The 70714-nt window shown below is 38.1% G+C and overlaps 3 protein-coding genes and 1 pseudogene across 3 annotated transcripts; all 4 read left to right on the forward strand.

Moving 5' to 3' along the window:
• Positions 1-20563: 20563 nt before the first annotated feature.
• Positions 20564-21463, forward strand: LOC124250299 (vomeronasal type-1 receptor 4-like). The gene has a single exon (XM_046682112.1). It carries the CDS (start codon positions 20564-20566, stop codon positions 21461-21463), a length of 900 nt encoding a protein of 299 aa, XP_046538068.1.
• Positions 21464-35648: 14185 nt separating this feature from the next.
• Positions 35649-36552, forward strand: LOC124250300 (vomeronasal type-1 receptor 4-like; annotated as a pseudogene).
• A 12548-nt stretch (positions 36553-49100) lies between these two features.
• LOC124250301 (vomeronasal type-1 receptor 4-like) lies at positions 49101-50054 on the forward strand. The gene has a single exon (XM_046682113.1). The coding sequence runs from the start codon at positions 49101-49103 to the stop codon at positions 50052-50054; it is 954 nt and encodes a 317-aa protein (XP_046538069.1).
• A 14146-nt stretch (positions 50055-64200) lies between these two features.
• LOC124251536 (vomeronasal type-1 receptor 4-like) lies at positions 64201-65142 on the forward strand. Its single transcript, XM_046684411.1, has one exon. The coding sequence runs from the start codon at positions 64201-64203 to the stop codon at positions 65140-65142; it is 942 nt and encodes a 313-aa protein (XP_046540367.1).
• Positions 65143-70714: the final 5572 nt, after the last annotated feature.

A 70714-nucleotide genomic window follows, 5' to 3' on the forward strand; every position in this document is an offset into this window, starting at 1 on the left:
CACTTATTTGCTTTTGCTTTTGTCATTCCCTATATTGTCTATGAATTTAACAATATTGTTTCATGGTATGACAGGTTGTTTATCTAACTTGCTGTATAAGGTTCCATTCAATAGATATCAAGAAGTTAATTTAACGATTCCACTTGGTTGTTCATGTGAGTGACTTTCAGTTGGGGGCTCTTAGGTCTACTATTCATGCATAAATTATTTTCTTAGTTGTGAGAAATGTTTTTTCATCTCTTGGGTATAAACACAGTAGTAGAATGTTTTGACTATATGTTTACAACATTGCAGCTCTATTACATACTATAAAATATTTTCTAAAAGGATCTTTTCTTAAACCAATTTTAACATCCAATAGCAGGATATGAGATTCCTGGTTCATCCACATTAGGCCAATATTTGATATTTTCTGTTGTTTTCAGTTTGGAGTATGGTTGCTGTGTGATTGTTCCAGAGGGGTGGTTTCCTTTGCATGGCTTTAATTACTAAGGAAGTTGAATATAATTTCTTGTGTTAAATAGATTTTGGATGGTGATTTTTTAAAGTTCGTTTTGGTTTATTTTTTTCAATATTTCCAGTTTTATTGAGATATAATTGACATACACCATTCTATAAGGTTAAGGTATACAACATAATGATTTGATATACGTATATATCCCAAAATGATCACTAGAGTAGATTTAGTTGACATCCATCACCTTACATGGTTACAAACTCTTTTCCTTGTGATGAGATCTTTTAAGATCTACTTTCTTAGCAATTTTAAAATATAAACACAGTGTTGTTAACTCTAGTCATCATGTGGTGCATGAGATCCCCAAAACATATTTATGTACATAAACTGGGGGTTTGTATCTTTTGACCACCTTCACCCAGTTCTGCCACCCCTCAACCCCCAATTGTGGCAACCATGGACATGATCTCTGTTTCCCTGAGTTGGGGTTTATTATATTCCACATTTAAGTGGAATCATACACTATTGGTTATTCTGTTTTTAGCCATTGTTCCATTGAGTCATGTTTCTTTTTCTTATTGATTTATAGGAATTCTCTCTCTCGCAAATCCTTTCTTAGGGTACTATCTATCAGTTTTTGATGAAGATCAGCACAATTTTACTGTAATTTAATTTTTATTCCCTCCATTATATTCAGTGTTTTTGCGCAATGTCAGAAATATGTTCCGATTCTAAGAGTACAGATATAATCTTCTTTGTTTTTGCTGTAAATACCTTTGCGTTTCTTTAACAGCAGGTTACAACTGACAGATATAATCTCCTTTGTTTTATTCTACAAATACCATTGAGTTTACTAAAATGTAGGATACAGTTGTATTCAGAGTCACTTTGTTGCGATTTTTGTAGGAAAGGATATTGTTTTCCAATGAGGCTGTTAGATTTCAATTCATTTAGAAAATAGATTACAGTATCGATTCTTTTCTGTCCTATTATTTCCTTACCAAGTAGCATCAAATCATCCTTGGTGTGACTACTCTGTGCCTTCTTGTAGCCATTCTGCCCATATTGTCTTAACTCTTAAAGACCTTAGCAATCCCATGGTATCACTAATAAAAGTCTTGGTGTCCATAACCTGTAATGCACCTATTTGTTCACAGGATCCATTTTTCTCATATTTAATGGCAGAAGTCAACCCTGTTGTCTCATATTTTCCCATGCATTTCTTGTGTTTTTTATGTCTTTCATCAGCTTTAGGTCCAAAGTATCTTATCAATGAAGAGGTAACAATGTACATAACAAATAGCCTTCCAAAATGGGCATTGTTCCTTTACTGAGGGCAAAGGAGTGATTAATTACTTGACCAATATAATAAAGATAACGACCTTATCTGAGGCAAGGCTCAACAGATTTGCTTGTGACCTACTTTAAATTATCGAGTTTCCTAAGTTTTTGGATCCTCAGGTGTTATGCAAATCTATAGTGAGTACCACATCCTCCTGCACCTGTTTGCGTCGCCTGCACAGTATTTGAGAAGAGGAAGGGACAGAAATGCAAGCTTAAAGCTCCTGTTGCTGGGAGAGCCATAAGAAATTGTCTTTTGTTGCAGACCCAAGAGTGTCCTGTGTTTTTCCACCAACCAAGAAATGATTGCATAACTCCTCGTAACCAAATGGAGTAAAATTGAAGATATTTCTCACTTCTTGATACTTTCATTGATAATGGAATGCTGAGAAGAAGCATGGCTTTCTGAAAGGGGAACTGTTAAAGCTCTTTCCTGGCCCTTGTTATGTGACGAGAGAAGATGCCCTGGGACATGTAGTAAATTTTCTCACCTAGTGTTGGTTAGGGGCAGAGGAAGGAACCTTCACTTGACCACATGATAATGAGGCTGATATGTGAGAATTTGGATTGACACAAGCAACCTGAAAGAGTTTTGCTTATTATTGTTCATTCTCTTCCTGGCAGAAGGAGAAAGAGTCAGGGGTTCTCCAAATTGATCTAGAGCTTTGGGTGAGTAGAAGACATGATAACTTCATTTGTTTGAGCTATAAGTGTGACCAGGGAATCAGGGAGGGAAAGGATTCCTGAGGATCTGACCAACCACCAACACAGTCTGTGTAGTTTCTCTGACAAGAAGAAACTATGTGTCCTGTTTCACAGAAATTGCTGTCCCTGTTTTGCGCATGTTGCTATCTTGCAGAGAAACACACGTTTGCAGCAAGACCCCTGAAAAATATTCCAGCACAAAGCATCGTAACGTTATCTAAAACTCATTCTCATCTTAAATTCTCCTCCTCTGAGAGAGTCCAAGCAGCCGTTTTCAGATCATGCAATGTTTGTAATAGCATGATTGCCTGCTATTCATGAGCCCCAAATGAACACAGTTGTTCGAAATGTAACAGTTGTTACACAGTTGTTACAAATAAACCTGTTATCCTCTGCTCTCCAGGGGTAAAGTCTCCACTGGCACTAAGTGTGGGGAGACACTGCATTTAGAGCTATCCTCGGTGTTCGCCATTGTCTGTGCAAGCAATAAACCTCTTCTGCCTTGGATGTGATTTTCAGCTCTGCTCTCATCAAGAGACAAACCTATCGGCTCAGTTACAAATTTGGTGACCCAGATAGCACTGCTCTGACGTCTGTGATCCTTGTTACTCATCTACCAACAAAGAAAGTAGTGGGAACTGGCAGCTCACCCAGGCTAACTCTTTTACACTGTTGGAGACAGGGTGAAGGGCAAAGGGAGAGGCTCCTGGTGCCTAAAATGCCAGCCCTCCACCACAGCTGCCTTGGATCAACTTAATGGCTGCATCAGACCATTTTGTTTGGAAGTTCTCCTGGAGTGAAGGGCCATGCCAGACTTGCAAGTCAGCTATCAGAGTCTTTCAGATTGGGTGGAGAATGGTTCTGGGTATAAACTGTGCAAATTTCTAGTTCCTGGGTTTGGTTTCTGTTCAGTCTGAAAACAGCTAATGTCTGGGAGATTGTGAGACATCTCCGTCCTGGCTGAAAGGGAGGCTGATAGAAGAGGACTGACTGAAGAAAGCCTCCATAACTTGGGAGAGAGATCTCCACAGGGAGCTCCAAGATCTGGGAAGGGAGATTTGGCTGTATGACATCCCTGAGCCTCCTGGGTTTGTGATTCTAAGACATCATCAAAGAGAATTCTGTTGGTGATGGGGAAAGTATTTTAATTACACCTGGATAAAATTGTGGAATTTGTGTTTCTACTAAACTTTAGTAACAAACCTTTGGAAGCTAGGAAGAAATCTGTAACAAAAGCACTCCAGTATGGGCAGTACAGTATCCGCAGAGAAGGAGAGCCTATAAGGATACCTCTCCATCATTGGCAATTATTTGGCTATACTCACATTGACTAAGAAGAGAAATATATCCTTCTGTAACACAGTTTAGCCCCAATAGAGCATGGGAAATCAAGAACTGTGGCCTGAAAATGGGTCACTGAAATATAATACTATCCTACAATTGGAGCAGTTTTGTAAAAGGGAAGGAAAATGAGAAGAAATTCCCCATGTGCAGTGAATTATGGCTTTATGTCTGAATGAGGGAATTCAGGAAAAATACAAATTAATAAAATTAAATACCAAACCATCTACCCCAAAATGGAGTACCTTCCTGGTTCTAGAAAGCCCTCCACATGAGGAGGACATGCTCTATCCCACTAGGATGACAGTATGGGGAACCCATGCTGGCTACTCTCCTTGCCCTGACTCTAGTGGGACCCATAAAAGAGCCCTCTCCTTATCCTCCAAGTCTGTTCCCAAGGAGCCACATCCATGCGCTGATGTTCCTATACCCAGCCTACCTCCTCTTACCTGACAGCACAACTAGACATGGCACTTGCTACAGTACAAGAAAAGTTGGAAGTTTTCCTTATGCCAAATCCCTGATGGGGATGGGAACCATATAAATGTGCATGTACCTTTCACCACCTCTGACCTTTATAATCGGAAGGCATATCTCAGGGTCGGTGGGCAGACTCTAGAGAGATCCTCAATTTGATGAGGGGTGTTTTTTCCATTCACAACCCCACTCATGCTTATATACAGACTCTCCTGTAAACCCTCCTGTCCAGAGAAGAGAAGTCAGTAGTTTCAGCTGAAGTTCAGAAACTGACAGATAAACAGCACACCGCTCAGACCAACCAACAGACTTGGTGACTGGCTGGACAGGCAATAATCTCCAAAGATCTGGTCTGGGATCCCAATAGAACAGGGGACAAGGCAGCCTTAAAGGACTGTAGAAACACGCTCTTGAAAGGGTTTCAGGAAGAAGGAAAACTCCCTATTAATTGGAACAGATTAAGGGAAATTCAACAAAGGCCAGATGAGAATCTGTTGGCATTTATGCAATGACTGAGGGAATGCCTTCATAAATACACCCCCTGGAAACCTGATGGGGAGGGCAGCCAAATAGTGTTAGGAACCTATTTCATATTTCTGAGTACCCCTGACATCTGGAGGTAACTCCAAAAATTGGCTATGGGTCCTGACACCAAATGCTTCTAACTGGTGGAGATTGTCTTTAAGGTTTTCAACAACCAAGATGTGGCAGAAGAAGAAAAGGAAGAAAAGAAGATGAAAAGCAAGCAGGCTTGTTGGCAGTAGCACTGCAGTCTGCCCCAGGGAACCTGGGAGGAAGGAAACGATCATCATGGGTGAGTGTCTCCAGTTGCCCATATGGGACCAAAAAGTGCCTCTAAACTCAGGCTTAATCAATGTGCTACTGCAGGCAGGAAGAACATTGGAAGAGGGAATGCCCATGCCATCCCCAGAGAGGGAAGGGGCCAGATAAGCCCATTCCCTCCCCACTACTGCTGACCAGAGAGGAACATTGATGGGTCCAATGGGTTCCCCATTTGGCTCTCAAAAACTCCTCCAACGAGCCCTGGGTTACTTTAGATGAAGCTGGAGAAGATATTGAGTTCTTGCTCAATATGGAATCCATATACTCTGTTTTAACTACTAAAAATATCACTCTATCCAAAAGGGAGTGTGATATCGAAGGAGTATCAAGAAAAGAAGAAAACAGGAATTTCCTAAAGCCTCTGACCTGTGAAATATGTTCTAAAGTTTTTTGGGTTTTTTTGTGGTATTTTTGGTGAGGAAGATTTGCTGTGAGCTAACATTAGTGACAATCTTCCTCTGTTTGTCTGTGGGTCACTGCCACAGCTTGGCTGACCTGTGGTGTAGGTCCATGCCAGGGATCTGAACCCTTGAACATGGGCCACCCAAGTGGAGCATGGAGTACTTAACTACTAGCAGGTGGAGCCATCCCCCCAAAGTTTCAAAACACTATTTTTTGTACATTCGAGTGTGTGCAATTCCTTTGTTACAGAGAGATTTGTTAACAAATATAGGGGCCACCATAAGTCTTCAGAAGGAGAAAATAGAAGTTCAGGTTCCTCTGAACCGAGGAGCAGAATTTGTGGCTGAGCCAACCAAATTGGCTGAGGTCATTCCAGAAAGTGTTTTAACTCAAGTTGATCCCACCACTTGGGCATGAGGACAGGTGGGAGGGCTGTTAATGCCCAGCTTGTTAAGATAAACTTGAAGCAGAGTGACCATTGGCCTCAGGTAAAACAAGACCCTCTAAACCTGAGGCTTTAGCTGGGGTCCTGCCTCTATTGAACAGGCTCTTGAGGCAAGGATTAATAAAGCTTTGCAGATCTCCCTGCAGCACTCCCGTCCTGTGATGAAACCAGGGACAGGAGAATACAACTTTGGAGAAGACCTCAGAGCTGTAAATGACGCTGTGAGGGACAGTCACCTGGTGGTCCCAACCCCTTACACCCTCATAGAAAAGATGCCTGGAGATAGTAAATACTACACTGTTCTGGACCTAAAAGATGCTTTCTTCTGCATCCCTTTGGAATCTGAGTCTCAGTAATTATTCACTTTTCAATGAGAGGACCCCGAAATAATGTACAACTGGCTTCTGGGCATAGTGAGAACCCTGGGTTTCAAGGAAATAAAGACAAGGTAACAGAGCAATTTGTACATTGTCAACAAAATAATGTAAAACTGAGGCCACTGATACCACCCCTGGAAAACTGTCCAGAGTAACCCTGCAAGGGGAGGATTGGCAGGTGGAATTTACAGGCATGCCAACTGTGTCAAGTGGGTTTAGGACCCTCTTGGTTTTTGTAGACACCTTTACCAAATGGTTTGAAGCCTTTCCTTGTAGGATAGAAAAGGTAGCAGAAGTCGAGGTAAATAGTAAAGAAATATGCGCGCAGGTTACATGGCTACACCTTTCATCAAAGGGGCAGTACACCCAATGAGGTATGGGACACTGTAAAAAAGGCCATCCCCACTGTCACCTGGTGCTTGCCTTTGATAGGCCCCCTTGTACTTCTGTTACTATTAATTTTGGGCCCATGCATCTTCAATATTCTAGTCAAGTTCATTATGTTTTGGTTGGAACCAAGTTACTTGTTATGTGATGGTGTCAACCACTATGAAACTCCTCAGACAGCCATGAAATTTAGCCTAGCTTGGCAGCATGAGAGTTTCCTCCAGTAACTTCCCTGACAATGGCCCCAGAAAGTAGGAAGCTGTTACGGAAGACTGAATGCCATCCCTTCCCCTCAAGAATGAGGAGTAAAATATGTCAGGGGGGATTTTGTGACAAGGGGACGAGACATCCACAGGGTTACTGAGGATGTCATCAACTGCTAACATGGTCTGTCAACCGTTTCTCAGACAAGAAGAAACTCTGTGTTCTGTCTTGTGGAAAGTGATGCCCCTGTTTTGTAGATGTTGCTGTCTTGCTGAGAAACTCACACGTTTGCAGCAAGACCCCTACAAAGTTTTCCAGCACCAAGCATCCCAAATGTACCTTAAACTCATTAGCATCTTAAATTCTCCTCCTCTAGGAAGTCCAAGCAGCCATTTGCACATCATACGATGTATGTAATAGCTTTTTTTTTTGCCTGCTATGCATGTGCCAAAAATTATCAGAGGGGCCACCCGGTGGCATAGCAGTTAAGTTCACGCTCTCTGTTTCTTCACACACAGTTAGCAGGTTTGGGTCCCAGCGTGGACATATGCACCACTTATCAAGCCATGCTGTGGCAGGCATCTCACATATACGATAGAGGAAGATGGACACAGATGTTAACACAGGCCCAATCTTCCCTTAGCAAAAAGAGGAGGATTGGCAGTGGATGTTAGCTCATGGCTAATCTTCCTCAAAAACAAAAGAAGAAAAAAGAAAAATTAACAGTGTTTACATTGTTCCTACAACTAAACCTGTTATCTTCTGCTTTCCTGTGTATAAAGTTTCCACTAGCACTAAGCTCACAGAGACACTGCATTTGGCGATATCCCCCATGTTCTCCATTGCTTCTGCAAGCAATAAACATCTTCACCTACTTCAGCCTTGCTTGTACTTTTTTGTTCTGCACTCGCTGAGAGATAAACTCATTGGGTTCATTTACATAAGCAGCCAAAATCCTGCCAAACACTAGAAAGAATATGAGCCTTTCCTTTGCCTTGCTTACCAGTTAAGAGTTTTTTTTTCTCTCTTCATACTCTGATTTCTCCCTCTGTCTATAACCAAGCATCAGAAACAGAAAAACAGGAGCTGAATATGCTTGGGATTGTGTGCATGGTGGAATGTAGCTGCTGATAAAGCCTGAATCTGATTCTAACGCAAGACATTACCACTGCATGTCAGTCTTCATGCCTCTTTCTAGAAGTTATCCCATTTGCCCCATGCCATCATGAGACAAGATGCCATTGCCATCTTGGCATGTTGCTATCTCCTGGGATAATGACCTATTGAACCTCTGGTCCTTCTCTCTGACCTATCGGCTCTGCCTTTCCATTGCAGCTGCTTACAACATAAAGACCAACTGACTCCAGCCACCCCATGGTGGCCCTTAAACCTAATGTGTGTCACCTCCTACACCTACATGCACTACACCACAGGCACTGTGAACATGGCGTGCCTTTGTCACAAACCTTCTGTTAATTTATCTCACCCTATGACTCTCTCTCCCTGACTTCCTCCATCTGCACACATCTTCATTAGGTAATTTGGTGACTAAATAACTGTACACTGAAAGGAATTATCTCATTTATACTGCATCCATAATAATGATTCATATAAAATTGTGGCAACAATATGGACATATTATCAGATTTTAGGATTTTTCATTATACTCTTGGCATCGTATTCTTCCTTTTACTTGTACTGCCTGAAGACTCTGTCTTAGGAAATCTGTCTCATTTTATTTCCCTCCTCACAACTAAAATCATGGTACGTCTCAGTGCCTGAAGACTAGGGAAGCACTTGATTGTAGATGAAGACTCAGAGAAGCAGAACATCCAGTGAGACACTTGTACTTGCTGCCAGTTCCGCATGTGTCAGACCTCAGTATTTCTTGCTACCTCTGTGTGAGTCCCTGTCTGCCTCGAGAAATCAAAAAAAGGAAAAAGCCCTTACCAAGAACTGAAATAGTGTTAACCACAAACTTGCAATTGTTTTTCAGTAACTAACAACTGGGAAAAAAGCTTTTCACAAATAATCTCCGTTCCCCAAGCCTAGGCAGCTACAGGTGAACGGCAATTGCAGCTTTGAGGGGAGGAGCATCACAGAATCATAAACTCATATCTAAAGGCTCTGGCTGCCTCCCTCCCTCTCATACAACACTGTCCTGACCATCACACTGAGTGTATCATTCTGGCAGTTAGAAGGAGTCAGATGTATATTTTCTCTTTCAGTCTGGGAGACAAAGTCTGCAAGCCAGGAGGGGCATCTGAGTCTGGGTAAGTAAGTGATGATATTGGAAACAATGATTCTTCCATGTTTGAAATGGATACAATGCCAAAGCTACATAGGGAGAAAGACTAGTTCCTGAGACAGGAGCTCTACTAGTAAAGAGAGATGGCGCCCTGGACCAATGCCTGATGCCTTCTAATGTGATTGACTGTGACCCTCGGTGACAATGATTGTGGGTGTTTTAATTAAATGATAATGAAAGCTGATTTTTAAGGTGCTCAAGGATAGTGGTTCTGAAATATATGAGCTGTTCCACCTGCTTTACAGGAATCATGTACTGTATTTTCAGGATTACTAGGGGTGCGCCTATGTTAACTCCATGATTACAATGAAGACTAGGATAAGTCTTCAGGAATTCTCTAATTTGGTGCAGAAATGGTATATCTGGATGGCAATTTTTGGAATGGAAAAGTTTTCCCTAACTCTCTGTGTGTAAAGTGCTTTATGGAGACAACAAATGTTTTCTACTGAAAATATCCATGGTTTCTTGATGTGCATGAGACTGTTTCATCTTCAATTTTGGGAAGCATCATTAAAGAAAAGGTAAGATGATAATAATCGGTTTCAGATTGCAGCTTTAGGTACAAATGTATCTGTTGATATATTCTCTGATTTCATATTAATATATGATCCCAAGTCTCTAAAATTTCAATTTAAAAATTGTATATATATATCAAACCCTAGTGTTTCCATTTTGTGTATCTATATTTTAATAATTTTCAAAAATCTTGTCTTATTGCTAATTTTACTTCTCATGTATTAATAAAGAAATTAATTTATGATTTAAAATTAATATTATTATTTTCTACCCTATAACCCTATACACATATTACTGTTCCATGCCTCATACTTTAGGGCAGAACAGCATTCATTGATCCCTGAGACAGGCATCATTTGGTCCCTGAAATAAAAGAGAATCTGTGTTTCTGTGGACATCTCAATGCAGAGCCAACTGTGCTTTATTGAAATACAATTTGTCATAATAAGGTCCCTATGGGATTATACTGAAATTAATGAATCTATATTTTACTAAGTGATCTAAATCTGAATGCATAAATTCTATTGGCTTATGTAATAAATCATAAATGTAATCTTGCTACAAAGATTACAAAATAAAGTACTACCAATTTGAAATACAATGACAAGGTATGAATAATCATAAATAATATATACACATGAATGTTATTTGGAGAAATGAATAACTAGTCATGTGGAATAGCATAGGGTATAAGTGCACTGCCTTTTTACCAGTTAATCTAGGTGAAATCCACACTTTGCCCATAAAACAAGTTTGAATTTAGACAAATCATTACACTCTCCCTGACTAAATGCTCCTTCTTTTTTGGATGAAAATAATAGTCCTACCTGTCTCATGATGTTTGACAAATCCAGGATTTACTATATGTATGGCATTTATATCAATGATTTATATTTTGTGAAAGCTCTTCTAAGGTGATACATTCACATCTTGGAAACATGTAAGTAGAAGAGAAACAGGAGAATTATTTCTAAGTGGGAATTAACGTGAGTGGAGAATACTGGATTTCAGTTGACTTGATACATGTAACTCTGCCTCATGGCCCCATGCAGAAATCTCTGCCTCAAAAGAAGAATGTCATCACGGGGATTGGACAGAATGGTCTTTGGGGATTTGGTGATAGGAATGATCTTTTTATTGCACACAATGGATGGAATTCTGGGGAATTTCTGTCTTCTTTATCATTATCTCTTCCTTTATTACACAGGATGCAGGTTGAGGTCCACAGATTCGATTCTGAAGCACCTGACTGTAGCTAACTCCTTAGTCCTTCTCTCTAGCGGAGTCCCCAGGCAATGGTAGCTTTGGGGTTACAAGATTTCCTCGGTGATATTGAATGTAACCGATTTTCTATGTTCATAGAGTGAGCGGGGACCTGTCCTTTGTCACCAGCTGCCTCTTGGATGCCTTCCAGGTGATCACAACTAGGCCAGGAACTCCAGGTGGTCAAAGCTTAAAGTGAAAGCTCACAAGTACCTGGGAATCTGAAAACTCTTCTGCTGGATCCTGAACATGATGCTAAATATTACAGTTCCTGTGTAAGTGACTGGAACATGGAGCAACAAAAATATCACAAAAAACACAATTACAGCTACTGTTATACTGCACATTACGAGAACATCACAGACTCACTCTATGTAGCACGCATATTGTTCTGTAATGGTTTCTGTTTGGTGCTCATGACCTGGTCCAACGGTTCCATGGTTTTCATCCTGCAGAAGCGTAAATATTGAGTCTAATATACACACATAATGAATCCCTCTCCTCTATTTTTAGCTATTTTTGGCTGTTTCAAATAATCACAGTTTGTGGCTGCTGAACCTCTCTACATTAATTGTGCCCTGTTCTCCAGGTATAAGCCCTTACATTCTTGTGAGTCATGACTCCAGAGAATCCAGGCTCTTTTTTGCCTGAATAAAGAATATAAAAATTCCCTAAATTTAAATTTAAAGCATAAATACAGAAATGATATATATAAGCACAGTATTTTGTTGCTCCTCACAGTGTAAACACATCTCTGAGACAGTTATTTTACAAGAGAGTGGTAAACAAGACAGACTGAGCTCTACTGCAAAATAAACAATAAATTAAATGCCATTATAAATGAAATATTATGTAATTATCCTATTAATACTTATAGAATAGGAATTTAATAACATTTGTAATGAAGGAGTTCAGAGTCTATATAAACTAAAGCAGTGAATCTTGAAACATGTACATATTATGAATCAGTGAGCACATAACTTTCAGCCTGATATGATGAATTTTCCCAGACGTTAACTACTCACGGGATTGTAGGAAAAGTTCCATAAACCTGGAGCACCATTTGAGGTGGTCGTTCAAAATACTGAAGACAAAAGCTTCCACAAAATAATGTGTAGGCTTGAGTTAAGCTGAAGAGAACATTCATTTTCAGAGTAGAGGCATCAAAGAGCACGTGTGGTTTTTTAAGGGGCATCTTTAGAGTGACATTACTCATTTGAAATCACATGTTTTGATAGGAGATTTTCCAAACAATTTCAGGTAGAAAGGGCCAGATTGATTTGGTGCGGAATCAAGAATATAAAAGTAGTTTTTGTGATTTTTAGAAAATACCAAGTAAGCGTTGGATTGGGGATCTGTAGAAGGTGCATTTATATTAAAATCCTGTTGGACATTATGGCTAGAAACAGGCTCCATAGTGCATTCTCATGTCTCTCAGTTCAGGAGACAAGTTTAGGGTGGAGCCTTCTATTAAACTTGAGCGTTGGCAGAATGGCCATGTGAAAGAAAAAGTCATGAATCCATTTTGTTTATTTGGAGTCTTTGGAGTGAGATTTCAAAGGATGAAAATGGATATTTCCTCAGTTTCAGGTAATATTTTAATACAGTTCTCTCAGTTCACATTATAGAGCTGAGGGAAAGTCTCTAAGTTCATTGCAGCATTATTCACAATAGCCAAGAGTTGGAAGCAGCCTAGGTGCCCATCAAAGGACAAATGGATAACAAAGATGTGGTGTATCTATACACAATGGAACACTACTCAGCCTCAAAAACAGATGAAATCTGGCCATTGGTGACAACATGGATGACCATCCCAACATCCGGTGTATTGTCTTTCTTCTCTTTAAAGCCCAAGACTCCTACCTCCTTCTCATTAGATTCTCTAGATTATTTAGGTTGATCTAAGAATTAAATTGACACGAGACAGAATCACTGGAGAAAACCAAAGTTTAATAACAAGTATTCGTGGGAGGAACTGTGGGAAATTGAGTAACTTGCCAAAATGATTGAAGCCATGGCCTAAAGGACCATCTTCAGCTAAGGATATAGGAGGATGTTGTGAGTAGTGGTTTATAATTAAAAGGGGAGGGAGGCAATTCACATGGAGATGGAAAAGCAAATGTTCGGCAAACAAATGTTTACCAACCCTTGCAAGGACAGTGTGACATGGAGAGGACTTTGATCAAATAGGCCTTGCTATGTTCCTCCCTGTCTACTGTAACTAGTCCTATTATTATTGTGTTACTCTTAATTTCTCCCTTTAGGTCTGTTGATAGTTGTTTCATTTACTTTGGTAATCCTGTGTTAGGTACATATATTTTCTTTGGAAATTGTTTCCTAGAGGCAGCATATTGTTATATCATCACTTAAATGATGGTGCAGCTCAGTGGCATGAAGATCAGGAAACAACAGATTTTGGATAGAAAATTTTCTCAGGGGAGCAAAAAATCCAGTGAGACCCATGAGCTTCATGGACAGTCCCTCCTGAATCAGACCTCAGTATTTCTGATGCCTCCATATGAGTCCCAGTCTTCCAGTCTGCCAGTATGCAGCAAAACACTAACCTAACAGTAATACTGGTGAGTGACGATATACCCACGGCATCATAAAATCCATGAGTATTTTTCAATGAAAACATATTTAAAAAATAAATTTAAGGGGCCAGCTCTGTGGCTGAGTGGTTAAGTTTGCACACTCCACCTCAGCTGCCCAGGGTTTCAGTGGTTCAGATCCTGGGCGCAGACATGGCATCACTCATCAGGCCATGCTGAGGCGGCATCCCACATAACACAACCTGAGACACTCACAACTAGATTATACAACTGTGTATTGGGGGACTTTGGGGAGAAGAAGAAGAAGAAGAAAAAAAAAGAAGGAGATTGTCAACAGATGTTAGCTTAGGTACCAATCTTCAAAAAATTTTTTTTAATTAAAAAAAATAAATTTAAATACATCTACAAAAACATTACAACTTTACCCCTTGAGATGGTTTCCAATAAGGGAAAAAGAGTACTTAGAAATGTAAATTCTGCCCTTCTGTTTTTCATGTTTTAATAAACTATGTATTATATGTTAGCAATATCAGAACAGAGAGATTTTCATCATTAAACTTGAGATACTAAATGTCTTCAAGTCATAGTACAGCCAGATAAGGGACATTCTGGCCCCTCTTTCCAACTCTGAGAAGTGGGTACCAGTTAAAATCTATCAGATTGCTACTGTTTGCCATCAATCCATTTGAACATGCTTCAAGCCAGCAATCTAGAAATCTTGAATGGCTGCCGTCAGAACTTGGAAACTGAGATTATGATCTACTCCAATCGTTAACCACTGTTTTTCTTTTGTTTCCATAGAAATGCCTCTTATTATAAAGCTGATTGCTTGCACAATAGATTTAACTTTGGGAACCCAACTGAATCTCCAGATTCTGTTCTTATCGGGGCTTAGACTCTGACTCATGTCAGTGGTCTTGAAACTGAATGGATTCTAGGTAAGTGGCTCAAAGGTTGGGTTTTTGGAGGAACCAGCTTCCTCCTGTTGTTCGGGCCTGGTCTGTGGATGGGACATGCTAGGAGTCTTTCAGACACGTAATCTAATGTGTAACATTTGTGTGGGGACTACTAGAAGTGCTCAACACTGTGAGGAGTGATTCCCTAGGACTGAACGTGGTCCCAGAGAGGCAGTGTCACAAAGTTGCTCTGGGGACATGCCTGGGTCTGCAAGGTAGAGGGTATCTACATTTCAGGGTGAAGATCCCACTCTCCAGACCCCTATTCTTGGGAAGTCTCCCCTCTTTCTGAGGCCCAGCCTCAATGGGAGAGATGTGAAGGTAGAAATGGATCAGAAAAGGAGCCAAAAAATACAAGGTGTGGCATGTGTGGTTACAATGTGTAGAATATTATGTTTTATAGCCACATGAAAAGGCCTATTGGCAATTTCTCACTAACAGGGAAAGTGTGTACTCATGATGGTGAAGAAATTCCATGTCTCACAACCATGTGGATAATCTACATGTGCACAGATCAACATGATTTTTCACAATGTGTTTGATAGCAGGAGACAGACAAGCATATATACCCCTGAAATGCATAAACAGGAAGTATTTTGATAAAGGTTCATTGTAATGAACATGGAATATGATGAAACATTTCAGAGAACTGGGTATGAATATATCTTTCATAGGTCACTGATGAAGAAAGAAAAATTATTGGGTAAGTCCAATAATATTATTGGATAAGTTTATGGAAATATTGAACTAAGAATAGAATGTGAACAGTTTGAGTAAGTTTGTGTAAACGTATAAATTTTTTATGCAATTTCAGACACACTCTAAAATTGCATAAGAAGGAGGATACCACACACATAGCTAAAACTGGATTTGGCATAATTAATGGTTTCCTTTACTTTGTCACACAAATATTTGTAATTGCATGTATTTTCACATGTATTTGTTTTATATTAATGGTATAAAAAATTGCCACACATTTATCTGTTAATACATAGCCATTTGTCTTCCCAGAGTTCATAAGTGAGAAGTTTGGCAGGCTTGGCTGGGTACTCCGCTTAGGATCTCACAAATCAGAAATCCCAGTGGCAGCCGGCATGAGTTCTCCTCTCCGACACTAGATCCTTCAGTTATTGTCTGGGGCCATTTCCTTCAAGGGTCTCCATAGTCATGCCCCTCAGGACTATTTTCAAAGACAGCAATCTCATGGGAGGAAACCCTCAGGCTTCTAATCTGTAAACTCCTCAGTTTAAAATGTCATGTTGTTACACTGAGCCTACTCAGGTAATCCAAGATATTTTCCCTGTTTTAGGTCACCTTTTATATACACATGTAAACTGAATTAAATCTACAAAGGACCATTTACAATGAAACATAATGCTAACCTCAGAGTAATCACAGTAGGTGGAATTATACCTATGACACTGTAAGAGCAGCGATCATTTTCAATGAAAACATTTTTTAAATAAATTTCAATATTTCTACAAACATATTACAACTTTATCCCTTGAGATGTTTCTAATCAGGGAAAAAGAGTACATAGAAACCTAAATCCTGCCCTGCTCTGTTTCATGTTTTAGTAAAACATGTATTGTGTTCAGCAATATGAGAACAAAAAAAATGAGACTTTCGTTGTTAAATTTGAAGTACTAAAGGTCTTCAAGACATAGATAGAATCATAAGGGACATTCAGGATGCTGTTTCCATCACTGAGCAACAGGTACCACGTAAAATCTCTCCTGTCAGACCAGGCATGGTCACATCCTTTGTCTCCTATCCCAAAACAGGAGCAAAATGGCTGTGGCATGTTGCGTATCCCTAATCCTACAGGCAATGGTCTACTATAACTTCTATCTTCCCTTCTACCCTCCACCTCTGCTTAGGGCCAATAACCACCTCCAAGACTTGCATGCCCACTTGTTATACCCCTTCAACATCATATTCTTTAATCTTTCAGAGACATGAGGGTTCATGTGCCTTTTCCACACTCCTGCTATTGAATTCCCTTCGCCAATTATCTTCCCATCCCCATTTACCCCTTAACTTCCATGCCCCACAACCATGTAGCTGCCAAACACGTAATGTCTCTCTACCCTTAATTTCCTTGTGCGCATTGCCCCTTATCTGCTTAAACTCCACACTTTAACCACATGGAGACTTTATCACTCTTGTGTCTTTGAACCCTCTTTTCTCTCTGACCTTCTACTTCTCTATCTCCACACACCCCATGCTCTCAGCAACAGATCTATACCCCAGGCTGTGTCCTCATTGTACCTCACTCTGTCACACATATTCTCTCTCTCCCTCTCAATATCACTCACACAGTCATCTCCCCAAAACTCCAATGTTACCTCTATGTGTCTTGATCTGAAGTGGCCATTGTGACAGCATCTTTTAAATATTTCATTTTTTAGATAAGATTTTTGTAGCTTGTGGCAGGGATAGAAGGATGTGAAATAGGTGAAATGTGCCCCCGTTTGCAAGTATACAGAGGTCTGGAGACACCATTTTTCTTCCACATGTGAACCCCATATTAATAGTTATTGGGGTTTATTGGACTGCATAAGTTTGTGGGACAATGTGTCATAGTGTGTATGAAAGTGAGGGAAGATATTTTGAGTTTGTTCAGAATGTATGTGTGAGTCTGAAATAGTTTAAGAATGAGTGTATGTGACTATACATTTAAGTGTGTTAGTATGCATGTATATTTGCATCTGTATGTGCAAATTTAAAGTTGTAAATTTCTGTGTGTGTCTGTGTCTGCATGTGTGTAGGAGAGGTTGTCCATAATTATGGATTTAATCCATTACTTGGAATTTTGGGTGAATTGGGTAGTGGACCAGAGTCAAATATTGGATTTGTTTTGTGGAGAAACCCAAAGATTAATTAAAATATGTGTGGAGGTTCCTGGGAAGCATTCAACACTTTTTTTTAATTGAGTTATGGTTGACATACAACATAGTTTCAGGTATACAACAGAATGATTTGATATTAGTATATATTGGGAGAAGATCACAAGAATAAATCTAGTTAACATCTGTCACCACAGGTGTTATTTACAGATTTTTTTTTCTTGTGAATTGTGGAAGCAAAAACTTATCTGAAAATTAAAGGAATTGTAGAATCAGCCTGATTAACCATCTGATCTCAGTGATTCCATTTGTGACAGACACCTATAAATTTCTACCTTTCCATAGATACTGATCCTTTTAAACTTCCTATTCCTATGGGGACGAAGGAAGATAGGTCAAAATGCATAAAGTGCATTTTACTAGAAAACTTGCATGTCACCAAGACTACCAAATTAGTTGGCATTGCTTTGCATGAAAAAATCTAATGTTCTCTAAAGTAAATTACTGTCATGTTCGTTTATATTTATTGCTTTGAAAATTCTTGTAAGGTAGTTCAGTTTAATTTCTCAACTCATAACTGAAATGACAGAATAGATCAGCGATCTGAAAGTTAGTTAAGAACTCACTTTTGGTTAGAAAAACATCTCAAGGCAACAGAAAATCCAATGAGATACATAAGGTTTGCAGCCAGTCCCTCATGTTTCAGACCTCATTATTTTCTGCTACTTCTATATGAGTCCCTGCTGCCTCTAAGGATTAAGGAAAAGAAAGAGTTTTCCCCCAAAACTGCAATACTCCCTTTGGCGAGAGTAATGACAAACTTTTAATTGTTTATTGGTAATTAGCAACTGGGAAAAAGTTTTTCACAATCTTCCCCAGTCCCCAAGCTTGTCCTTTCACTGAAGCTACAGGTGAAAAGATAATTGCAGTTCTGAGGTGAGGTGAGGTCACGGGATAACTAACCTATGTATAGTGGCCTGACTGCCTCCCTCCCTCTCACATAAGCACGGATTATTGTGATCATTACCCTGAGGCCATCTTTATGGAAGCCAGAAGGAATTTTCTATATCAGTCTGAGAGTCAGTCTTCAAACAAGGAGGGATATCAGAGTCTTGGTAAGTGATAATATCAGAAGGGAAGCATATGGATTTTAACCTGGTCCAATGCCAGAGCCACACAGGAAGGAGGAATGATTTTAATACGTGAGCTGAGTTAACAAAGAGAAGTACACAATACACAAATACCTGAAGCCTCCAAATGTAATTTAGTGTGATAAGCACTGACAGTGATTGCTGATGTTTAATCCAAGTGATAATGAAACCTGATTTTCTAATGTGAGTAATGACTGTATTTTGCACATATATCTGTAGTCAAGTAACTTAAAGGAATCATAGAATAAATTTTCTGGTTACTAGAGGTGTGCCAATAGTACTTCCGTGATTAACAACAGCTAGGCTAAATTTACAGGAAACAGTAATTTCTTGCAAAAATAGTGCATATGAATGACAAATGCTGGAATGGAAATATTTTCTCTAGCTCCAGGCATATGAAGTTCTCAGTGGAGATATTAATTGCTTCCCACTGAAAACATCCATGGTTGGTTGATTCTGGTGAGACCATTTCCATCCTCAAATTAGAGAAGGAGCATTCAACGAAATGGAAATTTTACGAATGGATTTCAGATAGCAGCTACCTATTCACTCATTTAAAAATATTCATATATCAGTTCCAAGCTGTACAATTTCAATTTATAAAGTAAAATGATTTCACATCTTAAAAATTTCATTTTTCGTACATCTTACAAGTTAATGTTTCGCAAATCTTGACTTGCTATTTTTGTCATGTTAATTAACAGATTCATTTATGGTTTGAAATTAGTAGTTTTTTTTCTGTGCTACACTAATGTGGCATATATTTGTACTTTAAACCTCATAGTTTAGGACACAAGATAGTGTTCAGTGATTCCTGTGATAGATGTCATTCCATTTCTGTCATAAAAGAAAATGATTGTCTCTGTGGCTGATGCAATATAAAGCCTATAGTGTATGCTTTCAATACAATTTTTCACGGAACAGGTCCCTATAGAATTATACCATAATCAGTGCATCTATATTTTACTAAGAGCCAGCCACGGTGATCTCGTGGTTACAATTCAATACTTGTACCACCACAGCCAGGGTTCATCTTCCGGTCAAGGAACCACACCACCAATTTGCTGGTTGTCATACTGTGGTGGTTGTGTGTTGCTGTGATGCTGAAATAAGGTCACTGGTATTTCAAATACCAAGAGGTGGTGGACAGATTTCAGTAGAACTTCCAGACCAAGACAGACTAAGAAGGACCCAGCCACCCACTTCCAAAACCATTGGCCACAAAACTCTATGAATAGTAGCAAAACATTGTCTGATACAGCACAGGAAGAAGAGAGGATGGAGGCAAAAACACCAGGCAGGACTCCACTCTGCAGTACACAAGGTCATTAGAAGTTAGAATCAACTTGATGGCCCTAACTGTAATGATATTTTATTACAAAATTTAAACCTCTGTTCATAATTGGTGTTGGGCTGTACAATAACGATTTAAAAATAAATGAAAACTTCTTCAAAAATATAATAAAATACCACTGAAACTGAAATAACCTGACGAGATATGAAAACATCTAAATATACATCAGTATTTTATCTAAGAACAAAATTAACTACCATAGCTTTGTTAAAATAGCACTGTGTTTAAATGCACTACCATTTTACCAGTCCAGCAGGATTCTCCTATTCACCTTTCCCATAATAAGGGTTTAAATTTGGACAAATCATTAACATTTATCTGCCTCTTTTCTCTTTATCTTTTCAGTGAAAATACTAGTTCTGACATTCTCAAGAATTTATGAAGAATACAAGGTAACTACATACATGACGTTATATAGTGATCCATATTCTCTGAAAGATCTTTCAGTGTTAGACATTCAACTCTCAGAAACCTCTTCGAAAGGAAAAATTATAAATACTTATTTTCCACTGGGAACTAATGTAAGCGGAGAATATTGAAATTTCAGTTGATGTGATACCTAGAGCTCATGCCTCATTTTCCATGCAGGAATCTCTGGCTCGGAAGATGCGTATCACTCCCTGGGATGAGACAGAATGGCCACCAGGAATTTGGTGATAGGAATGATGTTTTTATTACAGACTGTCTTTGGAATTCTGGGGAATTTCTCTCTCGTTTACCATTTTCTCTTTCTCTACTTCACAGGACGCAGGTTTAGGCCCGCAGATTTGATTGTCAGCCACATGACACTAGCCAATCTCTTAGTTATTTTTTCCAAAGGAGTCTCAGAAACTATGACAGCTTTTGGGCTGAAACTTTTCCTCAATGATATTGGATGCAAACTTCTTTTCTATGTTCACAGAGTGGGCAGGGATGTGTCCATTGGCACCACCTGCCTCTTGAGTGTCTTCCAGGTGATTGTGATCAGTCCCAGGGACTCCAGGTGGGCAGAGCTTAAAGTAAAGTGTCCCCAGTACATAGGTACTTGCAGCATCCTTTGCTGGATCCTGAACATGATGCTGAATATTTTGGTTCCTTTTCACATAACTGAGAAAAGGATCAAGGCAAACATCACAAAGAAAATGGATTATGGCTACTGTTATACAGTATTTTACTGCAAAATTACAGAGTCACTCTCTTTGCTATTGGTATTATTCCATGATGGTTTCTGTTTGGTGCTGATGGTCTGGGCCAGTTGCTCCATGGTTTTCAAACTGCACAGCCACAAGCAGAAGGTCCAACATATTCATAGGAACAATCTCTCCCCCAGATCCTCCCCTGAGACCAGAGCCACCCAAAGCATCCTTGTCCTTGTTTGCGCCTTTGTATCTTTGTGGACTGTCTCCTCTATCTTCCACATTTGTTTGACAGTTTTTAACAATCCAAGTTTGCGGCTGAAGAACATTTCTACACTGATCACTGCATGTTTCCCAACTGTCAGCCCCTACATTACCATGAGCCATGACTCCAGAGTATCTGGGTTCTGCTTTGTTTAGAATGAAATATGAAATTCCCTAAACTTATCACAAATATGTAAATTATATGCATATTCACAATGGTTAGTTGTTTATTCATTAATCGCTTTCAGTGTGTAAGCACATTTATGAAATATCCATGTGACAAGAGAGTCGTAAACAAGTTAGACTGAGCTTCTGTTCCAAAATAAATAACACCGATAGCAATAAGTTGTGTGATATATTTATCAAATTTAATATATATGTAATTGAAACTTTATTCATGTTTCCAGTGGAGGAGTTGAGAGTCTATGTAGTGTTAAAATAGTGGTTCTAGAAACAATCTTGAGATTATGGAGAAGGTTTTAAGAATGTAACTTTCAATCTGATATAATAAATTTTCAGGACATATTACATATAGGATTATAGAAAAAGTTCCGTAAAACAGAAAAACCAATGAGATTGTCGTTCAAGAAACTGGAGGAAGGAAAATTCTCCCACAGAAAATTGAAGGACATGGAGTTAAGCAAAGGGTATACAGTTTCAGAGATTAGATGCATTGAGCAACAATGGTGAGGTTTATGCATTCCATCCTTAGAGAGAACACAAACATATGAGATAATTTATCACAGAGAAGGATAGTATACTTGAAAGATTTTCATGTAGAATTGGTCATGTTGAACTGAATCAGAAAAATGAGGTTACAAAAATGTCTTTCTGCTTATTTTTAAATGACATCAAGTAAATGTTAGCTACTAAAATGCATTCTGTCTGGAAAAAATGCCATGCACATTTAGATCAATTCAAGGTAGAATTTTCTGTTATGGGAAGATGCCAACTGGGCATTTTGGCAGAATAGAGTCCAAGGAGCACTCTCATGTCTTTAAGTTGAGGAAATAAAGGTGTGGTTGAGCCTTAAATTGATCATGAAACAAAGAAGGAATAGCAACTTGCAGGGGTAAGTCACGAATTCATATTTTATATGTGTCAATTTGGGCCCGTAGATATTCAAAGGAATAAAATGGATATTTCATCAATTTTAGATGTTTTAGAAATACTTTTAGTATAAGTCTCTCCATATTTACATTATAAAGCAGATACAAAGATGTAGGGTTTCAAATATTTGAAAAACAAGGAATTATTTTGACCTAATGGATATATATTGACCCTTCTGCTGAAAAAACGGAGAAAGATATTTTAAGCTCACATGATTCACTTTGAAATATTTACATACGTATTAGACATCAAACAATATGCTTCTGTGTGTATATACACATAGGTATATATTTGTATATGTACACATATATGTTGGCATATCTGTGCATGTGTATATACACATATATTTCTGTGTATCTGTGTGTTTATATATGCATATGTATAAATATGTAACATGCCAAATTATTTTTAGTTTTCATCCATAAATAACATTGGAGACATAAATTAAGAAATAAAAAAATAAGACTAATTACCGTAATTATAAGCTACTTCAGCATTGAAGTCTAGTCTATCTGAATTAAATATTTATATATATATCTCCATCTGCCAGTGCTAGTTGTTCAGTTGGTTACATTTCTGTATTTTTCGTTTTCTATATAAATCTTTATATTTTAGGTGTATCTCTTACAACAATATCCAACTGAATATGCTAAAAAATATTTGACCGTATTAGGAGACATCTTTAAGGTGACGATAAAAGTGGATATATTTGGGAATGGATTCCTCTATTTTTCAATGCTCCTCATTGCACCTATTCTATTTTCCCATTCTTGCCTATTTAACTTTTTCTCTATCAATAAATTAAAATAACTTTATATTTTGCCCCTTTATAGTAGGATAATCAATTGGTTGAAATTACATGGAATGCATTTTTCTTATTTGTGAATTTAATCCTTATATTTTAACTCTATTGCTTGAAACAGTAACCAATTGAATTTAGCAAATTGTGCTTAATTTTAACAAGAGTAATTAGTCTAATTATTTATTTAATTAATTATTATTATCTTTTTCATGAGCTAACATCTGTTGGCAATGTTCCTCTTTTCGCTTGAGGAAGATTGTCACTGATCTAACATGTCTGTCAATCTTCCTCTATTTTGTGTGTGAGATGCTGCCACAGCATGACTTGATAAGAAATGTGTAGGTCTGCACCTGGGATGCAAACCTGTGAACCCCAGGTTGCCAAAGCAGAGTGCATGAACTTAACCACTGCACCATGGAGCCGGCCCCTAGTGTGGTTATTTGTAATACGATAACAGTTACATTGGGGATTAGATTTAGCAACTTACTGCATGGTCTACTTTACACCTGTTGTATGTTCCTGGTTTTTCTGTCTAAACATTTCCATATTAATTTTTTAAATACTTCTACATTTTACTTCATTTGCTTGGAATTTATACAATCAATATCTTTTCATTTTAACTGAGCTATGACAGCATACTGTGAAATATTAATCAGAATGTGGTTATGTAATATATTTAGCATCCTCCTAGACAGTGTGATGGCAATCCAACAACAATCTAATTTATTCCAATTCTTTTATTGTTCATCTATATTTGAAAATTTATGTCACATAAATGTAGGGCTCAATGGAATTTCACAAATTGAACATAATTCTGTGCTCAACAGCCAGATTTTTAAAAAAAAAAACAGGATATGGCAGCATTCACCACAACTTTTTTCCATCAAGCAGTCAATACTTCCGCTGAGTAAACAATATCCTGACATCTAATAACATAGCAGTCTAATATCAAATAATATCAAATAATCTAATAACAAAACAGTCTTTCAGCCTGTTTTTAATTGTATGCAACTCAAGCAATATGGCATTAATTTGCTTATTTCCTTTTTGTCTATGTTATTTAAGAATTTATCAGAGCTGTCTATCAAATAATTAATTTAATCATTCCTCCATTGATGTTCACTTGAGCGATTTTTAGTTTGGAGCTCTTAGAACTAGTACTCATATGTAAATTCTTTTCATTTTGAGAGTCACTTTAGTAAAAGTCTTGGAGACATATATATGGCAGTGGAACTTTTGCCTGTATCTTTGCATATGCAGTTTAATTACATGCTATGAAATATTTTCCAGAAGGCTTTTTTATTAACCAATTTTCATTCCTATGAGCAGGGGACAAAATTCCTAGTTTATCCACATCATGCCAACACCTGGTGTGTTCAGTCATTTTCATGTTCGTATTCTCGTTGGTGTGTAATGTTTCTAGATATGAGTTTTATTTGTATTTTTTATTACTACTGAATTTGAATATCTCTTCACGTGTAAATACAGTTTGAGTAGCTTTCTGAAAAAAATTATCCTTTGGTATATTTTTGCCACTTTTCTATTGGGTTTCTTTTTCTTGTTGATTTGTAGAAATTTTCATGTATGCTGAATGAAAGTCTTTTCCTGGGGTGCTGTCTTTTAATGAGCAACAGCTCTTAATTTAACTATAATCTGATTTCCTGTAGTTTCTTCTATTATGGTTCATGGTTTTTGCTCAGTCTATTACGCGATGAGGCAAATTGGGCATGTTAGCGAGAAACAGGTTCCATGGTTCACTCTCATGTTTCTAGGTGAGGCAGTAAGTTTACAGCTGGCCCTTGCACTAATCTTGGAAGCAGTGAGAGAATAGACGTTTGGAGGAATTAGCCATGAAATCATTTCGTGTATGCGATGTTTTTGGTGTACGTGTTCTCAAACGAGTGAAATGACAATTTCTTAAATTTAATGAATATTTTAATATAGCTTTCTCTCAATTTTAATTAATCTTTTAACCTTTTAATGGTGTTTACACTATAAAGCTGATGCACTCTATTAAGAATTCAAAATTGAAAAATAAAATAATTAGTTAGATCTAATGCATCTGTATTGAATCTTGTGCCACAAAATAGGGAAGCCCATATTATTTCTTTTTTTTTGAAGATTTTATTTTTTTCCTTTTTTCTCCCCAAACCCCCGCGGTACATAGTTGTATATTCTTCGTTGTGGGTCCTTCTAGTCGTGGCATGTGGGATGCCGCCTCAGCGTGGCTTGATGAGCAGTGCCATGTCCGCGCCCAGGATTCGAACCAACGAAACACTGGGCTGCCTGCAGTGGAGCGTGGGAACTTAACCACTCGGCCGCAGGGCCGGCCCCAGTTCGTATTATTTTTAAGTTCACATGAGAATGTTAGACTGTACAACACACATTAAATCGCAAAGTAAGAAAGAAATATGTGTGAGTGTTTATGTTTGTGCATGTTTGTAATATGTTTCTCTCTATATATGTGTATACACATGTACACATATGAAATATGAATATGCATAAAATCAATCAAATTTTGTCTGTTTTCCATCAATCAATATTTTGGGAAAAGTGAATTATGTAATGAAAAGTGAGATGAAATTATGTAAAAACTACTAATTGCAATACTAACAAATTGGTTTAAGTTTAAAGTATGTTATGGACTTAATTATGTCCTCTCAAAATTTGTATGTTGAATCCCCTATCCCTAACATGACTATACTTGGTGATAGGGCCTTGGAATTGACAAGTATGATCAAATGAAGCCATAGGGTGGAGCACTAATCCTGGAGGAGTGGCATCCTCATGAGAAGAAGGGACACTGGCTTCCACATGAACAGAGACGTGGCCATGGAAGACGCAGGAAGGAGACAGCTGTCTGCAAGCCAAGGAGAGACACCTCAGGGGATCTCAACTCTGCCAGCACCTTGATCTTGGACTTTCTGCCTCCAGATTCGTGAGAAAATATATTTCTATTATTTAAGCCTTCCAGCCTATGGTATTTTGTATAGCAGACTAATACCGAGTCTCTTTATCTGATATTTCTATCACCATGCTACTTGTTTAATTGTTTATAGTTACATGGAATGTATTTTTCCTTTTTTCTAACTTAATCCATATATTTAGATATATATCTTTAAAAAGTAGCCAACTGAATATACTGAAATATGTTTGACATTAACAGAGCAATTAGTCCATTTATGTTCAATATAATAAAAAATATATTTCAAATCAAACTTACCAATTTATCATATGTTCTTCATCACACCTGTTTTATGTTCTTCATTGTTTATTTAACTTCTGTATTATTTTAAAAATAATTCTGTATCTTATGACTTCTACTTCAACATAGTCTATTCGTTATGCTGTAGTTTTAGTCTTTAAACTATAGCCTACTGTTAACAACTATCAGAGCATTGTTATTTAATGCATGTAACCTCCACCTGGACGACGTGATGGCAATCCAGCAGTGCTCTGTTACCCTCTTCCCAGATTTTATTTTTCATTGTTGATCCATACTAAAAAAACAAATTAATGTCACATGCAGCACATAAATGTGGAGCTTAATAAACCTTCACCAAGTAAACATATTTTTCTATGTAACACATGTGTCACAAAACATAATCCTCTCAGCACCCTCCCCACCAAAGCAACATTTTGCTCTTTCACAGTCACTACCTCTAAGGTTATACAGTATTCTTATATCTAAGAGCATATGTTAACATTTTGCCTCTTTTTTTTTTACTTTTATGTAAATAAAAAAAGTGTTCCCTTACTGACTTTTAACATTTTCTTTTCTTATGTTGTTTACTAATTTATCTGTATTGTTGCATGTTGCTGTGATTTATTCATTAACGTTGCTGTATATTACTCTAGCGCTCGGATATCAAAGCATTAATTTCATCATTCCACTGTGGATGTTCATTTGAGTATTTTCAGTTTGTGTCTATTAGGAACTGTACTGCTATGTAAATTCTAGACATTTTCTTAAGTGACTAATGTACGGATAAGAGTTTTGTATATATATATATGTTAGTGAACTTGTTGGGCCGTAGGTTCACATCAGCTCAAATTTATTAGAGTGAAATGTTTTCCAAATATGTTTTATATTAATTCTCACACCCATCAGCAGAATACGGGTTTCCTGGTTTATTTACATCCTGACAACACTGCTTGTTTCGGTCATTTTCATTTTAGTCTCTTTGTTGGTGTTTGACAGTATCAGATGATGATTTATTTGGCATTTCCTTGATTACTAAGAAATTGGAACGTCTTTTTACAAAATGAATAACTTTGGTATCATTTTTAAAGCAGTTTCTGGATTATAGTTCACATTTTTTCCTAATGTTTTGTCAGCATTTTCTGTTTATTTCTGGGAGTTCTTTATATATGTTACATACAAGTCTTTTCTTGGTTCTCTCAATCTCCCTCAGTCTCAACTTTTGATGAAGATCACCTCTTAATTTTCATATAATCTAATCTGACATTTCTCCATTAGAATACAGCCTGATGGGTGCCCTATGCATTTATGTTGGGGAGGATAGTTCTGGGCACCCAGTCTCCAGGTCCTGGTGCTCCACTTGGGGCCAAGTGGATTGAAGGAGTTGCTGGATCAAGGTCCCCGAGAACTTGTCCTGGTACTCTGGATGCATGTGCAATGCATTGGACAGGAAGGAAGATGGGCAATGGAGGGAGAGACCGTCAAGACCCCATGGAAGACACAGCATGGAACTGGTGGGAGGAATGATTTGTGCTACAGGTTATGTTCTTAGGACTGCCTGAACTCAGAGCTCAGACCTGGGGTCTTGGGGCCGACTGAATTCGATGTGGTGGTGCAGAGACTTAGAATGGTGGCAGGACAAGGACACACTTGCAAGCTTAGCCCTGATGTAAGGGGGATGTGTCATGATTCCTCTGGGAGCACAATCTACACCTGCAGCATTTGGATGAAAACCTTTTGGAGCACAGAGAAGTGATTTTCTAGGCTGAGAGTGACTCAGTCCAAGACATTGTCCTGGGAAGTATCCTCATTCTGTGCAAGAAGGGGCTGGAGGGGCTGTGCAGTTTTGGAGGTAGAAGGCCTTACTTGTTTTTGCTGAAAACTTCTGCTGTTCCTCAGGTTGCCCCATCCCCGGGAAGACGTGATGGAGTTACCCAAAAAGAAAAGTAGCCAACATATAAAAGATACAGTATGCGGGGACACGGTGGAATTTTAGAGCCATGGGCAAGGGTCCTTAGGCAATTCACCACTCAGCGTGAAAATGTGTAATCATAAAGGTGAAGGAACCTCTTGTCTTAAAAAACATCTGGATAATCAACATATACGTGAATCATAAGATCAATGATACACATGCTAGGATGCGTGTGATAGAAAGAGACAGACTCAAGTCAGTAAATGTGTGAACAGGAGGTGTTTCCATAAAGATGGTTTGTTGATAATCAACATAAATATGATGTAGTATTTCTGACTACGTGCTTGAAAATATCTTCTTTGGAGATCACTGACTGAGGAAAGAAATTTGATTGGATAACCTCAATGTGAAAATATTTCTGTAAGTATTGAAAAAATAAATATGTATTAACAGTGTGCATGATATACTATGAAACAGTGGGACATACTCTGAAATTGCCTAAGAAATGAGATATGCCTCAAGGAAAAAAGCCAGTTTGGGGGCAATTCATGGCTAATTTTATTGTATTTTACTGTTTAAATATTTTATTATGAAATTTATTCCTACTTGTGTTTTTTTTTTGAAATAACAAATTACCACAAAATTAGAAGCTTACCAACACCCAGGTATTTTCTCACAGTACAAAGGTCCATATTTTGCCCTATTTGGCTTAGTACTCTGATTGGGAGCATACACATCCCAAATAAGATGTAAGTAGCCTGAGCTCTTCTCTTCCTGCTCAAGGGGAGAATCTGCTTCTGGGATTGTACCATTGCTGGCAGAATTCCTTTTTTTTTTTTTAAGGGATTTTCCTGTGCTTCTAGCCCCTGTATTCAAACATGAAAACAACATGTGAAATTACTTCATGCTTCTAATCTCTACTTCGTCTTTGGCCGCATATCTCCTACTTCTTTAATTGAAGAGCTCATGTGTTTGCATTGAGCTTACCCAGATAATCTCGGATAAACTTCTTAATTTAAGGTCATTTTATTAAGGAAAGCTGTAACCTTAACCACATCAGCACAAGTGCGTGTGCTATATAACTTAACACAAACATGGAAGTTATACCAGGGTTTCAGACCTGCCAAAGGTTAGCGAATTTTTTAGATGAAGAATACTTTTAAAAAGTTAACATACTTAGAAAACTATTAAGAGTTTTACCTTTTAAAATGGTTTATAATAAGGGTAAAACAAAACAACAATAATAGCAACAAATGAGCACTTAGGATTTATATCCTGGAGGGATGTCAGCACAACCCCCACTCACAAATTGTCAACCATTTATGGACACAAGTGCCTTTGTGGGAGCTGTGGGATCCAGCTAGGAGGTTGCAAAATGCCACTGGAGCACAAGACTGATGAAGACCACTTTGACATGGCAGGCCTCAGCACTGGCGGCAGGCCTGCGACTGTGATGCTGCCTATGGACCAGAAGCAGCCCTGTCACTCTGTGAACTCAGCTCCAGTCTCACTTGCCTGTGGTCCTGCCTCTGGCCACTTCTGTCAAGGCACCCTGGAAGAGCTATACGCATCATTGCCAAAGGTAAAAGGCCCACCAATCTCAGACCCAATTGTGGTCCCTGAAGCGGTCCCATGACACAGCTCCAGCTTTGCTCTACCACAGCCTGGAGGCAGTCTTCTCTACCGGACCCTCCAGCAGCTATGACCATAAGCACCCCCTGTAACAGGCACACTAACTCAGGTCCAGTGGAGATCCCTGAAGCAGTACCATGACCCGCCTCCAGCTTTGCCCTCCCGTGATCTAAAGGCAGTCTTGCCCATATGGGGAACCCTAATAGCACACACCCGAGGGACTTAGGAGGAGATATAGCTGTAGATGCCCTCAGTAACAGGCCAGTAGACCTCGAGACAACCACTGTCCCTGAAGCAGCCCCTTGATCTGGCTCCAAATCTGCTCTATTATGGACTAGAGGCAGTTTTGTCCACGCAGAGAACTGCCAAGGGACATGGTGGAAGCCATGCCACCAAACGGACACATCTAAGAGACTCAGGAGAGAAATGCACATAAGTGCCTCTGATAACAGGCTTACCTCAGATCTGACTTTAGTCCCTGAAGCAGTCCTGTGACCTGCCTGGTTCCGGTTCTGCTATACCGTGGTCTATAGCAATCCTACCCAACTTTCCAATTCTACTTTATCTGATACCACCTTGTGAGTTGTGTAATTGGTTAAACTTACTTGAATATAATTTTTATCTTTATATTTTAACTTTTATATTCTACCTATATGTTTGAAAAATGAAATCAGTTGGATATAGTTTAAAATGTTTGACGACTTAGTCGTAATCCGTCTTTTGCGGTTAATATGAAAGTGGGTATATTTTGGATTAAATTCATCAACTTCTTACATGCTCTTCATTACAACCATCATATTTTTTTCATTCTTTCTACCTTAACTTCTTGCATATAAATTTTTTAAAGGAATTCTATGTTTTACCCCTTTGCTATAGAGGCTACTTTTTATATAATTCCACATTGTCCTTCTCTCATCTTGGAAGTTATATATGCATATTTTATAGTTGTTAAATTTCAGCATATGTTCTCAAACTCATCATGGTGTAGTATTTTAATACATTTAACTCTACCTGCACCATAGCATGGCATCCAATATTATTTGTGGATTTATTTTCTTCCAACTGTTTTCTATTGTTGTTCTGAATAAAAAAATTAATGTCACATGCATGGTTCATTGCAATGTCACAAACTGAACACACTTGTACACAAAGCCTAGATCAATAAAGACAATTTTGTCCGTACTCTTGGAAACCACGTTTTATGCCTTTCTCCAGTCACTACCTCCAACAATAACCAATATTATGACAAGTCAGAGCGTAGATATCATTTAGCTTGTTTTTTTTTTAAAATTTTATGTTAATGAAATAATACAGCATGCACTTACTTGTTCTTGGCTTTCTTCAATCTTTTTTTGGTGAATTTTCAAAATTTTTGCATGTTATCCTGGATTATTTATTAACATTGCTCTATAAGATTCCGTTGTGTGAATATTAAACAATTCATTTTATTATTCCACTGTGGATACATTTGTGCGGGATTTTTAGTTTGAGGTTATTGAGAAAAGTACTAGTATACAAATGCCAGAGCTTTTTGTCACACAAACAACTTCCTGTTGGGTATATAAATAGTAGTGTATTTGTCAGGCCATAGGTTTCCACTGTTGAGTACTACTGGATACTGTGAAAGATTGCCCAAAAGGCTTTTTTCTGCCCAATTTTCATACCCACCAGTTTCGCATGAGATTTCTGATTAGACACATTCTGCCAACATATGGTCATTTCTGCTGTTTTCATTTTAGTCTTTTCATTGGTTTTCGATGATCCTAGAGAATTGTTTGATTTGCATTTCCTTGATTACTAGGAAGTTGAACATCTTTATACGTTTAACAGATTTGGATAACCTGTTTTTGAAGTGCATCCTGGTTTGTTTATTCCTTGTGCTTTTCATCGTGTTGTGGGTAGCAATTGACTTTTTTCCCAATATCGTGTGTTGCCACCCAGAGATGACAACCAATTGTGCTACAGCAATGGGATTGTGGGTTGGATTGACCTGTGCCTTAAAAGCCCATACAGAATAGGTACTTTTACCAACCCATGGACCAAAGCCTGCACTCAGACCTCAGATATCTGTCCAGGGGTCTCAGTGCGTGAACCCAGCCTCACCTTGGAATTACTTGGACACCTTACTCAACAATATTTATTAAAATAACATTTAACTCCACGCCAGACCAACTAATGGAACCTCTGAAAGAGGGCCACAGATGGTGTTATTGCTTAAAAATTAACTGATTATCCAGGGAGTAAACCAGAGTTCAGAATCACTTAACTACATGTTGATTCTAATTTATAGGAAAGCCTGGCATGAAAATTCTCTTTCAAAGCCGACAAACGCAACCTAGGCAGAGGGAACCAACTCAAGCGAAGATTCTGGAGACAGCTGAACTCTGGGCACACAATTGTGTTAGATCTGAAGCGCAAGACAGAAATCAGCCTGGCTTCTGCCTCACTCTATCACACACCCACACATTATCACTCCCCGACACTCCCACTTTGCCACTGACCGCTTGTCCTGAAGTGGCCATTATCAGAACACCTTTTAGATGTTGCACATTGCAAATGTTGCTTGTTTGCAGGTTGTTGCAGAGAAGCAAGGAAAATAAAAAGAGTGAAATGTGCCCCCAATTTCAGGCAAACAAAGGTCTGGAGGCAGCTCTACTCTCCCACCTGTGGACACCTTGTGGAGATGGACACACACATGCTGATGGGGTAAGGCTGACTTTGTGAAGATGAGTGGCCTGTTGTGAGTGTGTGTCACATTGAGGATGAATGTCTGTGTTTGTTGTGGAAAGTTTATGCAAGTGTGCAAAGATTTCAGTACAGGAGAGTATGTGACTATATATTTAAGGGGCTGGGTGTGCATGTGTGTTTGCATCTGAGTATAAATTGCAAATATCAGTTGTAAATAATGATTGTTTTCCATTATGGCTCTAACTAGCCCCTGATTTGGAATTTGGGGGACCTTGGGTACTGGACCTGGAACAAATATTAGTTTTGTTGGTTGGAAAATGTGAAGGATTAATTTAAACCCATATTTTATATTTGTTAATTAATTCCAGAAGCAAACAAGGCTCATTAGTAAATCTTCAGGAGACAATACATGTGGAAGTTCCTGGGACAAGGTCAATGCTCTTGAATCGAAGGAACAACTTTGGCTGATCTGACAGTTAAAGGCTTGGTGTCATCTGTCTGTTAACCATCTGATCAGGATGCTTTTATTAGGGAGAATCAATTTTACATTTTTATCTTTCAAGGATAATTTTCTGTTTACAGTTCTATCCCCACTGGAAGAAGGGTGAAACATCAATATCCATAAATTGTATTTTACTAGAAAATTGCCATATCATCTATACTTTCAGTTTAATTCACATTGACTTATGAAAAAGTCCAGTGATTTCTAATGGGAATTAATGTCATCATGTTCTTCTTTTTACTTGTATCCTTTTGAAAAACTTTCTCAGGTACTTTGGCTAAATTTCTCTCCTCATCACTTAAATGATGGTACAGCTCAGTCGTCTGAAGATGAGCAAACAAGACTTTTAGGTAGAAAAATTTCTCAGGAGAGTATTAAATCCAGTGAATAATGAGCCTCGCTACCAGTCCCTCCTCAGTCAGATCTCACTATTTCCTGTTGCCTCCAAAATATGACTACCTGCCTGCCTCCAAGGATCAAGGAATAGGGTTTTTCCCAAACACTGTTATGATCTCCTTGGAGATAACTACAAACTTTTAATTGTTTTCTGGTAATTACAAAAGGGAGAAAAGTTTTTCACAAATATTCTCAGATCACCAAGCCTGTCCTCTCACAGCAACTACAGGTGAAAAGATGATTGCAGTTCTGAGGGGAGGTGACGTCACAGAATCACAAACATATCTAGTCTGGCTGCCCATACAACACGATTCTGACTGCATGGTTATCACTCTACCCTCATCCTGACGGACAGAAGGACTCAGCTGAATATTATTTATTTCACTCTGAGAAGCAGAGTCTGCAAGGAAGCCTGGGTATCAGGAGTCTGGGTAAGAGATCAGACTGGAAATGCGATTCTTCTCTATTTGAACCTTGTCCTGTGCCAAAGACACAGGGGAAGAAGGAATCATTTCTGAGACTTAAGCTGAGCTAGAAAACAGGGACGAGGATTCCACATCTTTCACTAGTAAGGTATGGATCCTGGAGGATGGCACCTAGTGTAATTGAGAGTAATCTACGATGATGGTGCCTCTTGGTGTTTAAACCAAGTTGTAATAAAACCCGCTTGTTAAGTGTTTAAGGACTGTGGTTCCAAAATCAAATTGCTGTTCAACCTACCTTCCAGGACCCATAGACTGTATTTTCACGATTCCTAGAGACATACTTACCACATCCATGCTTGTAATAAAGAGGAGGATGAAACTACATTAATCATTTAATCCTGTGTAGAAATGGTGTCTCTGAATGGCACTTGCTGCAACTGAAATCTTTTCTCTAACTCTGGGTGTAGGAAGTGCTTAATGGAGGCAGTAATTGTCTCCTACGGAAAAAGGCCATGGTCTTTTGCTTTTGGTGAGACTATTTTCTATCTTGAAGTTCAGGAAGAAGAATTTAAGGAAATAGTAATGTAAAAGAATGGGTTTCAGATAGTGGCTATCAGGGACAAATATATCTTGTCTTATAGTCTCTGTTTTCAAAATATCCTGAAATCATTCCCACGAATTTCAATTTATATAATGATTATGATTCTCATCCTAGAAATTCTATTTTGCATATGTGCCTTATATTTTAATTTATTTCACAAATCTTGCCTTATTGCCAATACTTTTGTCTTGTATAAACAGATTAGTTTATGATTTAAAATTAGTAACATTTGATTTCTACCCATGCTATTTAATCATATTCCGTTTTTTCAAGACCCGTATTTTAGGGCACAACATAGTATTGACAGTTTTCATGATTGGTAAAATTTTGGTCCCAGGCTTAAAACAAATTAATGCATTTTGCTGCTCCAATATAGAATTAAATGTGAACTCATTAAATAAAATTTGTCATTCAGAAAATTCGTGTAAAATTAGACTATACTCAGTGCACCTCCATTTGATAAAAATATCTATATCTTTATTCATAATTGGTACTGGCCTACACAATTAACCTTACACGTATATAGAAACGTGTTACAGGCAAAATTACAAAATAAAGTATCACTCACTAAAATAAGATGACCAGATATGAAAATGACTAAATATACATCTCTATTATATAAAGAACACAGCTAACTAGTCATACTAGAATAGCATAGAGAGTAAATGAATTATCTCTTTACCAAAGCAGCCAGGTCCAAAACCCCACCTTTCCGGTAAAAAAGAATAGAATTTAGACAAATCATTAACCTTTATCAGACTAAGTGTTCCTTATATTTTCGATGAATATAATAGTACTGCCAATCTCATGGACTCATGAGAAATACAATGTGTGTTATACATAGGACCTTCATGGAAGTGAATCATATTTTGTAAGTACCACTTAAAAGTTCTACAGTCAACTATTGAAAACTTGATAAAAGAGAAAGTTTGAATATTTATCTGATTTGGAAATAGTATAAGATGAGAATATTGGATTTCAGTTACTATGATTCATGCAACTCATCCGTCACGCTCCCATGCAGGAATCTCGGGCTCAGGAGAGGAGCATCAGTCACAGCCAACAGAGAGAATGGCCTCCGGGGATTTGGTGGTAGGAATGCTCTTTTTTGTACAGACTATTGTGGGAATTGGGGGCAATTTCTATCTTCTTTACCATTATCTCTTCTTTTACGTGACAGGATACAGGTTGAGGTCCACAGATCTGATTCTCACGCACTTGACTGTAGCCAACCTCTCAGTCATTCTCTCTAAAGGAGTCTTCCAAACAATGCTAGGTTTTGGATTAAAAGATTTCCTCAATGATATTGGATGTAAACTTGTTTTCTATGTTAACAAAGTGAGCAGGAATGTGTCTCTTGGCACCACCTGCCTCTTGAGTGTCTTCCAGGCCATCACCATTATCCCCTTGAACTCTAGGTGGACACAGCTTAAAGTAAAAGCTCCCAAGCACATGGGCAGCTCCACCATTTTCTGCTGGATTCTGAACATGATGATAAGTATTATGATTCTTTTTATAATGACTGATAAAAGGAGCAACACAAACATAACAAGGAAAAGAGATTATGGCTACTGTTATTTGATAAGTCACGGCAACATCAGCGAGGCACTGTAGGCAACATTGTTTTCATTCTATGATGACTTCTTCTTGGGACTCATGATCTGGTCCAGTGGCTCCATGGTTTTCATCCTATACAGGCACAAGCAGCAAGTCCAATACATGCGTAGGAACAATCTTTCCCTGAGATCCTCCCCTGAGACCAGAGCCACCCAAAGCATTCTTGTCCTGGTGTGCACCTTTGTTTGTCTGTGGACTCTCTCCTCTGTCTTCCCCATTTGTTTGACAGTATTTAAGAGTTCCAGTTTGTGGCTGGTGAACGCTAATAGCTGCATGTTTTCCATCTGTAAGTCCCTACATTCTCATGAGCCATGACTCCAGATTATCAGGGCTCTGCTTTTCTGGGGAAATAATATAAACTCACCTAAACTTATCATAAATTTGTAAATTGCATGTATATTTATAGCGGTTCACTGTTTATGTGTTAATTCCCTTCAGGATTAATCAAATTTATCAACTTTCACATTTAGAGAGTATAAGTCATACCATTCTTCTCCAAAATAAACAATAAAATGAATATTAATTCTATGTAAAATATTATATAGTTATCATCTTAATGCTTATGTAATTCAGATTTTCTTAATGTTTGCAGTGGAAGAGTTCAGAGTCTATGCAATATCAAAGCGGTGGTTCTTGAAATAATCTCCAGACTATTTCAAGAGAAATCTGGAGAAATATTTGAGAGTGTAACTTTCAATCAGATATATTTAATTTTCACTGACTTTAGCTATTTATGTGATAGTAGGATATATTCCACAAGATAGAAAAACTATATGTGATGTTCATTAATAAACTGAAAAAAGAAGGATTCTTCCTCACAATATTGAATAGCATGAAGCTTAGTTCGAGAGTAAATTAGGTTCAGGGTGTAGAAGGATTGAGTGACAAGCATGAATTCTGTATGTTAAATCTTTGGCAAGATGTAGTCATTTAAAATATGATATTCTGAGGGGAGATTTTAAAATGTAGAAAGGACCAGAATGACCGACAGTACACAAAGAAGAGCGCAAGAATGTGTTTGCTGATTGTTAAAAGGCCTCAGGTGAGGGTTACCCATTAAAAAAATGCATGCTGACTGGCATAATTGACATTGTTTGGGGGAAGCATAGGAGGTTGTTTTTCATATTACGTGAAGAAGCCAGTTGGGCATGTTAGCAAGGAACTGGTTCCATGGCTCACTCATGCTTCCCAGGTGAGACAATAAATTGATGGTGGAGCCTTCCATTAATCTTGTAGCAATGAGAAAATAGGCATTTGGAGGGGTGTCACAAACTCATTTTTTTTTTATTAAGATTATGATAGATTACAACCTTGTGAGATTTCAGTTGTACATTATTGTTAGTAATGTTGTGGGCACACCATTTCACCCTTTGTGCCCTCCCCCCACCCCCCCCCCACCCCTTTTCCCTGGTAACCACTGATCCGTTCTCCATGTCTATATGTTAACTTCCACCTATAATTGGGGTCATATAGAGTTCGTCTTTCTCTGTCTGGCTTATTTCACTTAACATAATACCCTCCAGGTCCATCCATGTTGATGCGAATGGAACAATCTGGTCCTTTTTTATGGCTGAGTAGTATTCCATTGTGTATATATACCATATCTTCTTTATCCAGTCGTCAGGTTCTGGGCATTTAGGTTGGTTCCACATCTTGGCTATTGTAAATAGTGCTGCGATGAACATAGGGGTGCATGGGATTCTTGGGATTGCTGATTTCAGATTCTTAGGATAGATACCCAGTAGTGGGATGGCTGGGTCATAGGGTATTTCTATTTTTAACTTTTTGAGAAATCTCCATACTGTTTTCCATAGTGGCTGCACTAGTTTGCATTCCCACCAACAGTGTATGAGGGTTCCTTTTTCTCCACAACCTCTCCAACATTTGTCACTTTTGGTTTTGGACATTTTTGCCAATCTAACGGGTGTAAGGTGATATCTTAGTGTAGTTTTGATTTGCATTTCCCTGATGATTAGGGATGATGAACATCTTTTCATGCGTCTCTTGCCCAGACTTATATCTTCTTTTGAGAAATGTCTGTTTATGTCCTCTGCCCATTTTTTGATCGGGTTCTTTGTTTTTTTGTTGTTAAGCTGTGTGAGTTCTTTGTATATTATGGATATTAATCCTTTGTCGGATAGGTAGCTTGTAAATATTTTTTCCCAATTAGTGGGCTGTTTTTTTGTTTCAATCCTTTTTTCCCTTGCTTTGAAGAAACTCTTTAGTCTGATGAAGTCCCATTTGTTTATTCTTTCTATTGTTTCCCTCATCTGAGGAGTTATAGTGTCCGAAAAAGTTATTTTGAAACTGATGTCAAAGAGTGTACTGCCTATATTCTCTTCTAGAAGACTTATTGTTTCAGGCCTAATCTTTAGGTCTTTGATCCATTTTGAGTTTATTTTGGTGTGTGGTGAAAAAGAATGGTCAATTTTCAATCTTTTGCATGTGGCTGTCCAGTTTTCCCAACACGATTTGTTGAAGAGACTTTCTTTTTTCCATTGTAGGCCCTCAGCTCCTTTGTCGAAGATTAGCTGTCCATAGATGTGTGGTTTTATCTCTGGGCTTTCAATTCTGTTCCATTGATCTGTGGACCTATTTTTGTACCAGTACCATGCTGTTTTGATCACTGTAGCTTTGTAGTATGTTTTGAAATCGGGGATTGTGATGCCTCCAGCTTTGTTTTTCTTACTCAGGATTGTTTTAGCAATTCGCGGTCTTTTGCTGCCCCATATGAATTTTAGGATTCTTTGTTCAATTTCTGTAAAGAATGCCCTTGGGATTCTTATTGGGATAGCGTTGAATCTGTAGATTGCTTTAGGTAGTATGGACATTTTAACTATGTTTATTCTTCCAATCCATGTGCATGGAATGTCTTTCCATCTCATTATGTCGTCATCCATTTCTTTCAAGAAAGTCTTGTAGTTTTCATTGTATAAATCTTTCACTTCCTTGGTTAAATTTATCCCAAGCTATTTTATTCTTTTCATTGCGATTGTGAATGGGATTGAGTTCTTGAGTTCTTTTTCTGTTGGTTCATTGTTTGGGTATAAAAATGCTACTGATTTATGTAAGTTGATTTTATACCCTGCAACTTTGCTGTAGCTGTTGATTATTTCTAGTAGTTTTCCTATGGATTCTTTGGGGTTTTCTATATATAAGATCATGTCGTCTGCAAACAGCGAGAGTTTTACTTCTTCATTGCCTATTTGGATTCCTTTTATTTCTTTTTCCTGCCTAATTGCTCTGGCTAACACCTCCAGTACTATGTTGAATAGGAGTGGTGAAAGTGGGCACCCTTGTCTTGTTCCTGTCCTCAGAGGGATGGCTTTCAGTTTTTGTCCGTTGAGTATGATGTTGGCTGTGGGTTTGTCATATATGGCCTTTAGTATGTTGAGGTATTTTCCTTCTATACCCATTTTATTGAGGGTTTTTATCATAAATGGGTGTTGGATCTTGTCGAATGCTTTCTCTGCATCTATTGAGATGATCATGTGGTTTTTGTTTCTCATTTTGTTAATGTAGCGTATCACGTTGATTGACTTATGGATGTTGAACCATCTCTGTGTCCCTGGTATAAATCCCACTTGATCATGGTGTATAATTTTTTTTACGTATTGCTGTATTGGGTTTGCCAGAATTTTGTTGAGGATTTTTGCATCTATGTTCATCAGTGATATCGGCCTGTAGTTCTCCTTCTTTGTGTTGTCCTTGTCAGGTTTGGGGATCAGAGTGATGTTGGCTTCATAGAATGTGTTGGGGAGTACTCCATCTTCCTCAATTTTCTGGAATAGTTTGAGAAGGATAGGTATTAAGTCTTCTTTGAATGTTTGGTAGAATTCTCCTGAGAAGCCGTCTGGTCCTGGACTCTTATTTTTGGGGAGGTTTTCGATTACTATTTCTATTTCTTTACTTGTGATTGGCCTATTCAGATTCCCCATTTCTTCCTGGTTCAGTTTGGGGAGGTTGTAAGAGTCCAGGAATTTGTCCATTTCTTCTAGGTTGTTCAATTTGTTGGCATATAGTTTTTCATAGTATTCTCTTATGATCCCTTGTATTTCTTTGGTATCTGTTGTGATTTCTCCTCTCTCATTCCTAATTTTATTTATTTGAGATTTCTCTCTTACAAACTCATTTTTTAGGTGCCATTTTTGACATATTTTCAAAGGAGGAAAATGGAAATTTCTTCTATTTTAATAAATTTTTTAATACAGCTGTTTTAAAGCTGATGCAATGTATTAAAGATTCAAAATGGAAAAACAAAATAATTAGTTAAAACTAATGGATATATATTGAATCTTGTGCCACAAAACAGAGAAACACATTTTTTTAGTTCACATAAGAATGTTAGAAAGACTAACCACGTATTAGACCACAAAGCAAGCAAGAAATGTGTGTGTGTTTATGTTTGCAAGTGTTTGTATATATGTTTGTCTCTCTTTCATTGTGTGTATATATATGTACACGTGAATATATATGATATTAATCAAATTATGTCTGTTTTCCAACAATCAATATTTGGGGAAAAGGAAATTACAAAATAAAAATACTAATTACAATACTAACAAACTTCCTTAAGCTTAACGTATGTGATGGACTGAATTACATACCATTAAAATTTGTATGTTGGATCCCTAACCCCTAATATGACTGTATCCCATGATAGGATTTGGAAAAGATAATTATGAGTAAATCAAGCCATAAGGGTGGAGCCCTAATCCGGTAGGACTGGTTTCTATATAAGAAGAAGAGACACCAGGAGTGCACATAACAGACACAACATGGCCATGGGAGGCACAGAGAAGAGATACCCATGTGCCAGTGAAGCAGAGAGGCCTCAGGAGATATCAACGCTGTCAGCACCTTGAGCTTGGACTTCCAGCCTCCAGAACTGTGAGAAAGTCGATATGCATTGTTTAAGTGACCGGCCTGTGGCATTTTACTGAGGCAGCCCCAGCAGACTAATCCCAAGTCTATGTATCTGATATGTGTATCGTCATGCTGCTTGTTTAATCGATCAAAGTTACATCTAATATACTTTTTCTTTTCTCTAATTTAATCAATATATTTTACCTATATCTCTGAAAAAATATGATAAAATATATTTGATATTAAGAGGAGCAATTAGTCTATTTATGTTCAAAATAATAATGAATATATTACAGATTGGATTTACCAATATATCTTGTGTTCTTCATTACACCTATTTTATGTTCTTAGTTTTTCTGCGTAACTTGCCTATTATTTTTTAAATAATTCTATACTTTACTACTTCTACTTGGAGGGTGTATATTCATTACGCTTTAGTTTAAATAGAAATTATAGCATACTGTTAAAAACGAACCAGAGTGTTGTTATTTAATACATTTCACCTCCAGCAGGACAGCAAGGGGGCAACACAGCCAACAATAATCTATTAAGCTCCTCCTATCAAGTGTTTTATCATTGATTGTACTAAAAAAATTTGACATCACATACAGATCATAAATACACAGCTTTATGAAATTTCACCATCTGAACACACTTGTCTCTGTAACAGATGTATCATGAAACACATTGTCAGTATGCTCCGCAAGCCACAATCTTTATTCTTTCTTCCACAGTCACTACCTCTATGGTTGAGCAATATTCTTTTATCTAAGGGCATATGCAACTTTCAGCCTATTTTGTAAAATTTTATGTAAATAAGAAGATATCCCCTTATTTGTTTTCTTTTCTTCTTCTCCCCAAAACCCCCCCAGTACATAGTTGTATATTCTAGTCGTAGGACTTCCCTTATTTGTTTTTAACATTTTCTTTCTTTAGGCTGTTGATGACTTTATCCACGTTTCTGCATGTTTCTGTGGTTTACTCATTAACATTGCTGTATATTATCCCTCTGTTTGTATAGCAAAGGATTCATTTAACTGTTTCACTGTTGATGCTCAAGGAGTGTTTTCAAATTGGTGACTATTGGGAATAGTACTGGTATGTAAATTCTAGAAATTTTCTTTAGTGACTAATGTACAAATAATAGTTGGGTAGACATATGTTAGCCAAATTGTTACACTATAGGTTTACATCAGCTCAAATTTATAAGATACAGTGAAATATTTTCCAAGATGTATTTTTTATAGTAATTATCATGTCTACCAGCAGTGTATGAGATTTCTGTTTTACCCACATCCTGACAACACTGCTAATTTATTTAATTTTCATTTTAGTTTTCTTGTTGGTGTGTGAGGGTATAAGGGGTTGGTTTTATTTGCATTTTCTAGATTATTAATAAATTTGAACATCTTTTCACATATTAAATAGCCTTTTGGTATCTTTTTCAAATGTATATTCTCGATTATACTTTTCACTTTTTCCTAATGTTTTGTCTTTCTTTTTCCTGTTTATTTCTAGCAATTCTTTATATACGTATTTTACAAGCTCTCTCTCGGTTCTCTCTCTCTCTCTCAGTCTCATTTTTGATGAAGGTCAGCTCTTAATTTCCATATAAACTAATTTGTCATTTCCCCTTTAGCATAAGGCCTGGTCGGTGCCCTACATGTTTATGCTGGGAAGGGCAGTTATGGCCATCCAGTCACCAGGAATTTAAGCTCCACTTGGGGCAAGGAGGAGCAAAGAAGGTGCTGTATCAACGTCCCTGAGAACCTTTCCTAGTTCCCTGAGTGCATATGCAACAGATTAGACAGCAAGGAAGACAGGCAATAGAGGGAGAGGCAATCAAATACCCATAGAAGGGGCAGCAGGGAGTTGGTGGTATGAATGATTTGTGCTACAAATTCTGGTCTTCAATGGGCCTGAACTCAAAGCTCAGACCTACAGTCTTGTGCCTTACTGCATTCTAGGTGATGGAGACCCAAGATGGGGGAGGGAATAGGATGCAGCTGGAAGTTGAGCCCTGCTCTAAGGGGAATGTGTCATGGTTCCTCTGGGAGCATAATCTACACCTGCAGCATTTGGATGGGAACCTCTTGGAGCACAGGCACTCCAAGGAGTGATTTTCTAGGCCAAGTGGGTGACTCAGCCCAAGACATTGTCCTGGGACCATGCCTGGTTCTGTGTATAGAGGGGCTGGAGGGGCTACACACGTTTGCCAGTGGGAGGCCTCTAATGACTTGTTTTCCCTGGAAACCTCTGCTATTCCTCAGGCTCCACAACCCTGAGGGGGAGACAATAACAATGTACCCCAAAATGAAAAGTCCAAAATATGAAAGATGTAGTATGTGTACACAAGTGGGATATTCTGTTTTATAGTCATGTGCAATGGCCCTGTGGCAATTTCCTACTCCGAATGAAACTGTGTAATTGAAAAGGTGAAGGAATCTCATATCTCAAAAAACATCTGGATAATTCACATGTGCACAATTCAAGATCAATGGTACATATGCTAGGATGTGTGTGATGGCAGGAGACAGATTCAAATCTGTAAATGTGTAAACAGGAAGTGTTTCCATAAAGGTCGTTCATTGGTTCCCAACATGAATCTGAGGTAGTATTCACTCACTCGGTGCTTGAAAATGTTTTCTTCAGAGATTACTGATTAAGGACAGGAATTTGGTTGGAAAACTCCAATAAGAAAATGTTTATCTCAATATTGAAAAAATTCAAATATATTAATGGTGTGTATGTGTTTATTTTTTATGCAATTTAAAAATAGGATATACCACAAAGGGTACAAAATTGGTCTTGGGGAAATTAATGGTTACTTTTATGTTATTTTATTTCTTAAATATTTTATCATTACACTTATTCCTACATGTATTAGTTTATTATTTCTGATATAACAAATTACCACAAAATTAGTAGCTTGATACAACACCCATGTATTTTCTCACAATGCGTAGGTCAGCATTGGGGCTTGTTTAGCTTAGTACTCTAGTTAGGATCGCAAAAGTCCAATCTCAAGATGCAGCTGGTCTGAGCACTTTTCTTCCATCTCAAGGGAAAAATCATTCCAGGATTGTGCAGTTGTTGGCATAATTGGGGTTTTTTTTGGGTAATTTCCATGTATTTTCAGCCCCCATATTCAAGCACAGAGACAGCATATGAAATCCTTTTATGCTTCTAACCTCTAACTTCCCCTTTGGCCACATGTCTCTGACATCTCTGATTTCAGACCTCATATATTTAAATGGGGCCCACCCAGATTATTTAGGATAAACTTCTTATTTTCAGGTCACCTTATCACATCTGCACAGTCCCCTTTGCTACGTAGCTTAACACAACCATAGAAGTTACACAAGGCAAACAAACCAACTCAAAATGTAAGACCCGAATTCATGAAACTTCTAGAAGAAAACATAAGCAGTACGCTCATTGACATTGGTCTGAGCAGCATAATTTCAAGTCTCATGTCTGACCGGGCAAGGGAAACAAAAGAAAAAATGAACAAATGGGACTACATCGAACTAAAAAGCTTCTGCACAGCAAAGGAAACCATCAACAAAAGGAAAATACAACCTAAAAACTGGGAGAAGATATTTATAAACCGTATATCAGATAAGGGGTTAATATCCAAAATATACAAAGAACTCATACATGTCAACAAAAAAAAAACCCAACAACCCAATTAAAAAATGGGCAAAAGATCTGAATAGAGATTTCTCCAAAGAAGATATTCGGATGGCCAAGAGGTGTATGAAAAGATGCTCAAGGTCATTAGCTATCAGGGAAATGCAAATCAAAACTACAATGAGGTATCACCTCACTCTTGTCAGAATGGCTATAATTAACAAGACAGGAAACAATAAGTGTTCAAAGAGGATGTGGAGAGAAGGGAACTCTCGTACACTGCTGGTGAGAGTGCAAACTTGTGCAGCCACTATGGAAAGTAGTATGGAGTATCCTCAGAAAATTAAGAAGAGATCTACCATATGATCCAGCTATCCCGCTGCTGGGTATTTATCCAAAGAACTTGAAAACACAAATGCATAAAGACACATGCACCCCTATGTTCATTGCAGCATTATTCACAATAGCCAAGACTTGGAAGCAACCTAGGTGCCCATCAAGGGACGAATGGATAAAGATGTGATATATATACACAATGGAATACTACTCAGCCATAAGAAATGATGAAATCCGGCCATCTGTGACAACAAGGCTGGACCTTGAGGGTATTATACGAAGTGAAATAATTCGGAGGGAGAAAGTCAAATACCGTATGATCTCACTCATAAGTAGAAATAAAAACAAGGACAAACAAACACATAGCTACAGAGATTGGATTGATGGTTACCATAGGGGAAGGCAGGAGAGGGGAGGGCAAGAGGGGTGATTAGGCTCACATGTGAGGGGATGGACTATAATTAGTTTTTGGGTGGTGAACATGATGTAATCTACACAGAATTCAAAATATATTACGATGTAGATCTGAAATATATATAATGAATATATATAATGTTATAATCCAATGCTACGGCAATAAAATAAAGTTTAAAAATGTTTAAAAAGTTACACAAGGGGTTGTAGATCTGCTAATGACTGGTGAGTATTTTGGATGAAAAAAACAATTTTATGTAAAATTGATAACATACTTCAAAATATATTACCACTGTTGTGATAAGAGGGAAACAAAAGACCAACAACAACAACAAAAGAGCAATTAGAATTTATATTCTGGAGTGACATCAGCACTGCCCTGCCTCCCGGCACCCAGACAGAATTTGTCAGCCGTTCATGAAAAAGAAGTGCCTTTGTGGGACGCGTGGGAACCAGGCAGGGGGTTGCAAAACCACAGTGGAGCCCGAGTGAGGAGGACCACTTTCAGAAGGCAGCCCCAAGCCCTGGCGGCAGCCCTGCTGACTGTGGTGCTGCCTTTGGTCCAGAAGCAGCCCTGTGACTCTCTGTACTCAACTCCAGTCTGACTCGTCTGTGGTCCTGCCTCTGGCCTCTCCTGCCAAGGTACCCAGGAACAGCCAAGCCCATCCGCGCCTGAGGTAGAAGGCCCACCAATCCCAGATCCAACGGTTACCCTTGAAGTGATCCCATGACCTGAAGGAAGCCGTGTTCTAGCACAGCCTGGAGACAGCTCCGCCTGCAATGGACCCGCCCATAGCCATGCCCACGAGCACCCCGTGACAGGTCCACTAAACTCTGGTCCAACTGCCATCCCTGAAGCAGTCCCATGACCCATCTTTATCTTTGCTCTTCCACGGTCTGGAGGCAGTCTTACCCACACAAGGAACCCACAAGAGACACATCCAACGGACTTGGGAGGAGACACACCTGTAGGTGTTCCCAATAACAGGCAAGTAGAACTGAGACCAAATCACTGTCCTTCAAGAAGCCCTCGATGCAGCTCTAGACCTGCTCTACTGTGTACCAGAGGCAGCTCTCCTCACCCAGGCACCTGCCAGGGACCCAGTGAAGGCCATGCCTGCCAACGGGATACACCTAAGGCATCTAGGAGAAACCACCCACCTAAGCACCCCTGGTACAGGCTTATCTCAGACCTGAACTTTAGTGTCTGAGTAGTACCGTGACCTGCCTGGTTGCAGCCCTACTATCTCACGGTCCATGGCTGTCCTACCTGCCCAGAGACCAGCCTAGGGACCAGGCAGGAGAATATTCAGGGGACCACACACTCTGCCCACACTCTGGTAACAGGCCTGAGATGCACAGACCTCACCGCAGGCCAAGCATCAGCCACACGTGCTTCACATAAGTTGCTCAGGTGTCAGACCACATTATTGCCTGCTCCCTCTCGGTGAGACTCTCTCAACCTCCAGAGATCAAGGAAAAGAGAGAGTCTCTCCAAACACTGCAAAAGTCTCTTTGGGAGGATAACTAGAAATTGTCATTGTTTTTGATAATCGACAAGCGGGAAAAAGTTTTTCACAAATATTCTCAGCTTCCCAAGCCTGTCCTGTCATTGCAGCTACAGGTGAAAAGATGATTGCTGTTCCGAGGGGAGATGAGGTCACACAATCACAAACCCATATCTAGTGGTCTGGCTGCCTTCCTCTCTCCCCACAACAGTAGCTGTGGCGATCATTCTGTTGACCTGCAGCCTGGCAGCTGGGAGAAGTCAGGGGAGGGTTTCCTATTTCAGTCTGAGAGGCAGTCTGCATGCACAGAGGGGTATCAGGAGTCTGGGTAAGTGATGATATTGGGAAAAGAGATTCTTCTGTGTTTGAACCTGATCCAGTGCTGAAGTCATGCAGAAAGGAGGAGTGATTCTGAGGTTTGTGCTGAGCTGGGAAAGAGAGGTGGGGTTGTTAGACCTGACACCATCCCTGATGCCTCCTAATGTAATTTAGTGTGATCCTCGCTGAGAGTGATTGTTGGTGTTTAATCCAAGTGAGAATGAAATCTAATTTGTAATGTGAATCTTGGCTGCAGTTCTAAAATCTGTCTGCAGTCAGGCCACCGTACAGGGATAAGAGACTACATTTCCAGGATTACTACAGGTGTGCCTATGACAACTTCATGGTTAATAAAATGTAGAGTAAATCCACAGAATTATCAAATCCTTTGCAGAAGCAGAACATAGGAATGACAATTGCTGGAAGAGAAACGTTTTCTCTAACTCTGGGTGTGTGAAATGGTTCACAGAGACATTACTTTTATACTATTGAAAATATCTATGATCTGTTGATTTTGGTGAGACCAAATTTTCACTTTGAATTTAGAGAAGAAGCATTTAAATAATGGTAATGTAACAAATGGATTTCACATAGCAGTTAGACACAAAAGTACCTTGTGATCTATTCTCTGGTTTAAAAATATTGATATATCGGGGCCAGCCCAGTGACGCAGCTAAGTGCGCATGTTCCACTTTGGCGGCCCGGGGTTTGCCGGTTCGGATCCCCGGTGCGGACATGCCACGGCTTGGCAAACCATGCTGTGGTAGGCATCCCACATATAAAGTAGAGGAAGATGGGCATGGATGTTAGCTCAGGGCCAGTCTTCCTCAGCAAAAAGAGGAGGATTGGCAGCAGATGCTGGCTCAGAGCTAATCTTCCTCAAAAAAAAAAAAAATTTCACATATCAATCACAAGCTCTGAAATTTCAATTTATAAAGTATACAAGAATTCACAACTTACATTTTTGTATGCATAAAATATTTAAGTATGGTGTCACAAAGCTTGCCCTCATGTTTCTACTTTTTCTTAAATGATGTTATTAAACAGATTAGTTGATGACTTCACATTAGCAATATTAAATTTATGCCCAGCACTACTTTACCCATATTGGTGTTTCAGTTCTCACAATTCAGGGCACAATAGATCATGAAGCAGTTCTTTTGCTCGGTACCATATCATTCCTGACATAGAAGCAAATTTGTGTTTCTGTGGCACATCCGCATAGAATTAGACCACGGTCAGAGCATGCAGATTTTACTAATATATTTAAATCTTGATTCCTAATTGGTATTGGCCTCTACAATAAAAATTTACACGTAAATAGAAAGTTGTTTCAAAAAGATAAAACAAAATCCCTCCTTTAAAAATAATGTAACATGGCATGAAAACCTCTAAATATAGTCCTGTGTTTTGAAGAACACATCTAACTAGCTTTGTAGATTAACATTGTTGATAAATGCACTGCCATTATACCAGTCCAGCCAGTTCAAATCTCCACTCTTCCCATAAAAACAGCTGGAATTTGACAAATCGCTAAGCTTTCTCTGCCTCAGTGCTGCTTCTCTTTTCTCCAGAAATATTAGACTGACCCGCTCAGGAAGTTTTGAAGAATACAGGATGTACACATACAGCCTTTATAGGAGTGACTAATATTCTGTAGAAAGCACTTTATTGATTAAACAGTCAATACTTAGAGACCTATTAAAATTAAAAACTATAATTAATTATTTATAAGTGGGAAATTAAGTAAGAGGAGAATATTGAATTTCAGTTGACATGACATATATAGCTCATGCCTCGTTTTCACATGCAGGAATCTCTGGATCGGAAGATGACTCTTGTTCCCTGGGATTTGACAGAATGTCCTCCAGGCAGGCATTTGGTGGTAGGAATGATTTTTGTATTACAGGTGATAGTCGGAATTTTGGGGAATTTCTTTGTTCTTTACTATTGTGTCTTCCTTTACCACACAAGATTTAGGGTTAGGTCCACAGATTTGATTCTCAAGCACCTGACTGTAGCCAACCTCTTTGTTCTTCTTTTTAAAGGATTCCCACAAACAATGGTAATTTTGGGGTGGAAGCCTTTCCTTAGTGATTTTGGATGCAAACTTGTTTCCTATGGTAACAGAGTGGGCAGGGATGTGTCCATTGGCACCACCTGCCTCTTGAGCGTCTTTCAGGTGATTATGATCAGTCCCAGGGACTCCAGATGGGCAGAGCTTAAAGGAAAAGCTCCCAGGTACGTGGGAATCTCCACCATCCTCTGCTGGATCCTGCACCTGATGCTAAATATTCTGGTTCTTTTTCATATGACTGGTGTAAAAAGCAATACAAACGTCACAGGGAAAAAAGATTATGGCTACTGTCATTCTGTAAATCATAGCAACATCACAGATTCACTGTACATAGCATTGTTATTATTCCATGATGGATTCTGTTTGGGGCTCATGATCTGGTCCAGTGGTTCCATGGTTTTCCTCCTATACAAGCATAAGCAGCGAGTCCAATACATTCGCAGGAACAATCTGTCCCCAAGATCCTACCCTGAGGCCACAGCTATGCAAAACATCCTTAAACTGCTGTGCACATTTGTGTGTTTGTGGACTCCCTCATGTATCATCCACATTTGGTTAGGAATTGTTAAAAGTCCCAATTTGTGGCTGGTGAACATTTCCACCCTAGTCTCTAATTGTTTCCCAACTGTCAGCCCCTACATCCTCATGAGCCATGATTCCAGAGTGTCTCTGGTCTGCTTTCCTTGGAAAGGAGTACAAAATCACTGAAACTCGTAATAAATGTGTGAAATGTTTGTTTATTCAAATGTTTTTATTTATTCAGTAACTTTCTTCAGTGTATAAGTGCATTTATGAAAGAGTCGTTTGACAAGAGAGGGGCCAACAAGAATGACTGAGCTTCTGCTCCTAGATAAAAAATATCAGGAATGGCCACTGTAAATAAAATGTCATTATCATGCAATATTTATGTAATTGAAATGCATTAATGTTTGCAGTGGGGGGTGAGATTCTGCGTAGTGGTTAAAATAGTGGCTCTGGAAACAGTCTCTAGGTTATAGAGAAGTCATTAAGAATGTAATTTTCAATATGATATAAGTTTTCCTGACATTAAGTACTTATGGGATTGTAGGAAATGTTCCATAAAACAGGAACACTAATTGAGACTGTCATTCGAGAAACTGAAAGGAGAATCCTCCCCCAGAAAATAAAGAGCATTCAGTAAAACTGGAGGGTAAATTCAGTTTCAGAGGGTTGAGTCATTGAGGACTAAGTATAGATCGTGTGCATGACATCCTTAGAGAGACCATAGTCATTTGAAGTAATATTTTATGAAGGAGGATAATATATTTAGAATATTTTCATGTAAAAATGACCATTTAAACTGGAGTCAGGGAAATGAGATCACAGAAGTATATTTTTGCAGATTTTTAAAAGAGATTACGTAAAGTTATTCCTATTGAAAATGCATTTCATCTAGGAGAAAATTATATGCACTTTGGAATCTATAGAAAGTAGATTTTTTTTTATACAATGTGAAAGCGCCTAATGGGCATCATGGCAGAAATAAGTTCCAAGGTGCACTTCTATGTCTCAAAGGTGAGGAAATAAGGTTCCGGGGGAGCCTTGCATTAAACTGAAGCAATGGGAGAAGGGTAATTTGAAGGGGTAAGCCATGAATCCATTTCCTTTGTGTGTTGCTGTTGGCCTGTGAATATTTAAAAGAAAAAAATGATTGTTTTCTTAATTTTACAAATGATTTTAATATTGGTCTCTCTATGTTTACAGTATAAAGCTGATATGAAGAATTAAATTTTCAAATATTAGAAATGAAGAATTTATTTTGTCTTATGGAGGCATATTGAATGCTTTGTCAAAAAAATAGAGAAACGTATTTTAAACTCATGATACACGTAGATATATTTACAACAATTTGACAGTAAACAAAATGTGTGTTTGTATTTGAATGTATATACACATGTGTGTATGATTCTTGTGTCTATATATGCACAAATGTATAAATTTAAAATAAGTCAAATTATGCTTATTTTTCATCTATAACATTGGGAAATTGAAAATTAAAAAATAAAAAAGAATATAATAGTAATAATAGCAAACTGCTTTAACATAAATGTCTAATTTATCTGACCTATATCCATATGGTAGTTTAATTGTTTAAACTTAGACGGAATATATTTTTCATTTTTCTATATGAATTCTTATATTTTAGGTGTACCTCTTTCAAAAATATCCAACTGACTTTAGTAAAATATGTGTAACCTCAGCAATTAGTGTAGTTCTATTTAATACATGAAAGGTTACATTTGAGATTGTAATTAGCAAGTTATAGTGTGCTCTTTATTACCCCAGTTATGTGTTCTTGGTTTTTATATCATAAATTTCTTCTTTATTATTTTTTAAATAATTCTACCTCTTAGCTCTTGCAATTTGGCGGTTGCATATTCATTATATTTTAATGTTTATCTTAGAAATTATAGCATAATCTCAAAAATGAAGCAGAGTAGAGTTATTTAGTATATTTAATTTCCACCTGGACAGTATGACGGCAATCCAGCCAGAAATCCATTAAGTTCTCTCAGCATGTCTTGTTGTTGCTGTGTATTTTAAAAATGTCAATATCACATGCACAGGTTGTAAATGCACAGCTCAGTGAAACTTTATACAAAATGAATATACCTCTGTACTCAACACCTAAATTAAAAAAAAAAATCGAATTTGGCAGCATTCTGCCCAAGCCAAATTTTTCCTCCTGCTAGTCACCAATTCCACACTAGGTAACCAATATTTTGATATCTAAGACCAAAGAAAACTTTCAAGTGTTTTAAATTTTACACAAATGAGAAAACAGCATTCACATAATTGGTTTTAATTTTTCTCATTCTGTATGTTGTTTGCGAATTTATTGATATCAAGTATCAAAGAATTAGTTTATTCCTTCCTGTGATAATCTTCACATGAGTGGTTTTCAGTTAGGGGAAATTGAAACTACTCCTCCAGTGCAAATTATTTTCTCTTTGTGAGGCATGTATGTAGATCTTTCAGGTGTATATATGGTATTAGAATTTTTTTTTTTTAAAGATTTTATTTTTTTCCTTTTTCTCCCCAAAGCCCCCTGGTACATAGTTGTATATTCTTCGTTGTGGGTCCTTCTAGTTGTGGCATGTGGGACGCTGCCTCAGCGTGGCCCGATGAGCAGTGCCATGTTCGGGCCCAGGATTCGAACCAAAGAAACACTGGGCTGCCTGCAGCGGAGCGCGCGAACCCAACCACTCGGCCACGGGGCCAGCCCCGGTATTAGAATTTTTTAATCATAGGCTTACATCTGTCTGGCTTTATCACACACTGTGGAATGTTTTCCAAAAAGCTTTTTCTTCTAAACCAGCTTTACACCACCAGCAGACCATGAGATTCCTGGTTTATCTACATCATATCAACCCTTAGTATTTTCTGTCATTTTTATCTTAGTATTCTTATTAGTGTGTAATGTTTCCAGGTAGGCATTTTATTTCCCTTTCCTCGATAACTGAGGAAGTTGAGAATCTTTTCACATATTAAATAGACTTTGGGAAACCTTTCATTTTCAAATGTCCTTTGTTATATTTTTCCAGTTTTTCTATTATGTCTCTTTTTCTAGTTGGTTTGTAGGATGTGCTATTATATAAAAACCTTTTCGTGGAGTGTTCTTTATCTCTTTATGTATTTAATTAAGGTCAGTTTTTAATTTTCCTATAATCCTTTATTTATTTATTTTTAAAGATTGGCACCTGAGCTAGCATCAGGTGCCAATCTTCTTTTTTATCTTTTTTTTTTCTTCTTTCTCCCCAAAGACCCCCAGTAGGTAGATGTATATCCTACTTGTATGTCCTTCTGGCTCTGCTATGTGGGACGCCACCCCAGTATGGCTTAAGGAGCAGTGTTAGGTCTGCACCCAGGATCCAAACCAGCGAAACTCTGAGTCGCAGAATTGGAGGGTGTGCACTTAAACACTCAGCCACTGGGAAGGCCCCTAATTTTCCTATAATCTAATTTGTCATTTCCCCCATATGGTGACTGGTTTTTGTTTAGTGTCAAAAACATTTCCCCATACTAAAAAGGTAGAGATGATTCCCTTTGTTTTGTTCTATGAATTACATTATTTTATATCAGTATTTAGAAATCCACTCAGAATCACTTTGTTTTGATGTGGGCAGAAATTGATATTTTTTCCAACAAGACAAATAATTTAAATTGATTTAGAAAATGCTGTCTTCTGGTTTCTTAACTTTTCTCTCAGCTTATTGCCTCATCAGGGGACATCACTTCATCCTTGGAACTAACTTTTCAATGAATTCTTGTGGTCGTCCTGTTCATCTCCTTCTGCCTCCTAAAGACTCATCGATGTCATAACATCAGAAATCAAAGTCCTGGTGTCCAGAATCTTTAATGGGCCTTTTTGTTCAGAAGATTGGTTTTCTCATATTTAAAGGGAGAATTCAACCCTGTTGTGACATATTTTCTCCATGCATCTTTCATGGTTTTTATATCTTTTAGCAGCTTCAGTTTCAAATTATCTTATTCAGGAAGGGATAATAATGTATATGACAAATATTCTTCGATGATGGTGGTTGTTTCTTTCTTGGGGGTAAAGGGCTGATTAATTACTTGATCAATTTAATAAAGATAATGCTTTTACCTGAGGAAAAAGTTGGGCATTGTGGCTGGTGCCCCAGGTTAAAATACTGGCATTTCTTAAGTGTATGGAATCTCAGCTGTGATGCAGGTCAGCAGTGTGTAAAGAACACCCCGTGCCTGTTTTCGATCATCCTTCTGCATTTGGGAAGGGCAAGAGAAACAAGTGTAAACATGAAGCCCTGCTCCCAGCTGTGACATGAAAAATTGTCTTTTGTTGCAGGCCCAGGATTCTTGTGTGTTCTGCTACCATTTGTGAAACTGACAACCTCATTACTTTACTTTTGGATAGTGTAGAATTTAAGAGTCGTCTTCCTTCTTTTAGGTACTGCAGAGCCAAGACAGGCAAAGATAGCCAATCTTGGAGGAAGATTCAAAGGAATCTGACTTCTGGGATGACCACTGTGTTATGCCAGAAGCACCAGGGAATCTGGTGGCTTCTGTGAGGGGCTGCTTGACAATAGGGTCTGTGGGGAGCCCTATATATTATACTGAAAGGGTTTAGAATGAGCCACCCCAAACGGTGCCGATTTGGCACAGGGATTATTTTGAGTTGAAGATAATCAAGGCAAAAAGTCTCACAAAGGGCTTTTTACCCTCTCCTTAATCGCCTAAAATAATTTACATAGAGGCTTAGAACAGGAAGACAGCTGTCACCAGAGATGCACAAAGTATATGCACTAAGTTTGGTGAGCTAGGGGACCTTGGCAGGACCTGTTTGTTCAAAGACCCCTCTGTGACCCACTGTCTCTGCATAGCATAAAAATCATCTGTTTAGCAAATGTTTATTCATCCCAACTTCCTGTGAATTTTCTTTTTCCTTTTGAAGCCCCAGACCCCTCCCTTTTCATTACCTCAGCATGGTATATAATTCTTAATTGCCTAACTCTCTTTGACTCAACTCATGTCTATATAAGGATCCCACAGGTACATAATTAACTTAGTTTTTCTTCCATTAATCTGACTTACATCAATTTAATAGGTAGACAGCTGAAAGAACTTAGAAGCATTCAGAAAAAATTTTTGTCTCAATACTTGGCAAGCCAGCCAGGAGAAACTGCCCCGGCTGGAAGCTACTCACTCCAAGACTGCTGCAGCTGAGAGATCCTGGGAGCTCTCACAAAAAGCTGGCAAATGTAAGAATTCTTGCTGTGTCAGTCTCCTGGATCTCTTCCTTCAGGCTCCAGAGGAAGAGGGAGTGGTGAGAGTCCTTGTTTCCTTTCCTGAATTTAGATTAGCTGCAGAAAATATTTGCGGGGCTCATTTCTTGGGTACAGTGACTCTGATAAAGTTTTGTTCTGAGTACTCTTGGTTCTTATTGGTCCTCTTCCTTTCAGAGATGCTCATTCTTTTCATCTCCATCAGTTGCGTTGTCTGTAATAAGGGGAAAAATCATAAAGTAAAACACAGGCATTGACCCCAGGAGCCTGCTGTTCATGCTGGCCTCACAGACTGGTGATTTGATGAATCTCACCAGACTGGCATCCATTTAGACAAACTGCCGTAGTTTAATGTCTGCATGAGGTAAAGGCTCTCGCTAAGGGACAGTTTTGGAAGCCAAAGCTGCAAAGTTTGTGGACGTGGGTCTAGTACTTAAAAGCTATTAGAGTGCTTGCCACCTAACTCAAAGACTCCCGTGTTAGCATAAGTTGTTCACAAGACAAGGTAGATTGACACTAGATCACCTGCCAACCTCACAAAAACCTCCATGCAACAAGATACTCTGTGAAACATCTCACAATTCTCAACTCAGGGGCACGTTCCTCTTAGGTATTAGTTCAGCTCCAAGAGACCCAAGGCTTAACTAAAGCTGTCAATATGTATAGAAGAAAAATCAGGTGAAATTTTCTTTTGTCTTGTTCTATGTGTTGAAAGCTTGGCTTTGTGATCAGTGAGAATGTTCTCTTGTATCTCCACCAACCAGAGGGTGAAAATATCAGAGTGCACCTTGGTGGCCAGTCGAATAGAATCAGGTTCTGAGAAATGAAGCCTGACATAAATAGCCTTTCTCCCTTCTATTCTCCTTTTTGGAGAACTTATTGTAGTAATCTTCTGTCTGAATTGCCTTTCCACTCTGAAGAGACTTTTAAACAGTTACCTCATAAAATAAGACCACCTGAGGTTACAGGTGGTCCTCTTTGGCTATCTTTTATCCCAAGTCAAAGGCTGATCGAAGGGCCATAGAAAAAGAATATTCTAAACCTAGGAGGATTCTCACAAAATTTTTAAATGAATTACCTCCTGAGATTAATGAGTTGATAAAAAGGCAGCAAATAGGATGGGAGGCCAACATTCTGACTGAACTCATGACCCTAACTGAGGGCTTTGAAAGGACTTCAAAGCAAGACCATAAAATAAATCCCTTAAGATAGTAGCCTTATAGACGCTCTCACAGATATCCCCAAAGAGGGCCCCTGTTTGGGCCCCTCCCAGAGTATATGAGACCCTGAAGGGTTTTCTTGTCAACTTCTATGTTATTCCTTAAACAGCCAAAGGGAAACTAAAATTAACACTGAACCTTGATAAATTCTGATCAATATCAAAGCTATAATCTTCCCTTTAAACCCCACTGTGAACCTGCAGATGGGATCCTGTAAAAACTTGAGGAAGCTTGCAAAGTCTAAGAATTCTTACCAGAGTCATCTCTTCAAGATCTCTGTCTGTAGTACCCGTTAGAGAAGGAAATTTAAAATATCCTTTGAACCATCTTTGAGGATGCCTGCTGAGTCCAAAGGCCCATTCAATACTGCCAGAAATATTTACTGTTTGTTCCAGCTGAAAACTGATAAAATATTTAAAAGAATTTCATTTTACTAGCTGAGTAGTCAAAAGTTGGCCAAATCAGAAGACTGGTTGGAATTTTTTAAGGCCTTCTCTCCAAGCTAAAATAAATTATATACCCAGAGGGAAAGAAAAACTTCTGAAGCCTTTGTAAAAGTATCAACTAAAACATATAATGTAATTATATGGGTGGATAAACCTATGATGTCATTTAGGCTGCAAACCAATTCTTTGAGGAATTGAGAGGAGCTGCCCTTATCTTACAAATCTTCGCAAAACTAGAAAAGCAACTCATGAGGAAATTCAAAGTTCACCCATTCCTTTTTACCAATCCCCAAACCTCATGTATATCTCTAAAATGTTCATAGATATTATAAAAGATAAGGATATTGGAAACAAATTGTCCCATACTTAAAAAAAAGAAGAAAAAATTGCATAGTAATTTCATTAGACTTCTGGTAATAGACAAATATGCCCCAAAACTCCAAGAAAAAAATGTGTATTCTTTCTCTGCCCCTTGAAGTTGTAAATCTCATCATTTCTTTGAAATAGAAGGACAACCCCTACTCGCCTGTGAATAAGGAAAATAATAAAGGGAAAAACACCTTTTTAAAATACAAACTGCCAAAGGGACTCTCTTGCCCAAACTCTAGACCACAGCCTCCTTAAGATAACCGTTCAAGAGCAATTAAAAATCCTAAAAGTCCTTTCCACAAATATTAGCAAATAACTTTTTAAGCAAGTAACCTTAACTTGTTCCGTCTTCCAGAGACACAATTATTTATAAACTCATCAGTTTTTTATTGTACCTAATTTGTAAGTAAAGTTTTGGAGTAAAAGCTATGAAATCTCTGTCTGTGTTTGCCATATGTTTACATTTGTCTATGTATGTACGTTATAGATTATGGCATTTTTCTACCTCCAGATAGTATTGTCAAAATTAATTTCTAAAGGAGCTCTATTTAATTAGCTCAAAAATTAAGCACTTAAGTAACTTCAATTCTCAGAAATATAATACAAACTTATCCAAATGAATTTCAGGTTCACACGATCTGCAAAAAAATATTCATTTTTAAATCTAGTTGAAGTTTGTTAGTTTCTTTTAAACAGGCATGTCTTTAGAGTTACCAGCATTAAATATAACACTTTTATTCTACCCAGGCTTACTAAGGGCCAAATAAGTTTATATTATCTCCTATCAAATTTGTCATCAGGAAGAATAGCTTGCTGTAATGATTGAGTTTGTCTAATGTCCCATGAAATGTGTGGGGGCAGTCTAAACACAGCTGTTAAGAATAAGTAAATTGAATAGATCTAAGCAGGATAAAACTTTTAGGTGAACTCTTCCAAACACTTTTCCCAAATCTTTTTTGGTAACTTGAAGCATTAAAATTTTGCCGAATTAAGTGAAATGATGGAAAATCATGAAATATCTGGATCATTTCCAGCTAAGACAAAATATTGAACATTGCTGAATATAAGTTTCTCTACTTTGGGCTTCCTATTGTTAAAAATAAAGGGAGACAAGGGGCCGACCTGGTGGTGCAGCGGTTAAGTGTGCACATTCCAATTCGGCAGCCCAGGGTTCACCAGTTAGGATCCCGGGTGCGGACATGGCACCACTTGGCAAGCCATGCTGTGGTAGGCGTCCTATATATAAAGTAGAGGAGGATTGGCGGCACATGTTAGCTCACGGCTAATCTTCCTCAAAATAAATAAATAAATAAAGGGAGACAAAGTCTCCAAATAGACTTACTTGTGCTAAGCCCCATGTCAGCAAACAAAAACTCAATACCTGATCTCATTGCAGTTCCAGCCTTTCCCAGGATTGTAATCTTTAAACAGACGATCGGGAATTACCTGGTCAGCACTAGTGAGGCGATCCACCTGATATACCCCATTCATCCTCTAAAGGAGGGTGACCTTGCAGGAAACGTTCCATTCTTTTCTCCCTTCTGCCTATAAAAGCCTTCCTTTTTGTACAGCTCCCTAGAGCTCCGTTCTATTTGCTAGATGAGATGCTGCTCGATTCATGAATCAGTGCATAAAGCCAATTCTTTAAATAGGCTTAGTGGAATTTTGGTTTTTGAGCACTATAAGAGAGGAACTAAAGTTATTTGGATCTGTTAATAAACATGTCTTGCGTCATGTTGAAAGATTATACTGTGAAGAAGCCTGTGTTTCTAGAAATTATGAAATATTCTCACAAATTTGCCAATCTAAAGAATGCTGACAGAACACAGTTCACAGTTGCTTACTATTTAGTTTTTACTAGAATTAAAGTTTCTAATTATTAATAACTCTTTTATATGTAATGAAGTCTACTAGAAATGATAAAGGAAACATCTATGCATGCAAGACAATTAGGATATATATTTTGAATATAAAATAAAAGATATAAGGTATAGATATGCATTTATTTTGAGGGAAATTAAAATGATTTGATCCTAAAATTCATCTGCTTATTTTCGAATGGGATGGAGAAAAATAAAGGACAAATTGTGGATATAGAAAGTTGAAAACAGAGAGCAAAAAGAGCAACTTTTTTGTTCAGGTTGGCAAAAAAATTAAATTGTTATTATAGGGGTTTTAAAATTAAGCTTTCATACCAATACTGTAGTTACATAAAATAAAACAATTTTCTTTCATCTGACAAAACAACAAAGTCTTCTTATTGCTCTGTTCTTGATAAGAGATTGTAAAATCTTTTTCTTTAATCTTTTAAGTATTCTTCCCAGAATAATAATCATGTATGTTCCATGTCGTCTTCATAAGATCTTTGATTACTTAAACAGCTACTTGATTAAAAGAGCTAAACGTTGTTCAGAACTATGTAACCTTTTATAATTGGCTGCGAAATCTTTAGTTGTCAGTATGGCTTAATGGATAACTAAGTATTGTTTCACAGTGACCTATGGTCCTGTTTGACCATGTGTTTTAAAAATTTTTTGATATTTTTGAGAAACTTCCCCAAATCAAATCCTGAATGAAGTCTTTTTGACTTTTAACTAACTTCAGGATTTTCCAGAGGTCCCCTGGAACATCTGAAAAAATTGTTCTCTTTCCTAATGAAAAGGGAGATGTTAAATTATTTTGGCTTATTTGATATGTTAAATAATATGGGAAGCATTACTAAATAAGAAGTAAATACTAAGCCTTTTTTATCGTCTATTTGTGTAAGCATCTGTCGTGTCTGTTGCTGTTGCCATAAACATCTTTGTCAGAGACATCTTTCCTGCAAGTACTTTTGCCTCATATCTAATTGACCATAAGCCAATTTTGCTACAAAATATAAAAAAAATAGTTGGTTAGAAGTTTGAGTTTTGGTTTTTATGTTTATTTGTTTTACTTCTCCATTGATGAATCAACCACTGTAAAAGGTGGAAAAACAACTGGCTGACATTGTTTTGTGTGTCAGTTTGGTTTCATTTCTCCACTGAGGAAATTCTCAGTCACTCGAATTTTTTATAACACAAATCTTAGGCAGCTCTCACAAGGGTCTATCCAGTCATGAGCGGACATGGCAGTGGGGGTGGTCTTTAACTAGTTTTCATTTCTGACTTTTAGCAAAATTTTATTGACGGTTTTATTGAGCTGACAGATGATGACGGTTTGCCGCAAAAGTTGTTTCTCGTTTTTGAAACTAACTACCTTGGAGGAGAAAAAGAGTTCTGAAGGCCTCTTCTTTGAGGAGGCATAGTTGGAAGTATATTTTCCACAGAATGAATACCAGTGCTTGGTTAGGTACAATTCATACACAAAAACTCAGTTCATTTCTTTGTGTGGTGTTGCTAAGAACCTACATGCACATATTTTGAATGAATTTAAATATTTTGTATTTCACAATAAAGTTTTTAATTTTCTTACTTATTTTTTATGTTTCATTGTATCCTTTTTAATTATTAGTCTTTTATTTTTGTGAGATTTTTAACTTTTATGCCAAAATTGCCTCACAGCCAATTAGTGATGCGGCAAATTATTTGCTGTGAAAATGCGTGTGGCAAAGATGTCTATGGCAAACATGCTTGTGGTAAAATGACCTACAATGAGGACATTTTAGGAATATTCTAGAAGTTATAAGAAATTTCTGGGAATCTGATATGTTCTGGTATAATGTTATCAGGCATAACTCTAGTTATTATCTTAAAACCTATGTCACAAAAATAAGCCAATTTCCTTGTCAGCTGCATTATAATAAACTCTCATCAGGTCCTGAACCGTGGCCATTTTTAAATCTTGTCATTTATAATTATTGTTTCACTCTGATGCTTTGCAAAACTGTTCCTGCAAAAGTACTTTGTCTTCAAGGAGATTCAAGGGCAGGAGTTCTGACAAATACAGGCCCACCTTGGAGATAGTGAGGGTTCCCTTCCAGACCACTGCAATAAAGCAAATAGTGCTACAAAGTGAGTCACACAAAGTTTTGGTTTCCTTGTGCACATAATAGTTATATTTACAATATAATGTAGTCTTTAAAGTGAGTAATAACATTGTCGAATATGTACATACCTAAATTAAAATACATTTTATTTCTAAAAAATGTTAATCATCATCCGAGCCATCAGGGAGTAATAATCTTTTTGCTTGTGGATGGTCTTCTAAGAAACGGAGTGTCTGTGAAGTGCGACAAACTGAACACAATAAAACAAGGTATTCCTTAGAGACAGGAGGACATATGGTAAGAACCTAAGTTACCTTGATTCATTTGGTTTTATCTGACTCACATTTTTTCTTGAATTTCATAATATAAAGTATAAAATCCATAATCAATTAAAGATCATGATTAAGAGCCCAGAGTCTACATGCAGACCCTTTTGAAATCCTAATTCTATTTGACTCCTATTTCTGCCACTTCCTAATTGAAACAAATAATATAACTGTAATGATTCTAAAAATAAAAAATAAATGAATTAATGATAGAATCTTATTATTAAACCATCTGATCATTGTGCTTTAGTTTCTGAATGGATCTTTAATAAACATCTCTCTTCTTTGTGTGGACAGTGTACTTTTCCACTTTCAATCACTAGTGAGGAGTCAGTACTGGGAAATTGTATTTTCCTATGGAGTGCCCATATTAATGCGCATTGAGTTGTGCATGTGAGTCCAAATTAACTGAGACTGAGTTGTGCAAATGCGTTCAATGATTTTTAAATATATTATTAGCATCATGTTCTTCCTTTTACTTGTATTTTTTTTAAAGTCTGTTTCACAAATTTTGTCTCACTCCATTTCCCTACTCATAACTAAAATCATAGTACAACTCAGTGCCTGAGGACGAGGAAAACAGTTGATTGTGGGAAGAAAAACTCAGAGAAGCAGAAAATCTAGTGAGACACACATACTTGCTGCCAGTCCCTCATGTGTCAGACCTCAGGGTTTCTTGTTCCCTCCGTGAGCGTCCCTGTCTGCCTCCAGGGTTGGTGGAAAATAAAGAGCCTCTCTCAAACACTCCAACAGTCTCTTTGGAGATAATAATTAGGACACTCATAATTGTTTTTGGAAAGTAGCAACTAGGAAAAATGTTTTTCACAAGTATTCTCAGCTCCCCAAGCCTGTGCTCTGATCGCAACTACAGGTGAAAAGATAATTGCAGTTCTGAGAAGAGGTGAGGTCATAGAGTCACAAACCTATATCTAGTTGTCTGACTGTCTTCCTCCCTCTCACACAAGTACTGGCTGTTGTGACCATCACAGTGAGCCGAACATCCTGTCTGCTGGAGAATGAGTAGAGATTTTTTTTGCAGTCAGAGAAGTAGAATCTGTAAAAGGAGGTGTGCGTGAGCACATGTAAGTAATCATGTTGGAAAATGGGATTCTTCTGAATGTGAAACAGGTCCAGTGTCAAAGCCACAGCATAAGGAGGTATCATTCCTGATGAGTCAGCAAAACAGTCAAGAGAAATGGGGGTCTTCGAACTTACACCAACCCCTGGTGGCTCCTAAAGCAATGTAATGAATTCTCCCCTGATCGTGACTGTTGGCATTTAATCCAAGTAATACTGACACCGGATTTGTTAGGTGTTCATATTAGGAACTGTAGTTACAAAGTCAGTCTGCTGTTCAGATTACCATAGAAAAATCATAGACAGAATTGTCAGGATCTCTAGAAGTGTGCGTATAATACATCTGACTAACGAAGACTAGGATGAATCCACAGGCATTACCTAATCCTGTGCACAAACCCTGTATTTGGTACGCAGTTGCTAGAACAGAAATGATTTCTCTAAATCTAATTGTATGATGTGATTAATGGAGACAGGAATTGTGTCTCCACTGCAGACATCTGTTGTCTTTTGATTACGGTGAGACTAGTTTCCATCGTGAAGTCAGAGAAGCGGCATTTAAGGAAAAGATAACTTGAGATAGTTTTGGGTTTTAGGCTGCAGCTGTCAGGCTTAAATCTGTCCTGTGATATTTTCTCTCATTTAAAAATATTCTAAGATTAATCAAAAACTGTAATTTCAACACGTAGAATGCACAATATTTCACCCTCACAAATTTCATTTTGCATATGTCTTGTATTTTAGTCTCTTTCACAAGTATCATCTCATTCCTAACAGCTTTACTTAATACAAATACTAACAACTAGATAAGTAGATGATCTGAGGTGAATAACAATTTAGTTTCTGCCATACACTATTTTATCATGTTCCATTTTTTAGGGCACAACATGAGATTGTTCAATAAGTCATGTAATAGAGCCCCTTATCCTTTTGTTTCTAGTGCAAAAGCAAATCACTCTTTTTGTTCCCATCCTAAGACTGAGCCATACTTGCATTCGTTACTCCGAATTTTGATGGAGTAGATTTCTGGAGTATTATTCTGAAATCAGTGCAACTTACAATTATTATGATACCTAAAGTTGTATTCATAATTGATATTGTGTGTAACTTTTTACACACAAGTGGAACTTTATTACTAACAAAATTATGAAATAAAATACCAGCATTATAAAGTATAATAACAAGGGGTAAAAACAAACTAATATTGACTGAGTTATCTAAAGAAGATAGCTAAACAGATCATGGAGGTTAAATGCACTATATTTGTTACCAGCACAGCTGGGTTCAAGGCCTCCTTGGATCTCTAATCAAGATGTGAATTTTTGCAAATCACTTAACTGTTCTGTTTATGTTGCCCTCTTATTTATAATGAAAGTATTAGTAAATTTTGCAAATCTAATTCATGTATTTGTGAAGAATAGAGGAGTAACCTCATGTCCAGCTTTCAGAACAGTGATACAGACATTGTCAGTGCTTTAAGGGTTATGCATTCAACTCTTGTACATCTCTTAATAAAAGAAAAACTTGAATATTTCTAAGTGAGAACTAACAGTAAATGGAGACTGCTGGTTTTCAGTTGACATGGTCCATGTTGCCCACGCCTCATGTCCCGATGCAGGAATCTCCGGCTCTGAAGACAACTATCAATCACTGAGGACTCAGAATGACCTCCATGAACTGGGCAATAGGGGTGATTTTCTTATCACAGACTGTATTTGGAGTTCTTGGAAATTTATCTTTTCTTTATCATTATATCATCCTTCACTTCACTGGGTGCAGGTCAAGGTCCACGGATTTGACTCTCAAGCACCTGATTGTGGCCAACACCTTGGTCATTCTCACCGTAGGAGTCCCCCGGGCCATGGCAGCATTTGGGTTGAAACATTTCCTCAATGACTTTGTATGTAAACTTGTTTTCTACGTCTACAGAGTGGGCAGTGGTGTTACCATTGGCAGCACCTGCCTTTTGAGTGTCTTCCAGGCCATCATCATCAGCCCCAGGAATTCCTGGTGGGCAAACCTTAAAGCAAAAGCTCCCAGGTACATGGGAATCACCACTATCTTCTGCTGGATCATGCGCATGCTGTTAAATATCATTTTTCCTATGCACATAATGGGAAAATGGAGCAACACAAACATCACAATGAAAACGGACTTGGGATACTGTTCTTTTGTCAGTAATAGCAAAATGACTAGATCACCGTATGCAGCATTGATATCATTGCCTGATGTTCTTTGTTTGGGGCTCATGATCTGGGCCAGTGGCTCCACGGTTTTCATCCTGCACAGGCACAAGCAGAGGCTCCAACACATTCATAGGACCAACGTGTCCTCCAGATCCTCCCCTGAGTCCAGAGCTACTCAAAGCATCCTTATCCTGGTGAGTGCCTTTGTGTCCTGTTACTCCCTCTCCTGTATCTGTGAAGTTTGTTTGACTCTTTTTAAAGATCTTAGTCAGTTGATGCTGACCACCTCTTCACTAATCGTTATGTGTTTTCCAACTCTCAGCCCGTTTCTTCTCATGAGCCGAGACTCTAGTGTATCCTGGCTTTGCTTTGCCTGGATAAGCAATACAAAAATTTTCAGTCTGATCAGAAATGTATAAATTGTTTGTGTATCCATGATGATAAGTTGCATACTCATTCATCTCCCATAAATTCATGAGCACATTCAGGAAAGTTCACGTTGCAGGACAGTGGAGGTACACACACTCATACAATAGTATAAATGTACATATACATATATTTAAAAGTATATATTCTATCAGAACAATATTTTTTCCATCAAATAATAATATTGCATAATGGCCCATTGGGGAACCTAAGTCTTATTCCAACAATTATAAACTATTTTTGCCTTAAATTCTTTATCTGATATTTATCTCACTGTGCTAGTTTATTAATTGGTAAAAATTGTATGCAATGTGTTGCTCATTTTCTGCTAGCCTTCTAATGTTCTAGTTCTATCTATTAATAAATATCTAATTGCATACAGTGAAGCAGTATTTTGTTTTTATGAAAGGAATTATTCTACTAACATTTGACATCATAATGCAAAGTTTTATGTATATAGTGGGATCCTGATGACATGTACTTTATTTTCTTATTCTATCTTTACTTCTCCTGTGTTAAAATAATTTTACATTGTATTGTTTTTCCTTAGAGATTGTATATTTGGTATCTTTTAGTTTTTAACCTAGAAATTACAACATAAATTTTTTAAAACTAATCACAGGGTAAAGTTTTTAATATATTTAATCACCACCTAGAAAATAAAAGGACATTTCAATACCAATATATTTGCATTTTCCAAGCTTTTTAACATTTCTTGTGCAATGACAATAATTCTTTTTTTTTTTTTTTAAAGATTTTATTTTTTCCTTTTTCTCCCCAAAGCCCCCCGGTACATAGTTGTGTATTCTTCGTTGTGGGTTCCTCTAGTTGTGGCATGTGGGACGCTGCCTCAGCGTGGTCTGACGAGCAGTGCCATGTCCGCGCCCAGGATTCGAACCGACGAAACACTGGGCCGCCTGCAGTGGAGCGCGCGAACTTAACCACTCGGCCACGGGGCCAGCCCCAATGACAATAATTCTTTTATCTCAGACTCAAGAGTCTCACGCCTTCTGTCAGCATCCATGAAACTAACCGGATAACTTGTTGGATTGCAAACAGTGTAAAATTTATAACTCTTCACATTTCTTGACAGTTCAGGTTAGGAGAATGATAGACGAGAGAAAGACGATTTTCTGGAAAAGGTCAAGGACCCTTCATGGGGCTGGTTAGGGCATATGAGATAGTCTCCTGAGGCCAGTAGCCACTTCTCTTGCACAAGAAGCAGGCAAAGTTATAGGAATAGTCCTCCAGTGACTTCCATGTTCCTGAGGCTGGTCTATGACAGCTAGGATTGAACCAGGCAGTCTGTGTATGCTTTGTTTGGTCTACATTCAACTCCTGGCAGCAGGGAAGGCCAAGTCCCCAGAAATGATACAGAACCATGAGTGAATCTAAATATGATCAGTTCATGTGGCGGAGCTGCAACAGCCAGTGAACTACTAAAAACTACAAAGAATTGTGTCTTGTGGTGCTTTGCTGACTAGCAAGGACTCTCTTTCTCCCTGTGTAACTCCTGACCCCTCCTTCTGATTCAGGTGCTTTAAAGAAACAGAGTATGGATACACTTGAGAATTCTGAGAAGGGAGGGAACACAAACTTGTAGAGTTCTATGGGATCCAGGAGCCCAAGGCACCCTCCTCTGTGGTCCTGTGTGTGTGAGTGTGCTGAGTGCAGTGATGAGGGAAAGGGCTGGGGACCGTGAGGCCCAGTAAAACTAAAAGGGCCAGAGAGAAAGGAGCTGCTGATCTTGTGGACTCTGAGATGCTACGATGTACAAAAAGAAGGCGGCGGCACAGACCCTGGAGTGAAGACTGAAAAGAGAAACCTCCTCACTCCCTGACTGTCCTCCATGCAGCAACATCAGTGGCTTTGCATTTGCCATGCCCCTGTCTTGGAGATAGCATAGTCTTGCTGCCGTCCCTGATTCCAGCAAGAGTTCAAATCCTTGGTCTGTGTTCATGAAGAGAAGAAAAAAAGCACATAAACTAAGTAAAGGAAACTCATCTTATTGCAGCAGAATTCACAGTGAGGGTAAAAAAAGTTAATGTGACGAGTAGTGTAATTTGGGCGAATCCAAACCCTCTTGTTGTTTATATCCCAGAATCTATAGTGGGAATTGATGTGGGTTATGCTTGTCCTTTCCCATCCCTTAACTTAGATGGAGAAGAGATTATCCCCAAAATTTAAGGCGCAGGCAGAGAAGTGTTAGGGAGACAAATATGGCTGTAATATGGCACCTGTGGGTCAGTCAGACTGTATCCTGAATGGCTTTACCTCCAATGTCCTCTTTGTCACTGTAGTATAGATATAGTTGTGTTTGTTGTCAAGTCACAAGCTTCGTTCTCAAGAGCCTTAACGGGGATGTTATCATTTTCCTCCCAGTGATTGTGGCAAATAAAACCTGATGAAATCTGAGTTCTGTTTTCCTCTTAAGGCTTATTGGAACTATGTGGCCAGATTTATATAGTCCAATTCCTCTAGAAATCAGGAAAAATTGTGACTGACGATGTTTTAACTTGGAGCCTTTAGCAAAGAGAGGGCACCTCCACCTAAAAGTGAGCCTTGGGGTTTTGGCTTCATAGCCTCCATGAAAATGCCACTAGCTACAGAGCTTTTGGAAGTCAGCTATTATCTTGCTACCTAGCTTTTATCAAAGCTTAGCCCTCAACCACAGAGGCCTTTTGGCTCCCCAGCCTGAAATTCAGATGTTAAAGCAGGTCAACTTGAAATACATCACTATCAAGTTAGGAAGGGGGCCAAAATCATTGCTTGACAAATAGAAGAATAAACAGAGATCTATCTCTTCAACATCTCAGCAATATAGGAAAAGTACAGAGCTCCCTTTGAGAAAATTTTATGCCCCTTCAGGCACATGAACAAAGTCTTATGGAAACCTTTCATTACAACCCTCCCTTCTGAAAACACAGGAACTTGCACTTTAGGGGTGTCATAAAGACCTACAAGTGTTTAAGGAAACAGCACCAGCTGAGGAAGCCATGTAGGTCACCTAACTCTCTGGTCAGGGATTTTGTGGATAATACAGTTCCGTTAGACTTCCTTCTTATGGGCCAAAGTCAAGTCTGTACAATTATAAGTCATCCTACTATAACTGTATTTATACAGGATAAGCAGAAGGATCAATACAGAAACTTAAGGAGAAACCCATGTGGTGTTCTCAAGCACATTGTAATGGTCTATGTGATTTGTTTATCTAGTTGAGTCTGGGATCCTTGTGGTCACTTATGAGATCAACAGATTGGTCCAGTTCTGCTTGTTGATATCCTGTAGGTAGTAATCTTAAATGCTGAATTATGCAAATGGAAAGGATTTGGTCTCAGCCCCTGTTGTTAGATTTATCAGAGATGTTAGTAGAGTGAAATACACATAGAAAAATTTGCATGAATTTTACATAAAATATTTTTGTATAAATAAGAATTATCACAGTTTGATGAAAAGATTATGTACGCAAACTAAAAGTAAATCCACACAGGTACTGATTAATTAAAAAGAAAATATAATAACTTTATAATGCACAAATATGTCAGACTCCACCGTGCCAGTTGATCAAAATTAACATTAGCAGTCATAGGACCAAGACATGCTTCTAATGTGACGCTCTGGAAAGGACACAACACCACTGCTGTTACCTTCTTGGAAAAATAAAAAAGATTTTCTGAACCTAATATTAGAATACATCAGACAAACTCAAATTGAAACATTTCTGCAACATCAGTGGCCTGGAAATGTCAAAAGTGAAAGCTAATGAAAATCACAGAAGATATAGAAACAGTTCAGGCCAAAAGAGTAGAGACATAGCAACTCAGTGACACATGATTCTGAGCTTGCTCATTTGATATGAAATACATTACAGAAAACTATCAAAATGTGTAAAGGATTTGAGGATGAGATTCCAGCAATGTATCAATGTTAAATTAAGATTTTAATAATTGAATACTGTATGAAAATATCCCAGTGTTTAGGAATTTACATGGAAGTATTTAGGAGTTAAGGGGCATTATATCTTCAACACATCTCAAAAACTTCTATAAAAGTAAGAAGAATTTACATATATGTGAACGTATATGCATGTGTATGTAAACACATGGAGAGGAATGGACAGAAGGCTTAATTTCGGGGAAATTCTCCCAAAGGTATATGATATATGGTGATTCTCTACAATTTGTCCAACTGTTTCTGTAATAGTCAATTATTTCAAAATAAAACATTTACAATGCATTTTAGAAAATATAGTTTAGAAATTAATTAAAAACTCATTCAACACTGTTGGAGATAGACAAAATAAACTGTAGTGGAATAAAATTCATGTTATTATGAATAAAACAGAGACTAGTAACGTTATAATAACAAGGAAAGATTTTAATAGTACAATTAAAATAGATGATTTGAGAAAAACCATAAATTAAACAAAATGGTGGCAGTGTAATCAAGTCATGAGAAACTCAAAGCTCTGGAAATTCATAAAGACCTGCTCTACATTTAGAAATATTAAATTACAAAAGGAAATAATGATAAAATTTTTTTGTGCACAAATTTGTGCATCTAGGCATGATACTGTGATTTATAGTAAATGTATATATTGTCTTAGTGCCTGTTCTTGGCACACGGCTTCTAAAACCCTTGGATTTTCCTAAGTGACGTGAACAACACAGATGTCTTTTGTTATGTCAATAACCTGGCTTTTGGAAAGCACTTAAGTACTGGGACTGGTTGCCAGGAGAACCAAGCACATGATTGGAGGGTAGGACTTTCAGTCCCACCCCCCGACCTCCAGGGAGAGGGAAGAGATAGAGGTTGAATAAATCACCAATGGCCAATGACCTAATCAATCCTGCTATGTGATGAAACCTCCGGAATAACTCAAAAGGACAGAATATGGAGAGCATCTGGGTTGGTGAACACATGGAGATTTGGGGAGAGGGTTGTTCTGGAAGAGAGCATAGAAGCACTGTGCCCCTTTTCCATACCTTGTCCTAAGCATTTCTTCCATTTGGCTGTTCCTGGGTTATATCAGTAATCTAGTGAGTGAAATGTTTCTCTAGGTTCTGTGAGCCCCTCTGCAAATTAATTAAACCTGAGGAGGGAGTCATGGGAACCTCTGTTTTGTACCCTATTGGTCAGAAGCACAGGTGACAACCTGGGACTCCAATTGGCATCTGAAGTGGGAGTGGGAGATAGTCTTTTAGGATGGAGCCCTTAAACTGTGGACTATGATGCTATCTCCAGGTAAAGAGCGTCAGAATGCAGTTGAATTGTAGGACACCCAGCTGGTGTCTGAAGTATTGCTTGCTGGTGTGGGGGGAACCCCAAATACATATGGGAATTGACCAGAACTTCCTCTTTACTAGGAAAAACTGCTTCTTTTGATTCTAATATTAACTCAAAAAAAGAAAGAAAAGCAACGGGGCTGGCTCCGTGGCCGAGTGGTTGGGTTCGCGCGCTCCGCTGCAGGCGGCCCAGTGTTTTGTTGGTTCGAATCCTGGGCACGGACATGGCACTGCTCATCAGACCACGCTGAGGCAGCATCCCACATGCCACAACTAGAAG

Source organism: Equus quagga, chromosome 13 (assembly GCF_021613505.1).
Source record: "Equus quagga isolate Etosha38 chromosome 13, UCLA_HA_Equagga_1.0, whole genome shotgun sequence".
Taxonomy (NCBI): domain Eukaryota; kingdom Metazoa; phylum Chordata; class Mammalia; order Perissodactyla; family Equidae; genus Equus; species Equus quagga.

What these genes read in the sequence shown, in the direction of transcription:
- LOC124251536 (XM_046684411.1), top strand. Translation starts at nt 64,201, where the DNA reads ATGACCTCCATGAACTGGGCAATAGGGGTGATTTTCTTATCACAGACT.
- LOC124250299 (XM_046682112.1), top strand. Translation starts at nt 20,564, where the DNA reads ATGGCCACCAGGAATTTGGTGATAGGAATGATGTTTTTATTACAGACT.
- LOC124250301 (XM_046682113.1), top strand. Translation starts at nt 49,101, where the DNA reads ATGACTCTTGTTCCCTGGGATTTGACAGAATGTCCTCCAGGCAGGCAT.